This window comes from Phodopus roborovskii, unplaced genomic scaffold (assembly GCF_943737965.1).
Source record: "Phodopus roborovskii unplaced genomic scaffold, PHOROB, whole genome shotgun sequence".
Classification (NCBI taxonomy): domain Eukaryota; kingdom Metazoa; phylum Chordata; class Mammalia; order Rodentia; family Cricetidae; genus Phodopus; species Phodopus roborovskii.
Genome location: NW_026126491.1, coordinates 46,898 through 118,986, shown reverse-complemented (window position 1 = coordinate 118,986; position 72,089 = coordinate 46,898). Strand labels below are relative to the sequence as shown.

At 38.9% G+C, this 72,089-nt stretch overlaps 1 pseudogene; it reads left to right on the top strand.

The window, feature by feature from the left end:
- Window positions 1–49,335: 49,335 nt before the first annotated feature.
- On the top strand, window positions 49,336–50,844 carry LOC127230038 (E3 ubiquitin-protein ligase MSL2-like; annotated as a pseudogene).
- Window positions 50,845–72,089: the final 21,245 nt, after the last annotated feature.

The window sequence follows — 72,089 nt, the reverse complement described above, 5'->3', positions numbered from 1 at the left end:
ATCCCAAATGTAGCCTGAAAATAACAGATAATATATGATGTATTTTTGCAAATTGTACGAAATTTAAGTATCAACTTCAATGATCCTTGGAACCATGCCTCACTCACCCATTTTTTCTTTTTTCTCAAACAAAATTACAGAATAGTATCAATAATCAAGAAATGGTCCCATATTATAAATCATGATGGGAAATTTCAGTCTTACCTATAGCAGTGAGGTTCCTGTAGGTGTCCAGCATCACATCTCTTGTAGACACTTTTGAGAAGGATTTAGCAAAGCCCAGTCTTCCTCAGTGAAGTAGATGTTTACATCGTCATAGCTCACTGCATCCTAAAAATAACACATACATGGGTGACAAAGAAGTATAATACTCACATTGTAATTTAAACTTCTTTGACATTATAGTCATATAATTCTGGTGCTTCCCTCACTTATTTTACACATGGACATTATAATGTGTTCACCCAGTCACATTAGAAGTAAACTGAATAAGAGGTACACATGCACCATTTCTTGGCCATTTAAGTAGCATATAGCCCTGAGAAAGAAATCCCAATAAACAGACATAAAAGGAGAGTGCAAGTTACCACGAACAACACTACTGGAGTGAACACATCAGAAATAACTTGTATGATAGGGAGAGCCTATCATAGAAATAACCAAGGCCGTAGAACCAACATATGTCTTTGTTAGGTTTTCATTGCTCTTAAGAGACACTATGGACCAGGGCAACACTTTCAAAGAAAATACGAATTGAAGTGTCACACTTAAAATTTTAGAGTTTCTGTTATGGCAGGGAACATGATGATCATGCAAAATGCTTCAGTCCTCAAGGTTAGAGTCCTTACAGCATGACTCAGAGGCATCAAGGAGTTGTCTGTCACATCTGGCATCATTCTGAGACTAAGAATCATCAATGCCTGACCCTACAGTGATGTCCTTACTCTAACAGGATAAAGCCCTCTCCAACAAAGCCACACCACATCTACTGTAACTAGAGGTAACTCACAGAGTATGGACTGACATTGGGGGCCTTTGCTGCAATAAACTTGACCTCTGAATGTGGTTGACACTTAGGTGATTTGATCTGTTAGTGGCCCCGGTAGTGAAACCAGGACCCATCCCAGTTGCTTGAACAGTGTTTTTGGAGCCCACACCCTATAGTGGGTTACCTTGCTCAGTCTAGATAAAAGATATAGTGGATTGGTCCTTCTTCAGCTTTGTATGCCAGAATTTGTTGACTCCTGAATGAGGGCCTTATCCTCTCTTACTATTAAAAGTTGAAGGAAGCGAGAGAGGTTGGAGAAGAAGATGGGGGAGGAAGGGGGTTGGTATGTAAAATGAAACTAAATTTTAAAAGAAATTAAAATAGAAAACAAGTTTTATTAGAATCATGCACTCAAAGTGACTGGGTTTTGTTTCATTGTTGTTTCAGTAACAAGAATTTTGAAAACAAATTCATTCCTAGTTTTTATATGTTCAGATTTCCAGTAGAGGTGTTTCCCATGTAATTATTACATATCATAGTAGAGATTGTCAGATACCCTGCATCTGGAGTTGAGGTTGTATTGAGCCTAGAATTTTGGGTTTTGGTATCTAAATCAGTCATCCTATAGAATATGTGCTGAGTCACCTTCAAACCCATTGTTCTTTTTGGGCAAAAAGAGTAAATGTGATTTCAGATTGAAACAACATGAATAAAACAGAGTTCATAAATAAAAAATTAAAAAATAATCATTGAGAACATGATGCATTAGTATGCATATTCTGTATAAGATAAATTTGAAACATGACTTGACTACAGTGCAACCATATTCCTGACACCCTTCTAAAATGATATCTGATTACAAAATTCATGCAAATGGGAATCAGAATCGCAATAGGATTATGAAAAACATAGTACATATATTGACACAGCATGGCTTTACCTACAACAACCATGCAGTGATTCAGTGATTGAGAGGTATACAATATTAGGGAAAGTACAAAGTGGAGGAAGAGAAAAGAAAAGAACAATAAGAGTTAAATAGTGTCAACTTTTTGTCAAAAAACCAAGAGAAACTCATCCAGGTAAACTGAGATCTTGTGCAATGTTACCCAGCTACACATGATTCTATGGGCTTTCAGAACTTAAATACACAGACTCTAACAAAATTAACTCAAAAGGACGCCAAACTGTTTCCTTCTGACCCCTCCTCTACTGATATTTGTTTCAAAGTGAGAGACACCACATAGTCTAGATCTCTATACAAATGGGAGTAAATATTATGCTAACATTCAGAAAAAAAATTATATTTTAATTTAATGAACAATGTTACAAATTAATGAGTTCTGTTTATTAAATATACAGAAAAAAATAAGGGGCATACACAAATCATGTTTTTAAGAAGCTTGGTCCCAAAAAACCCACTGAGGATATACAGCACTTAATTTAAGAAGGGGTAATCAAGAGGACATAAGGACATTGCCCACAGACTTAAGGAATAAATAAGAAATATGTCTGTAATGACAAATTGCGTGTCTATTTCTGTCTAAAGATCAAACAGGAGAGAACCTACAACAGATGGTACAGATGGTTATTTCGGTGTTACTTTCATTTTATTTTATTTTATTTTTGAGGAAATTAAATTGTGACAGGATACTCAAATTGGGCCAGTAAGGCAATATAAGCTTTCAACAGAAAATATAGCACCATAATTACTTCATAGTCCTGGAGGAATATGAAAAAGCAGGTCATAATTTACTGGCGGGTCCTGAGGAGAAGTGTCAGAAGATGAGAAGAAGGGAAGGCAAAACCAAGAAATGTTGAAAGCTGGGATAGGGAGGTATTGCTTTTAGCCATGCCATATTCTAAGTATGTATTTTATGAGGAATAGCTTTTGTATACTACTTCCAACAGGAAATGGAAGGAAATGGGAGATTCTAGGAAGTCAGCAGGAGTTACCATTCAATGGGACAAACTCAGGAGAAAGATACTCAAAAGCAGTTCAGGGGAACACAGGGATTCCCAAAAACATTACCAACTAAGCCCACAGTGGACAATGGCCTACTAACCACAGCTCCACGTGGTGGGAAGAGTTGTGTTATCAGGATCTGAAACAACCCCTCCACAAAGTCACTGGCCCCAGACAATTGCATTTTCTCCCAAGCATCTTCCTTGTTTTAAAGAGGAGTGCTACTTATTCTCAATAGCTCAGGACCTTATTGGAAAAATCTCTAATATCTAGAAACCCTGGGTGTTATTGGCTCTGGGTTTCAGAAGAATCTATGTCCATTCTCCATGAATGAAAACCTAAACAGAAAGTCTGCTTGCTTTGTCCAGCTCTCAACACATCGCTGTTTTCTTTCAAATAGTGGTCACCTGGGATCATCTTGACCACAGGACAGAGCTATGATTTTTCTCTAGAAGAAAATAGATGTTTATGGCACATCAGCACCTGATGCTCATTGGAACCCATTAAGGCACCCTTGTACAACTTGTAAAAGCCCTACTCAAAGTTATGGAGGTGGACCTTGGCGGTTTGTAACCATTGGTTTCTCCATCGCTATGGTTTGGATCCAAACATCTGGAGTATCCTGGGAACAAATTTGTATTTTATCATCCTATTCTGTAACATGCCTGGTTAGCACACAACTCATTTTTTTTTTTTTTTAATTTGGGGATAGCACTATCTCAGCTAAATATTTTTTGTGAGTCACTATATTGCAAGAATTGCAAATCCTTTATATCAACAATTCCACTCCTACATCACAGCTCAGTGGGAGAATGTAATCCAATACAAGAATGCCATTTGATAGATGTTAGTATTTTCCTTAGTTTTAAACTAGCCCTTAGGAAACAGAGGAGAAGTTCTCTATGAGATTGGGGCTAGCTTGCTCCACATAGAAAATTCCATATCATGCTATAACACAAAACAATACACACACACACACACACACACACAAACACACATACACACATACACACACACACACAAACACACATACACACACATACACACACACACACACACACACACACACACACACATATATATATATATATGGAAATTAAGAAAAAGAATACATTTAGAGCATACATAAAATTCACAAAATTAACTACAATGTACATACTCCCTTAGCCTAGAGACAAGGAGGAGGGTTTGGGCCAAACCCAAATGACTTGACAGATTTGATGAGTCCTCCTAAAGAACTCAGCCTCCTAGAGTAATGTATGGGGGAGGGATGGTGAGGTCACTGGGGGAAATAGGAGGGATGGGGGGGAGAGGGATCTGGGGATCGAGTAAGTAAATTAAGACCTTTTTATTTATTTTTTAACAACAGAAGAAAAGATATTGTGATGGCAAAAAAAAGTGATAATAACTCCGCATGGATCTGACCCTTAAATGTTAGATATGAAGGGCAGAACTTCGGAAGGCACTGCACAAACTGAACCTCTCCTCTTTCTTTGGTAACTAGCCATCCATGTGCACCAAAAGCATAATGGAGCTGACTACGAAAGAACTTTATTCCCGTGGTGCATATTCGAAATCCTTCCTCAGAAGCAGCCCACATGGAAAAAGCATTCCTGTTTTGCACCCTTGTTGGGGAAGCTACCAGGACCACAATGGGCCTAACAGATCACTGAATGTGGCAGCACATTCCAGCCCAGCCTCCTCAGGGAGGGCCTGCAAAAAACAGACCTTAATGACTCGCCATTCCACCCTCCCAATCCTGTCACTCACCATGCTGAAGCTTCTGTTCTCCTCCATTCCCCACAGCAGCACTCCTTTCCTACAGAGCAGCAATCGATCCTCTGGTGGCGCCCTGGATATAAAAGCAAGCCTGCAGCATGACTCCAGGGAGTCTCCTTTCAGACATGAGACTGGTGGGTTGGCTCAGTGTACCTGATTGGCTAGTGAGGCTCACTGACAAGAACTCTTCTCAAGGGTACAGTGTGCTAAAAGACACAGCAAGCCCAGCATCTCCCTTTGCCTCCTGGATTTTACTCCATACCTAGACATTTCAGAGATCTTCACAAATAGGAACTTATTTGGTGTTTGGTTTTTTTTTTGAGACGGAATTCCCCTTGTGTGGCTCCTGCCATCCTATGCCTTGTTCAGTAAACTGCGCCGGTAAATGCCTTCCCTAATTATTAATATTAATCTTGTTCTTGTTTTCTGGTAGATTTTTTTTGATTAACTATCTAATGTTTATTTATTTATTTATTTTGGTCTTTTTGATATAGAGTTTCCCTTTGTGGCCCTGATGTCCTGGGACTTCTACTCTCCAGATCAGGCTGTCCTCAAACTCAGAGATATCCACTTGCATCTACTTCCTGAGTGCTGTAATCAAAGGCAAAGCCACTCACTGCCTAGTCAGACACAGATTTCAATGTCACTTACCAATGTCACCAATAGAAGACCCAGATCTGTTCCTGCAGTGCACAAGTACAAACTCTTTCTCCCTCCATGCAATATGCAGAGCTTGCACAGATCATTACATGATGCAGACTGAAACGATTCTGTTCTTCAACCATAAACATATCTAAACAAATACAAACTTGCTGCATATAGAGCTTGGAGCTATGCATTAGATAGCCATAGATGACAGGCCATGGTGGAGCACACCTTTAATCCCAGCACTTGGGAGACATAATGAGGTGCATCTCTGTAATTTCTTGGCTGCCCCAGGCTACATCAGATTGATCCAGCCCAAAAAGAGAAAGAGAGATAAGTGGTGCCTCATTCCTTTATCCCTGAACTTGGGAGGTAGAAATGGTTGGAGGAGAGAGAAATATAAGGGGGAAGAAGACAAAAGTTCATTGTTTTCTGAGGGAAGAATCCTGGGGTCAAAATAGCCCAGCCCTTGGTCTGAGGATTCAGTAGAAGTGAGAGCTAGGGATTGGCTGCTCTGCTTCTCTGATCTTTCAACACACTGCATATCTGAATCCAAGATTTGATTATTAAGAACAGCTAGAAGTAGCTTGCCACCCCAGCAGTGTGTGAAAGCTAAACTGTAGTGTACAATAATAGAATTTATGCAAATAATATTGATTGTACTAATCTTTACCATTTTATCAAGTTTATTGCTATATTTTTTATGTATGAGTTTGAGAGAAAATGGCTTGTGCAAGTATAAAGGTTAAGGGATGTAGATAATTATGTGAAGTTGAAGTCAGTATCTGAACTCTGTTCATCTCAAAAAGATGTGCTGAGTCTCTTGCCAAGATAAACAACATGTTTTATCTGATGAGCCAAAACTTTTCCACAGATTAACAATAAAACCAAAATAAATAAAGAACTAAATAATGGTCTTTGGGAACATGAAGTATCAGAATTAAAGATGCTATATATGGTAATTTTGTAACATGAAATGAATACAATCCAATGACAATGAACAACAATTAATAACAAAATGCAGATTGCAGAGGCACAGTAACATTTTTTTTTTGGAAATAGTCAGAATGCTCTGTGGAATTATGAAAACAGATACACAAACTGACATAATATGACTTTTATACTTACCAAAAAAGCAACAACAATAAAATATGTATATTATTTGTAAAAGAATAAAAGAGATAGAGAGAATAACCCACGAGCAAAGGTTAAAATATATCAACAATTAATATAAAGTACAAAAGAAATTTAGCCACGAAAATTGTGATCATGACCAATGTTATCCAAATACCCATGAATCCAAGAGTAAAGACATTAAATAAACACAGACTTCAACACCCCAATTAAATCAGATCAAAGTGACCTTCAACACTTTTGACCCTGCAGCTATGGATATCTATTCCAAAGATAGGATGTCCCTGCTCTAGAGCTCTCTATGCAAAAGGACCTGATCTTCTACTATGGCTCCGTAGACCTTTATGCCCCTTTATGGATTCAGGTAAACCAAGCCCCACTGATGCCCATTCCACAAACAACATGGGAGAATAATTTAAAATCTGCTTCCTGCCAAGTGATTTAAGCACAAGATGAATACCCTGACCTGACTCTCTGTCCTAAACCATACACACCTGAGAAATCTCTGCAGAACATAGACTCATTTTGTACACTAGAATTAAACTTCACTGGTAGAGCATTGTAACTCTTGTTAGCAGAGAGTTAAAAACATTATAATCTTGTATTGCTCAGAGACATCTGTATCACCACATTTTACTACTTTCTAAAATATTTATAAGGCAAACCTGAAAGTGGAATTGGATATTCAGAACTTCAAGTAATCAGACCTTCAGTTATCCAGAATCAGCTCCCACTGCACACCAACAGCATTGCATGCATGTGCACAGTGGACAGTTATATCATAAGGAACACCCCCTCCCCATGCCAGGGCTGCAGAGTCTCCGCCAAACCAAGAAACACATTGAGAGGAAGGCTCAGAGGAGAAGGGTAACTGCCCAGTTCACCACATGGACCAAAAGAACCCTTAGGTCTGTCTCATGGTCCACACAAATTTGCAGAAATGACATCTGAGCAGACCTGCTTTGAAAACCTTACATTCAGAATGGTGTAACTTTTGTTCTTCCCTATAACTCGATAGAGCAGAAGGAAAAGAGAATCATGGAAAGAAGCCTTCTCAGAGTCCAGCATTGCCTGGGACCACCAGTTGAACCTAAAATTTTGCAGCCCACGATCAGGGAACCAGAAATCCATGACTCAGATTGTATAGTCCTTGTAGCTCTGCACAACCCACCCCGCAGATAGTGGCCTATTCCAGAAAGCTTGTGTTTTAGTATACATTCTTCTACTATCCTGGAAGTCAAGCTGCTCATTATGAAAATCACAGTGACCTTCTGTGCATATATTTTTACATACTCTTTGCTCCTGGTCAGTAACCTTAACCTCATAGCTAGGAAATACTGCAGCCAAATGTATGCCACCTCCAATATTCACTGTGTTTAATGTGAAACTCCTGTTTAAGAAAAGCAGGTTGTGAATTAGAGAACATTGAGTAATCATAGTAGGGCTTGTGGGCAGAAAAGTGCAAGTGGACATGATGTAGTTATGATCTAAAATAAAAAAATATTTTGAAAAGGTAAAAATAGCTTCATGTCCTTGTGCTCCAGAGAGTAGGGGTTTCAATTAGAGCACACCAAGTAGTCTCAAACCTTTTCTCTCAGATTGTACATCTAAACCCACAAAACATAACAGTCCTGTTACATAGTCCACAAGATTACACCCAGACCCGGTTTTGGCTGAATACTGTAATTATCAAATTTGTATACATGAACAGGTCTCTCCCCTATCCAGAATCTTGATAGCTCCTCATCTGTGGATTCCAAGATACAGCCCACAATTATGGATGTATGGATGTATACAATCCAAAATTATGGATTATCTAGGAATGATTACGTAATTCCATATTGCTTACCTCAACTAATGTTGAAGGAGGAAATCTCAGCTTCCATCCTGCCTCTATCTTTCTGCACTGTGACTCCAGCTGTATCCAAGGGGACATGAACTCAATCATTGCACAAATCCCTCTCCATTTATAAGACCCCAAAATAATCAGAGATCTTGGGAGTTCACTCATTTTCTGGTCTATTTTCCCTTCTCACTGACAAGTCAAGGGCCCAAGTGGGAACAAAGTGTAGGATTTTTTTTCCCAGCACTGTACAGGAGAAGCAGGATTAGAGTTCAAATCAATTCTCAATTACACAGCATAAGCCAAGCCACAGTTAGAAGACACTTTGCTCTACACAGAAATCAATAATCAGCATCACTTGAGAAAACGAATGAAATAAGAAAAATCTAAGAAACATAGGAGAGCAGCAAAATAGAGATAAAAGCAGTTAAAGAAGACATTTAAAAAGATACCAATAGCTAGGTGGTGGTGGCAAATGCATTTAATGCTGGAGCTCAGGTGGCAGATGGAAGCTTATCTCTGTGAGTAGACACCAGCCTGGTCTACAAGATATAGTTGTAGCACAGGCGGCAGAGCCAAAAAGAAATGGGGTCTCCAAAAAACAATAAATTAGAACACAGGAAAACAATCCAAAACTTCAATGCCAGAAAGAGTTGGTTTTTCAAGAAAATTAACAAGGAAGTCGAACCTTTATCCAAACTAACGAAAAAGCATAGAGAGAACATGGAAATTAACAAAATCAGAATCAAAAAGTGGTACATAATGAGTAAATCCAAACAATTTTAAGGTCATATTTTGAAAACCTATATTATCCAAGCTTTGAAAATTCAAAGTATATGAACAAATTTCTGGATAACTATTACTTACCAAAATTAAATCAAGAATAGACAAGCAACTTAATTTGACCTATAACAACTAACATAGTAGGAGTAATAAAGAAAAGCCTTCCAACATAAAAAATCCCAGAGCCAGATGTCTTCTTCAGTGAAGAATTCTACCAAAATTCATGGAAGAGCTATATTAATACTCCTGAAATTGTTCCACACAATAGAAGGTTCATTACCAAACTCTCTTTATGAGGCTACAATCACCTTAATACCTATCCACACAAAGACACAAATAAGAGATAAAATTACAGACCAATATCCCTCATGCATATTGATGCAAAAATACTCAAGAAAATATAGGAAAACCGAATCCAAGATTATATCAGAGAAATCACTGACCATGATGAAGAAGGTTTCATCCTTGGGTTGTAGAGATGGTTTCACATATGAAAATATATCAAATATACCACTACATAAACAAACTGAAAATGAAAAGTCACATGATCATCTCCTAGATGCAGAAAAACCCTTTGACATATTCAACATCCTTTATGTTAAAGGTCTTGGGGAGATCAGGGATAACAGGAATTTACGTAAACATAATAAAAGCAATATTTAGTAAACCCAGAGCAAATATAAAGCTGAATGTAGGAGAAGATTAAGGCAATTCCTCTAAAATCAGGAAAAAGACTAGGCTGCCTTATCTCTCCATATCTCTTCATTATTTTACTTGAAGGGCTAGCTAAAGAAATAAGACAAGAAATAAAGATCAAGAGGGGATACAAATTGGTAAGGAAGAACTCAAACTTTATTTTCAGATGATATGATAGTTTACATAAGCAACCAAAAAACTCTACCAGGTTCTCCTACATCTGAAAAACACCTTCAGCAAAGTATGAGGATACAAGATTAAATAATAAAAAAAAAATCTGTAGCCATTCCATATTCAGTCAACAAAGGGGCTGATAAAGAAATCAGAGAAACATCACCCTGCACAATAGCAACAAACATCATAAAGTATCTTGGGGTAACAATTACCAAACAAGTGAAAGACCTATATAATAAAAATGTGTGTCTTTAAAGAAAATATCAGAAAATGTAAATATCTCCCAATCTCATGGATAGGTAGAAAAAACATAGTAAAATTGGCAATCTTACCAATAGCAATCTACATGTTCAATGCAATCTCCGTTAAAATCCCAGCACAATTCTTTACTGACCTTGAAAGGGTAATAATCTACTTTATATTGAAAAACAAAAGAACCAGAAGAGCCAAAACAACCTGTATAATAAAGGAATTTCAGGAGGCATCTTTATCCCTGACTTTAAGATCTACTAGAGAGTTATAGTCCTGAAAACAGCCTTTTATTAGCACAAAAATAGACAAGTAGCTCAAGGAAATCGAATAGAAAATCCTGATATTAACCCACACACATAGGGAACACCTGACTTTTTACAAAACAGCTAAAAGTGTACAATGGAATGAAGAAAGCATCTTCAACAAATGATGGTAAGGTTTTCCGCCCAGGGCTGGTCTTGTCCCGCCACCGCACCAGCAACAATTAATATACAGAGACTCTGTATTTGATATAATGCTGTTGGCCAGGTACTAGTTTCTTGTCGGCTAACTCTGTCTTAAGTATTAGCCCATTTCTGTTGATCTATGTATTTTCACGGTGTCTCTTCTTGCCGGGAATAGGGCAGGCATCTCGTTTCCCCAGTCTCTCCATCTTGACTCCTCCTTCCTCCTTCCTCTTTCCTCCTTATCTCCTAGGCCCCACTATCTATCTGTCCTATTGTCCAACAGTGCTTTATTCATTAACCAGTATGAGAAACATATTTTCAGAATGACATCTCCCATCAAAATGGTGCTGGGTACAACTGGACGATGGGAGGTAGAAGACTAAAATTAGACCTGTGTCTATTGCCATGCACAAAACAGTCTGTGGGCTGCGGTTTGGTCTTGTCTACTGTGTCTTGCCTTACATAAGCTTGAGTTTGAAGAGGGTCCCATTCATTAATTGTTGATCTCAGTGTCTGTGCTCCTGGAGTTATGTCTAAAAAGTGGTCTCCTGTACCCAATTTGTTCAAGAGTACCTCCCATTTTCTTTTAAGCGATTCAGTGTGGATGGATATATCTGTCCATGGGGAATGGGCTCCTGAAGTCTTTCATACACCAGTGATACATCCTGATTCCATTGCTAGAGGTCCCTTAGACTTACCAGGCCTTCCTAAATGAGATGCACTTGTAGGGGTTTTAGGTCAGTCATATTATGGTTTCCCAACTATCAGACTGGTGTGCATGAACTCCCCCTTATTTTTCTTAGGTGATTCTGTGGGCATCTCCAACCTGGTCTTGGCCCCTGTACTTATCACTCCTCCCTCTCTGCAACTGGATTCCAGGAGTTCAACTTAGTGCTTAGCTGTGGGTTTCTGCTTCAGTTTCTGTCAACTAATGGATGAAGGCTCTAGAATATCCTATAAAGTAGATATCAATCTCATTATACAGAAGGGCATTTAAGGTAACCTCTCCACTATTGCTTATATTCTTATTTGTGGCCATCCTTGTAGATCTCTGGACATTTTCCTAATGCCAGATTTCTCTCTTACAACCTATAATATCTCTATCTAGTATGGTATCTCTTTTGTTGCTGTCCTCTATTCTTTCCAAAAATTCAGTCTTCCTGAATCCTCTTTTTTCCTCCTCTCCCATCTGCTTCCCCATTCTCTTTCTCCCAACTCTCCCTCACTGCAGACAATGATCCCAGTTTTCTCAGGAGACTTTGTCCCTTTCCACTACTCTGGAAACACAATAGCAGTCCTTTTAAGGGTGAAGTCTGAAGTGAGGTTAATCCAGGGCAGGGCCCCCCTTGACACCATGAGGGCAGGGCTTGTAATGGTGCTACCAAACACTGCCAGGAGTCAAACCATCCTCTCTCCAACTGCAGCTCAATATTAAGGTTGAAGCATTACACAACCTGCTTTGTCCATCTCAAGATATAGGTGCCCGATGGGCTACAGGATGGCGGCTAAGGGAAACCCTTTGTAAACCACACCTCCCGCAAAGTGATCCCACTTCAACTCTTGAGTCCTTCCTTTCCATATCATCCCTGGCAAGAAGGAAGAAGCCATACTTAAACCAACACCTGCATACCCAGGGAAGCTGGGTTGTTGTGTGGAAACCCTAATGGCTTCTGTATCTACACAAAGAGGTTTAGAATGTTTGGTAGCCCTGATCCAAACCTACCCTCAAGTTCTGTGTCTTTTCTGCTTATTTAGTCCTGTAACTCAGGCTTCCATCGCCCATCAGAGCTCAAGCATAGCCAACAGTCATAGGGGAGGTTTCCTCCCAGTCTTATATGTGGGTGCCTTTGGTACATTATGAAACCAGAAGGCAGAGAAGCTTGGGTTGATGATGCTCTTACTCCCATTATCTCTCTTTCCTCTCCCCCCTCTCTCTTTCTCTCTCATGCTTTCTTTCTCTCTCCCTCTTGTCTTCTCATTCCTACTCTGACTCCAATCTTCCTAGTCACACTATCTTTCCTCTCCCTCTCCCTTCTCTTTCTCCTAGTTCCCTCTCCAGGCACTGCTCCCCCACCTCCCATGTGATCTGGGGGCCTTGTCCCTTCCCCTTCTGGAGTGACTTTAGATGAATCTCTTAGAATACACACCTTGTATCCTAGTTCCTCTGGTGGTATGAATTATAGGCCGTGATCATTTGCTCTAGGTCTAAAATCCATATATTAAGCAGTACATAACATGTTCCTCTTTTTGTTACTGAGTGTACAGAGTATGAAACCAGAAGGTGGAGAAACTTTGGTTGATGTCTCTCTTGCTCCCATTATCTCTCTTCCTCTCCCTCTCCATCTCATGCTTTCTTTCTCGCTCTGTGTCTCTGTCTCTCTCTATTTCTCTCTCTCTCTGCCTCTCTGTCTCTCTCTCTCTCTTTCTCTTGGGTTGCAGATTACATCAGAAGGGGCTGACCAGTTTGTCACTTATCTTGGTTGTAGTGAACTTAGTAAGAACCATGCTCCACAAAAATCCATTTTGATTATTGAAATTAAAGAAAAGTATGATGGCTAAAATCTTCAATTTCCTCTTTCAAGAGCTCCTTCCCTATCAATTCATATAAAGATGATAGAAGAAGAATAGAGACAAGGTTAAAAATATGGATGAGAAAAATTATAGGACATTCATTGCCAGGACCTATGTCAGGATTTTGAGAACATTGTATAGTTCCTGCTACAAGAATAACTCAAAAGGCTAACATTCCTGGGAACAAGTGTGAGCAGACACAAATCCATGCACTGGCATTACATAATTAAAATTAAATCAAATCTTTAACCAAACATATTTTTACCTGTGAATATTTAATATTTTGAGCACTCATTCCTGTAACCCAGGTACTTAGGTGTTTAAAGTATTAACAGTTTCCTCCAATATGAATTGGTTTATGTAATATAAAGCAAATGTGTAGGATTGGATTTAGAGAAATCAATCATCTCAATGAGGGCTTTCTATGTTGTTAAGGTAATGAGTGAAGTGGTCCCCATCTCAGGGCATCAGATAAAGGGGCCTCAGGTGGAGAGTGCCAGGTCCCAGCTAGGTCTGCCTATTGGTGCAGAAACATCCAGAGTATCAGCCCAGTATATGCCGTTCATTGCTAGGCCTAGGCTAGAGTCCTCTACTGGATTTACAGACCCCCTCCCTGAGAATCACCTGTGTCCATGTGAGCACTCTGAGTTTCTGCTGGGTAGATCGTTGACCCCCATTGTAGGGCCTATGCCAAAGAGAGTCACAGCTGGAGAGTGCCAGGCCCAGGCTAGATCTGCCTATCGGCTTAAGGGACATCCTGAGTCCCAGCCTTCAAAATCTTTGACTTGCATCGCCAGTCTTCTGCTGGAGTCTGAACTTTTAGCCCAACTGCCGGGCCCTGCCTGTTGGTGAGACCTCCTAGAGAGCTTGTACAATTCAGAGCTATAAGCATCAAACTTCTCACCCACCAAAACACACCAGGGTAGAAGCTATGGGAAGATGGCAATACAATAAAACATCTAACAACAGAACGACAAGAATAACAGCACCAGAATCTATGGAAGCTACACCAAATCGAATGGACACAACAAAGCAGATAAAGTACAAGAGAATGAATTAAAAATGATAGAGGCCTCAAAGAGGATATCAGAAAATCCCTTAAAGAAGTGGAAGAAAAAACATACAAAAAATAGAAGAAATGAAGAAATATCCTGAAGCAATTACAGAAACCCAGAAAAAACTATTAAGCAGGTGGAGGAAACAGTTCAAGACTTGAAAACTGAAATGGAAACAATAAATAAAATGTAATATGAAGGAATGCTGGAAATAGAAAAACTGGGCAAATGATCAGGAACTGCAAATGAAAGCATAACCAACAGAATTCAAGAGATGGAAGCGATAATCCCAAGGTGCAGAAGACAAAGTAAAGGAAATAGATTCACCTGCCAAAGAAAATCATAAATCCTACAAATTCTTAACAAAAAAAGGAAGTGTGGGAAGTGAAAAGGCCAATCATAAGAATAGTAGGCATATAGGAAAGTAAGGAAGCATAGCTCAAAGTTGCCGAAAACATATTCAACAAAATCATGGAGGAAAACTTTCCCACTCTGAAGAAGGACATGCCCATGAAAGTACAATGAGCATACCAAACACCAAATAGACTGGACCAAAGAACAAAGACCCATTTGACATTAATAAGCAAAATATCTAACATACAAATAAAGAAATTACCTCAAGAGCAGCAAAGGAAAAATTCCAGGTAACATATAAAGGCAGACCTATCAAAATTACACCTGACTACTCCATGAAAAGCCTCAAAGCCAGAAGGTCCCGGATAGATGTCCTACGAGTAGATAGAGTCCACAGATGCCCGCCCAGGCTACTATACCCAGCAAACTCTTAATCACTATAGATGGAGAACACAAGATATTTAACGACAAAGCCAGATTTTCACAATATGTATCTACAATTCCAGCCATACAAAAAGATTTGGAAGGAAAACTCCAAGCCAAGGAAGTTAACTATGCTCACAAATATGTAGGCAATAGATAATCCACTTCACCACAAATCAAGAGTAAAGCAAGACTAACAAATTCACAATACCACTTCCAAATTCAAATCTAAAACAAACAAGCATTAACATTCCATGCTCCTACTCTCCCTCAACATTAGTGGTCTTAACTTGCTTGTAAAAAGACACAGGTTAACAGAGTGGATAAGAGGACAGAATCCATCTCACTGCTGCATACAAGACATGCATCTAAGCTTCAAAGATAGACATAAACTCAGGGTAAAGGGATAAGAAAAGATCTTCCAATCATATGGGCCCAAAAAGCAAGCAGGTGTGGTTATCCTAATATCTAACAAGTTAGACTTCCAACCAAAATTAATCAAAAGAGATGAAAACAGTCATTCCATATTCATCACAAAAGAAAGCCATCAACACAAAGTATCCATTCTGACTAACTATGCTCCAAATATAAAGGCAACTACATTCATAAAAAGAAATGCTACTAAAATTCAAATGTCACCTAAAGCCTCACACACTTATAGTGGGAGATTTCAACATGCCAATGTCACCAATAGGCAGGACCACCAGTCATAAACTTAGCAAAGTAAAAAAGAATTAACAGAAGTTTGGTTTCAATTGGGTTTAACAGACATCTATAGAACTTTCCATCCAAACACAAAAGAACAAACTTCTTCTCTGCTCCACATGAAAACTTCTCTAAAATCGACCAAATAGTAGGTGGTATAACAAACCTCAAGAGATACAAGATAATTGGAATAGACCCCTGTATCTTATATGACCAGCATGCTTTAAAATTGGAATACAACAACAACACAAAATGAAGAAACACTACAAACTCATGCAAACTCAACAATGTTCAATTGCACCATACCTGGGTCAAAGAAGAAAAAAAGAAATTAAGGACATCCTAAAATTCAACAAGAATGAGGACACAACATACCCAAACTAATGGGACACCTTGAAAGCAGTGGTACCAGAGAAGTTCATTGCACTATTTGTCCATATGAACATAAACAGAGGATAGTCACAATAGAGAATTAACAGTGCAAATGAAAGCCTTAGAACAGAGAGAAGCAAACTCACCCTGGAGGAATAGATGCCAGAAAATAAACAATTGGAGGGCTGAAATCAATAAAACAGAAACCAGGGAAACAATACAAAAAAATCAATATAACAAAGAGTTGGGTTTTCAAGAACATCAACAAGATAGACAAATCTCTATCCAAACTAATGAAAAAGCAGAGAGAGAACATGCAAATTCACAAAATCAGAAATGAAAAGGAGGACATAACAAAGGACACAGAGGAAATCCAGGAAACGTTCAGGTTATACTTTGACATATTGTGACCTTTATATTTAAAACAAATATATGGTGATCAAGAAGGTGTACAGTGTTTGGGAAAGGATAAAGCCAAGATGCAGAGACAGAGACAAGAACAAAAGCTGGAAAATATAATCAAATTTTAATCAAAACACCAGAGGAAATTCAGGCAGGGAAAACCGACATCTTGACCATTGTTAACCAGCTACCCATCGTGCTAGTTATTTAGATCTTACATAAAAAGAATTCACAACTCCCACAAAATTAACTCAGAAGAATGTTCGCTCTCTTCTTCTGACACTCCAGGTACTGGCATTGTTCCCAACAGAAATGCCTCATGGTTTAGAGTTCTCTCAAAAATGGTGGTAATCTCTTTCTATGTTTCTGCAAACTCTCAAGGCTCCTTGTGGTTTAAGGCAAAACCAGCCCCACTATGCCCACACAAAATTTAATACAGAAGAATGACTTAATTTCTGCTTCTGACCACATGTATAATGCCCCAGCATGTGGAAACTGCCCTGTCCACCCACTAAACACCATGCACACTTGAGAAAAGAGCATTTAAAAAATTCCTTTTTTTCTCTAGGAACTCAACTTTCCTGAAACATGTTATGGTAACTAGTGGGTGTGGAAAGTTATAAGAGTTGTGATCTTGTATTGCTGAAAGATGATTCTAATGACCAATTTCCACTGGTTTATAAACTGTGTGTGACACATAAAGACAAATCTGAATGTGGAATACAATATTGATAAATTCCATAAGCAAACTTTCTGTTTTTCCCTTGATTGTTCCCAACACATACCAACACGTATCAAAAGAAACCTTTGTCATTCACATTGAACACCAATATTTGTTTCCTTTTGTGTTTTTTTTTTTTGTTTGTTTTTTTTCTTTTTTTGTTTTGTGTTTTCCCCTTTGGTTTTTCTTTTTGGTTTTCAAGGCAGGGTGTCTCTTTATGTTTGGGTCGGTGTTTTTGGGACCACCCTAAAACTCTCTTTGAAAATCATACTGGCCTCAAACTCACATAGAGCTTCTTGCCTCTCCCTCTCAAGTGCTTGAATAAAAGTTGTATGCCACCACAGCCCAGTATGGACATAGAGATTTCACTCACCCAAGGGACCCTACACTCAGGGAGGATAAGAGGAAAAGGGCCAGTGCCCAGGTCAGCACAAGGCACATGTTCCCTTCTTGTCCCTGCAGAAATGACAGCTAGGCTCTAAAGCTTACACACTGACCATGCTATGGGGCTGTGGATTTCCATTGTATTTTCTATAGGAAAGCACTTTGGTTTCATTATCACATCAGTACTTTATCAAGATTATTGATTGACATTGTCTATGGACACCAAGAAATGGTGAGTCAGACATTGTGTAAACCATCTACAATTGATTATAGGCTCAACACTGATATTTCCACCAAAGGAAAGCAAGAAATTTCACATGTTCCTACCTTCCCCCACCTCTTTCTGCACTGTGCCTACACCAGCTTCAAAGTTCTTAAATGAACTCAATTTTTACATATTCTTGTTGTCATTTGCATTCCCAATACCAGCCAGGGTAATTGGAAAACAGTCAATAAGTAACCATTATTTCCTTCTTAATGAACATGCAAAGCCTTTTCCTAAATGAATTGTAGGAGTTTCTTTCCAGCACTAGGTAGCAAAGGCAGGAGTAGCTGTGATCAATGCAAATCTCAATGACATCACACCATCATTTACACCCAGCTTAATATAATTTCCAAATTTCATCCCAAAAATCAGGTCTGTCTTCATTCACATGACATACACCCTGAGCATTTAAAGAAGAAAACCACTGAATCTATATAGTTAAGACTTTTATTGCTGTGTATAAGTTCTAAGACCACCACAATAATTTTTGTTGTTTTTCAAGACAGGGTTTCTCTGTGACTTTTAAGGTGGTTTGGAACTAGCTCTTGTAGAACAGCCTGGTCCTGAACTCACAGAGATCAACCTGTCTCTGCCTCCTTGGTAAAACTCTCCCAGTCAGGGACTCCAACCCTAGTCTCGACAGTGACAATCAGGGATGAAATACGCATCACTCTACTAGCAAGAAAGAGATCCCCCACAAATTTTATAAAGAAAACAAGTAATTGGATTGGCTCACAGTGTTAGAAATTGAGTCCATTTTCATCATAGAAGGGAGCATGATTTGAAGAAGAATATGGTGCTGGCTACATCTTGATATGCAGGCCTCAGTAAGACATCTTATATACTTGCCCAAATCCAAAACATAGGAAACCCCAAAACCCATGACCAGTGATACTCTTCTTCTCAAAATGCAAAAGTCACTGAAACAAAGCTCCTCCTTCTACTACTGCCATTCCCTATGAGATTATAGGTGCAATCACATTCAAACCACATCACAATGCAGCAATCACGGCCATTTATTTTTATGACGGATACAGCAACTGACATACACCCTGTTTCTCCTTGCAGTGCATGCAATAAACTATTCTTTCTATTCTGGTCTGAAAGCAGCATCATGCTCCACATGCAAATCTTTTTGCTGTAAGTGCAATGGACAGTCAACTTCATGACACATATGGACAGTTTTAAAACACTAGGGTCATACTTATTTATCTTGTTGTCATTGAGATCACTTGTGATGTAGAGGTGGATTATATTTTAAATCAATGTGCAGTGTTACAGATTAATGAGTTCCATTTATTAAATATCTTCTTAAAATTAATTAGTGTCCTCAAATTAGGTGTTTAATATCCTGGTAAAAAAAAAATCCTTCTGCCTTCTGAGGGTAAACAGTCGCTTAATTTAATGTGGTGTGTTTAAGATGAAAGAATACATTGCACTGGAAAGCAACATACTGGGATCAAAGCAACCATTGTCAATGAGAAAGCATGTCTCAGAAAATTAATTCTAAAATGCTGGGAGTAAAGCAGTTCTAGACTTTGCCTTTCCAGTGAGAAATATCTCCATAGACTAAAGAGGTTAAAAAAAAAAGAAAATAAGGAATTTATTATGTTTTTTTTTTTTGGGTTAAAAAAAAAAGAAAAAAGAAAAAAAAATCACTGTAATGATTGCATGCAACCATCTCTCACTAATGTTCAAAGAGGAGAAAGCCTACAACAGATAATTTTTTGAGACAGGGTTTCTCAGTTTCCCTGTGCTATAGCCTTTGTTGTAGTGGGGCTAGCTCTATAGAGCACACTAGTCTCAAACACACAGAAATTTGCCTGCATGTGCCCTCTGAGGGCTGGGATTAAAGGCATTCATCATCACTGTCTGGCCCCTAAAACATATTTTGCATTCCACAATTGCTGCCACTTTTAAGTTCTTCCAGGGTCAGATGCCAGCTGACAATTTGAAGAATTTAAATAGGGTCATGAAACTGCAAGTCGGGCCAGTAAGGCCATGAAAGACTTCAACAGAAAAGATAGTACCATAATGATTTCATAGTACACCAGTGACATGCAACAGCAGGTCACACTTTAATGACAGGTTCTGACACAGATGTGCCAGAAGATGAGGAAGATAGGAAAGGCAGAACAAAGAAAAGCTAAAACCTGGGGAAGAGAGGTCTTGCTTAACTTATGTCTTATTCTATGTAAACTTCTTATGAAGAATTGCCAACTCTTTACTACTTCCAGGAGGAAATGGAAGGAAATGGGAGAACACTAGAAAGGCAGCAGGAGTAAGAGCTGTGTTCTCAGGATCTGAAATGACACCTACACTAAGGCCCTGGCCCCACACTATTGCATTCCCTCATAAGCATCTTCCTTGTTTTATAGCAGGAGCTCTATTTTATTCTGCATATCTCAGGGCATGATGGAAAAGTCCAAAGGCAAAGTCCCCCTGGTTGTTACTGTTTCTGCCAATCAAGTTTCTAGTTTTGAGAAGGAGCATTGATCCATCTCCATGATTGAGGACCTAAACTGAAAGTATTGCTTGCTCAGCCCAACCCTCAAAAGAAAAGGGTTTTCCCTTTCAAACAGTTGTCACTTGGGTTTATCTTGCCCATCTGGGAGGACTATGAATTTCTCTAGAAAACTGGCACTTTCTGGCACAACAGGCCCTAATGTTCACTGTGACCAAGCAATGCCCCCTGAGCAGTTTCTAAAACTATTGTTTTGTCAAAAGGAGATGGGCCTGGGGGCTCTTTGTGAATGAGAAGTTTCTCCTTTGTCATGGTTTGGAGCCAAATGTCCTGGACAATCCTAGAGATCAAATTTATATTTTAGCATCCTAATCCTAACATGCCTTATTAGTACACTACTCATCTTTGGGCTATTTTATAGGCAGCACTACCTCAGCTAAATCATATTTTATGAGTCTCTCTCTCCATACGAATAGGCAAGTCTTTTATATGTACAATTGTACTCTTCCACATCACAGTTTAGTAGTGGAATGCAATCCAACACAAGAATGCCATGTATGGACATGTTCAGTGTCCCATGCCTATAATATCACTCTCAGGAGACAGAGGAATGTATATCTCTATGAGTTTGGGACTAGCCTGATCTACAGAGCAACTTTGTCATGCACCAATGCTATACCTAGAAAAAAGTTGTCTCCCTGGATACAGGATGTATTCCTGAAGCATGAAAGGACTTTGGGAGAGACACTCAGTAGCCTAGAGGCAGGAGGGAGGGCATAGTCCCTACTGCAAATGACTTGACAGATTTTTGACTCCTCCTGGAAGGCAACACCCTACCTGTGGAGTGGGAACAGGAATGGGACATGGGACTGGAGCCAAATTGGGAGGCATGGGAGGGAGGGACTGGGAACTGTGATCAATATGTAAAATAAGAAAAAAATAATAAATATGTAAAAATCAAAGAAAAAAGCTATATCAAAAAATCAAAAATAAATAAATATAAGTATGTACTGAAATAAAGAAAATGCCTTTTACAGGATACACACAAATAACTAAACATGAATCTTGTACCTACACATTAAATGTTTACTGCAGAATTTGTAGAAGACACTGGAGAAATTAGGCCACTCCAAGTTTGGCTACTTGACTTCCTATGCACCAAAAGAACTCTGATGCTGACTATCAATGTCTTTCTACACAAAGCTCTCTGATGGAAATGAAATGCTTTCCACTGTGTGAAATATTCATACTCCAACACCCGGGTATGGGGAGTTGCTAGGACCATATAGTACCTTACAGAACACTGAATGTGGCCAAAGTTTCCCACCAAGCAACCTGGGAGGGCCTTCCACACCAATTCCCAGGTCTTCCCATCCCAACCTCTCCATCTGAGGAGAGCATCCACTCACTCACCATGTTGTGGCTTCTGTACTCATCCATGGTCCACTCACAATTTACTACAGTAGCACTCCCAAAACAGAAATCAATACACTGGCACTTGTTCTGCTTAAAACGAAGCCCGAAGCAAGAGTAAAAGCCTATAGTGTGTTTACAGGAAGTATCCTGCAATGCCTGTGACTGGCAGGTTGGCCTGGTTTTGCTGACTGGATGGTTAAGCTTGAACAACAAGAGCACTTCCTCAAGGGTTCCTTGGCTCTGGCTTCTACTCAAGACCCAGACCTTGTAGTCACCTACAGAGACACAAATCTCAATGTCACTTACTCCTGTCTAAAACAGACAACCCCATTGTCTTCCAACAGTGTGTGAGATCATCCTCTCCTCTTCCACACAATGTGCAGATGTTGCAGATACAATTACACAATGCAGACTGGAATGATTAAATTATTCAATAGAGGGAAGGGTGCCCAGATTATTAAAAACTTGAGAGATTTTAGGGAATATGGCACAGAAGAAGTTTTTTCTGTGGTTTCTTGCTAAGGTCAGAGGAACTGGGTGTACATTTTATCTAGTAGTCACAGACACTTCAGAAAACCATGAAAGAAGGGAAGGAGCCATATCACAAAGAAGATGCTATATCTTTCTCCTGTTAGATGCTTGGGTGATAGCTCTAATGCATTTGGAAGTTTTATTCCTGAAACTCTTGACAAAAGAATAATAATAAAAACTGTTGTCTTCATGGTAATTTGAGAGAATTGGTCTGGGAAGATTACTTCTACAAGCATTGTGATGACCAACACAGATTGCTCAGGGTACAGTTGAGAAAAGAACTGCATTATTCAATGATCTCTTCTTGAACAGGACTGTGTTCAGGTATCTAAATCAGTGGAGCCATCATCCAGGCTTGAGATTGGAGAAAGAATTAATTTGTTGTTTGTGATCTGGTTCCTGTTTCTTTTCTTTTTGTTTCTTTTTTTTTTCTCTTTTAACTTGTCTGCAGCCCCAGTGACAACCATGAAATAAGTGGTTTCATTTCATCTTACCTCAGTGGGAAACTACAGAACATACATCTCTTTTTCTGTGCTGAAATCTCTCGCTAGTAGTTATGACATGGAATAATCACATCATGTGATTGTGTAGTACCCTGTGAAAGCTGGCTAGCAACCTTGTTTTCAGGAGAAAGGAGTGAGTGCAGAAAGGGAGCAGATGATAAACATCTGCAGCAAATCAGCAGGATACAAGATAAACTCAAAAAATTCAGTAGCCCTACATTATTCAGACAACAAAGAGACAGAGAAAGAAACCAGAGAAATATCAGCCTTTACAATAGCCACAACCAACATAAAGTATCTTGAAGTAATGCTTACCAAACAAGTGAAAGACCTATATAATAAGAAGTTTGTGGCTCTAAACAAATAAATTAAAGAATATACCAGAAAATGGAAAGATTTCCCCAGGTTATTTGATAGGAAGGATAAAAATAATAAAAATGACAATCTTGCCAAAAAAAAAATCTAGAGATTCAATGCAATCCCTATTGAATTCCCACCACAATTCTTCACGGACCTTGAAAGGACAATAATCAACATTATATGGAAAAACAAAAGACCTGATATAGCCAAAACAGCCCTTTAAAATAAAAGAACTTCAGGAGGCATCACCATCAGTGACATTAAGCTCTAGTACAGAGCTATATGCCTGAAAACAGCCTGGAATTGGCACAAAAAAAAAAGGTAGACCAATGGAATCGAACTGAAAATCCTGATACAAACCCACACAACTATAAACACCTGACATTAAACAAAATGGCTAAAAGAATACAATGGGGCAAGGAAAGCATCTTCAACAAATGGTGCTGGCTCAATTGGATGAGGGTGTGTAAAAGACCGCAGATAAACCCATGCCTATCCCCAAGCACAAAACTCAAATCCAAATAGATCAAAGACCTCAACATCAATCCACCCAAACTGAATGTCTTAGAAAAGAAAATAGGAGGTACCCTTGAACAAATTGATATAGGAGACCGCTTCCTGAACATAACTCAAGGAGCACAGACACTGAGATCAACAATTAACGAATGGGACCTCTTCACACTTAGAAGCTTCTGTAAGGCAAAGGACACAGTGGACAAGACCAAAAGGCATCCCACAGACTGGGAAAAGATTTTAACCAATACTACATCACACAAAGGGCAGATCTCCAAAATATACAAAGAACTCAAGAAACTAGTCAACAAAACACCAAATAACCCCATTAAAAAATGGGGCACAGAACTGAAAAAAATTCTCAATAGAGGAAATCAAAAAAGCTGACAGACACTTAAGAAAGTGTTCAACATCCTTAGCTATCAGGGAAATGCAAATCACAATAAATTTGAGATACCATCTTATTCCAGCCAGAAGGGCTAAAATTAGAAACACCAATGACAACTCCTGCTGTTAAGTATGTGGAGAATGGGGAACACTCCTCCACTGCTGGTGGGAGTGCAAACACATACAGCCATTTTGGAGATCAGTATGGTGGTTCATCAGGAAAATGGGAATTAGGTTACCACAGGACCCAGTAAACCCCCTCTTAGGCATATACCCAAATGACTCACATCCATGCAACAAAGACATGTGCTCAACTATGTTCATAGTAGCATTCTTTGTAATAGCAAGAACATGGAAGCAACCAGATGCCCTTCAATTGAAGAATGGATAAAGAAGATAAGGCACATCTACACAATGGAATACTACTCTGCAGAATAAAATAATGGAATCTTGAAATTCGCAGGCAAGTGGTTGGCACTTGAAGAAACCATCCTGAATGAGGTAACCCAGTCACAAAAGGAGGAACATACTATGCACTCACTCATAATTGAATTTTACACCTAGATCAAAGGATCTCCAGCTTATAATTCACAACACCAGAGGAACTAGGATACAAAGTGTATTCTGAGAGATTCATATAAAGTTCCTCACAGAAGGTGTAAGGGACAAGTCCCCCAGAACACATGGGAGGTGGGGGTTGAATAGGTTGAGAACTAGGAAAAAGCATAGGGGATGAGAGGAAAGAATGTGTGACTAAAAAGATTGACTCAGGGTAAGAATAGAAGACAGAAGAGAGAGACTCAGTGTGAGTGAGAAAGAGAGACAGAGAGAGTGAGAGAGAACAAAAAGAGTGAGACATTATTGTTTTGAAGAGAAAACTGTACCTAAAGAAAGGTCTAGAGACCTACAAGTCTGTTGCCAACTAACAATTTGAGCGAACGTATAAAGGCTACAATAAATGCACTTTCTGGATAGTGAGATCAACAACTAACTTATCCATCATCATGGAGCCCTCATCTAGTACCTGTTGGAAAGAGAAGGCAACACCCATACCTAAACACTGAGTCGAACTAGAACACAGACGCAGATGGAGCAGACAAGACCAAGTGGCAGAAACATAGAGACAGCTGACCTGAAGAAAGAGGAGCTAATGGGTCCCAGGATGATAGCTGGCAATCTAGCATTGCACTGACTCAGGCTTCCCTGAATATGGGGCTCAGCCAGAAGGACTGAGCAGTACTAAGGACCTCAGACAGTGGGAACAGGATGTATTCCTGGTGCACAAAAGAACCTTGCAGACACATTCACCATGGAGGGATACTGCCTTAACCTAGATACAGGAGAGAAGTGCTAGTCCCTACTTCAAATGACATGACAGACCTACATGACCCCACCTGGATGGCATTGCTGTACATGTGGAATTGGGGTGGGGGGATGGGAGGGCAGGCTGGTCAGAGTGCATGTGAGGGGGCAGAGAGTGTAAGTGGGAGGGATGGAGGGAGGTGTGGAGAGGGAACTGGGATCAACATGTAAAAAAAAAATAAGAAATTAAAACAAAAAAACAAAAAAACAAAATTCTCAGGCCAGGAACTTCCAGGCTAGTGGTAAAGCAGAAAACAAGGGTAAACAGCACCCAGCCCCTCCTGGTACAGAAGTCCTAAGCCATGATCATCCAGGAGCCATGCTGTGTTGCTGATGGCCTAGGTGCATTGGACCAGCTGGTGGGCATTCAGAAAGAAGAGGAATTCTCATCTTTGGGGGTGAATGACTGAAGCTGCCCCTGGCCCTTCCCTCCTCTCCTCAGGTAGCAGTGACTGTGACTGGAGGGACCACAAAGAAGCATGCAGGTGGGGGGGTTGAGGGGGTGAGGTGGGAGGATAAGGTGGTTTGGGAGAGAAAAATATGGTAAACATTTTTATGTAAACTAAGAAAATACAACTAACAAAATATATGGTAAATAGATGTGATGGCTATGTGCAGACTTGGTACAATCAGTCTGAAGCAAAGAAAACAAAATAAGGTAACAGTGGTGTAGTAGACAATTCAAATGGGCCTGGAGATTTATAGGTCAACGCAATTCATCAAAGTAGCACAGAGAACATCAGAAGGAACTTCAGGTGTTACAAGTATGATACCACTTCTCTAGGCAATAAAAGGTAGAACAGGAAAAAGGATTGGCAAGATCCAGAAGAGTAGAAAGGAGATAAAAATAAAATTATAATAATGAAAGATAACATAAAAGGAGAGCTGGTGTACCCCACATAATCTGTAAAAGGAGGCAACAGTTAAGAGAGCAGAGGGTGCAGAGAAGTTCAGGGAAAGCACCATAGCAAGAAGGTAGAGTCAGGAATTAAATAAATAAATAAGATTTCACTTCAGGCATGCACCTCTGAGTAAGACTCAGTGATATAAAAAAACAAAAAGAAAAACTGAAAAGGAGAGATTTATCTACACTAGGGATGTCTGAGGAAATCAGAAAAAGAGACTACAGGTAATGTTAAAAGATACAGAGGTTCAAAGAAAAGTAGTAAATAGGTCAGAGGAAGATGTAAACTGTTGGCTGTGGTCTCTCGTATCTACAAACATAAATTCAAGATTAGTAATTTTGACAAAACCAGGTTGACTGTTGAAAAGTGCCATTTATTTCTCTCCAGAAAAATATATGTACTTGTCAAAAATTTCTATTCGTGTTTCCTGTTAGAAACCTGTTTATTGCAAGAATAGAGCTAAAACAAAAATGGTTTAAACATTTTTGCTGTCCAATGCTAACAGCCCTCGGCTCAAAATTTATCTCTGAGCACTGGTCATTAAATTCAGATTATCAGAAAATCAGATGCCCTTTTAATGTAGATGACACTAATACTGTTTTATGTCTAAAGCTGTTAAAAATTGAAACTAGTTAAACTGTTACAATTAGTAACACTGGTAATTAACATAAATTTAACAGTCACCAATGTCATAATGGGTTTAAAGACATAAAGGGTGCTTAAATTTGATATTACAAAAAGAAATTACACGATATTTAATTGTTTTATAAGACAGTTTTTAAATTTTTAAATTCAGAAAGTTACATTGTATTTGTGCTTCTATTACATTTTTAATGTTTGTAGTTAAATCAAAGGGCTAAAATTTAAGATCACAGCCATACAGTGCATATACTAACCAAAAGTTGAGATGCTCATTTTTTATGTTACAGAAGGCAATCCATCCTTGCATTTGCTAAATTTGGAAACGTAAGTTATTTAGATAAACTGAGTCACACAGTTGTTTTATGTTTCCCTAAAAGGAGTTTCAAATTAAAATCAGTATTTTTAAAGCTAAAACTGACAATGCAAAGTTCTACTTTTATAAAAGCTGGTAACCTATTATAAATGTTAAGAAACACAAGTTACCAGCCATCCTTATAGATTAACTGTTGGTTATAGTCAAACTAAGTATTAATGATTAATAACAGTAATAAACATCACTCTGTCTCCAATACATGTTCTAAATAATTAAGGTTAAAACAAGTAACTGAAAGCCAAGTTGTCTATTCAGATCCACCTAGAAAGACTTTGAATACTACAAAGATCTGTAGAATAAGGCATTTAAATGTTAACTAAAACACTGTAATACTATCAGGCAAATAATCAGAGAACCTAACAATGACCCAAGGTCTCTAAAGATGACTATGGGGCAGCATAGATTGTGATGACACTGAACAGGGAGCAAGATGTTCAAATACAATGCCTGCTGCAAGACAGGACCCAGCTCAAACTGTGTAGAGGCTACAGGGTACTGGAAAATTGTCTGCACCATCTTTGCCTAGACAAAATAAGGTGAGACATTTCCAAGTCAAAGTTCCACAGAGAAAAAACAAAAAACAACAACAACAAAAAACAAAAAAAACAAAAAGAATAAATAAATAAACCCTCTAACATTATGTACTTGGTGAAAAACTTCTCCCTGAATGCCATAAACAATTGATTATGGCTAGTAATATAATGAATGGTCCCTGTCATTTTTTTAAATAGATTCAAAAGTTAAATAAAATTTATCCTTCTCAGGTCTCTGATACTATTGATGTCTTAGCTAACCAAAACTTTGTGAGCTTGGCAGTAAAGCCACCATTAACATGGCTCCTAAAAAGGATCTAAAAATATGAAGACATATGTCTTTTTTGAACATTTATTTATTAATTATGCATAAAGTGTTCTGCTTGCATACATGTCTGCATGCCCAAAGAGGGTACCAGATCTCATTATAGATGCTTGTGAGACACAAAGTAGTTGCTGTGAATTGAACTCAGGACTTCTAGAAGAGCAACAAATACTCTTAATCTCTGAGCCATCTCTCTAGCCCAAGACATATAAGTCTTAAAGATAGAAAAATAATTTACAATATAAAAATGCAGAGCTTAACATTTAATTAAGTTCTCTTAAGCTATTGGGCAGTGACTCCCAGCTGTTTAGACAAAAGCTCAAGGTTTTATGATTTATTTTGGTTGTCATCTAAGTGTAAATGTGAAGGACTTTTCATCAGGCCTAATGTACCTCTGACCAGTCTGTACATGGATCTCTCTTGACAGAAGAAAAATGTATAAGCTTTTCCCCTTGTTGAGATAATATATCAAAAGGTAACTCGTATACATACGGGACAAGATGACTAACCTTTAGGCCAAAAATCACCAGAAGACTTTTGCCTATTGGAGGCCCAAAAATTGGGCCTCTCATGTCCATAGCAAAGAGGGAATGTGATGGAAAAATTAATAACCAAAATGTATAAAATTAGGGCTTATTGGAAGAATAAAGAGAACAAGAATTTCTGCCAGTAGATAAATCCCTGATTAGAGTACAGAGCCCACAACCTGTTCTCAGGGGAAGAAGAAAATCCCCCAACATTTCAGGTGTGCTTATCAATCCTGCATAAACAAATGACAGACACTATTAACTTAGATCCATGATGACCTTGTAAATTAAATTTGTACTCTATGAACTGCCTGTATTTTGGAAACCTTGTCTACTGAAACTAATGGTTTCAAGCCTCCCTGTCTGTTTATCCTTTTAAAAACACTTCACTATTTTAGGCCACTACCTTACATTTCCCATAGAGTGAGGTCCCAGCTGGCTTGATTTTTAGCAATACAAACCTTTTGTTGTGCAGTCAGAGTTACTTCCATGGAGGTTGAGGAAACTGGTAGACATAGAAGTAACAAGCTGCTCAAGGAGGCTTTATAGGCTATAGAACTCCAGGTGACAGCTATTTGAAAATCAAAACACTATTGTGTCAGGGATATGCCTGTATTACTTCATGCTTAATTTTGCTGTGTTTTCTTAGCTGTAAGTAGGCTAAAATGCTAGACAATACCAACAAAAGGAAGGGGGATGCAGGAAATGGAAGACTTATCACAGGCATTGGTTTGTAGACAATGTTGAAGATTCACATGGGCTGCACTGGTTCACCATAAGTCCAGGGAGAGCAATATTGAGGAGCAGGCTTTAGTCAGCAACTGATTATCATTTTCCAGAAGCACAAATCAGCTGAGACATGTTCAAACTGGGAACAGAAGTTAAAATGTATCTATTTAATTGCAACTCTTAGTTCCTTACCTTTAGTGATCAAGAAGGTCAGCAAGACCAGGGAGAAAATTCCATCCTCAGAATAGCTGTACTTATCTGCAGTCCTTTTGTCCTTTAAGCAGTGGATCCAAACTTTATGACATTTGATCCTCTGAAGCCTATATGAACTATGTTATATAAAAGGACATAAAAGTTTTAGATATATTATCATTACCAATATGTGCTGAAATCCATATTGTAGAAAAAGTAGATATTAGGTATCTGTAAAACAGCAGGCATGCACTTATGCCTTTGAGACATACATGCAGGCTGAACACTGTATGCATAATTAATAAATAAATGTCCAAATTAGACATTTATGTCTTTATATTTTTAGATCCTTATTTAGGAGCCATATTAAGGCTGCCTAATACTGACAAGCTGACAAAGTTATGGTTAGCCCAGCCAACTGAGAAGGATATATTTAATTAACTGTCCAATCTACTAAAAAAAAAAAAAAAAAAAAAAAAACAGGGACCAGTCAATATACTCCTAGCCATAACTAATTGTCTATGGCATTGAGGGCAGAAGTTCTTCACAATGTACATAATGAGAGTTTTGTTGTTGTTGTTGTTTGTTTTTTTTGTTTGTCTTTTCTCTGTGGAAGAGGAACATGGAAATTTCTGACCTTATTTTATCTAGGCCAAGGTGGTTCAAGCAATTTTTCAGTTCCCTGCAGCCTCTAAAAAGTCTAAGCTGGGTTTAACCTGTCAACAGACATTGTATTTGAGCATCTTGCTCCCTGGTCAGTGTCATAACAATTCATGCAGTCCCATAATCTTCTTAAGAGGCCTAGTGTCATTTTAGGATCTGTGATTCTACGTCTGATATTATTATTGCTTTTTAGTTAACATTTAAATGCCTTATTCTACAGATCTCTGTACTATTAGAAGTCTGTCTAGGTATAGCTAAATAGACAAATTTGTTTCAGTTACTTGTTTTAACCTTAATTATTTAGAACATGTATAGGTGACAGAGTGAAGTTTATCCCTGTCATTAATTATTAATACTTAGTTTGATTATAACCAGGAGTGAATTGATAAGGATTTTCTCATCATATGAATTTAATGACCAGAGCTCAGAGATAAATTTTGATCTGAGGGCTGTTAGCATTAGACCCCAAAAATGTTTAAACCATTTTTGTTTTAGATCTATTCTTGTAATAAAACGTAGGTTTATAACAGGAATCACACAGATAGAATTTTTTTTTTCCAGTCCATTAACATTTGTAAGATTTAAGGGAAATATTCTATGATCTATCCTATGTTTGTGAGTATAAAGTCCTATATGCCACTTTAAACCCAACCAAGGAATACTATAACCTTAACTATCAGTCTTCAACTCCTTCAAAGAACACAGAAGGATAATATATAAAATCTAGAATTGAAAGGGACAACTCCCCTGGTCAGATCCGATGTTCTTCTGTAATATTTCATCTTAAGCCTACAGGCCATAGTTTATGTATGGCAGATTTTTCAGCCAAGCAAGAAATATAAAAGTGTCCTACCTGTGTTGTCAGGTTGTCAGTACCTTTCCTCCACATCCTTCAGACTGTCTAGCAGACTCTTCCATGAAGAAGGAACCATATAACAATGTCCATCTTGTATCAGCAGTCACTTTCCTGTGTGTCCTGCATGTCCAGTCCATACAGCATAAATCCAAACAGTCCAGGCAAGAACAATATTTTGCCCAAATGGCTGGTCTTGCCATATAGGAGGCAAAATCCAGAACTTTTCAACAAGTACATATAATTGTCTTTAGAGAAATAAATGGAACTTTTAAGCAATTAACCTGGTATGGTCAAAATTTTAATGCATATTACTAAATTTAAATTTATATTTGTAGATATGAGAGCCCACAGCAAACAGTTTACATCTTCCTCTGACCTATTTACGAATTTTCTTTGAACCTCTATATTGCTTTACATTACCTTTTGTCTCTTTCTCTGATTTTGTCAAACATCCTTTACATTGACAACACTCTCCTTTTCTATTTTTCATTTTTCCTCTTATCAATGACTCTTACTAGTAGGTTTTGTGGCTGAAGTGAATATCTTATTTATTTATTTATTTAAATCCTGAGTGTACCTTCTTACTGTGGTGCCTTCCCCTGAGCATCTCTGCACCCTCTGCACTTTTAACTTTTGGGTACACCAGCTCTCCTTTGTTGATGCTTAATAAGGATAAGGAGAAACAAATAGGCTGAATCGATTCAGGGAGAAATAACTTACAATATAGAAATAGGAATACTAGCTGTTCCTGGTCCCAAGTATGCCTCCAGATGTACTCCTGTCCCCGTGCTGCAAGCAATAGAGCTCTTTGAGCCTCCTCTTCAAACTTAGTTCCCCCATGTAACTCCTGCTCTGTCTCCACCCCAATTGACATGGTCTATGCCACAGGTGCAAAAAAAGTGATGATCTCACCAAAATCCCCATTTTAGTCTAAAGAAATGATTTAGGCTTGATACAAAAACTATATACAAAACAGTGAATAACAAGTGTGCTCTAAGAAAAGGAAAATTGAGGACATATAAACTTAAGACATAACTATCTAGAACTAGGATTAAGGCAAAATGGGGATTACAATAGTGTTGTCCAAAGCTGGAAAGCTTAAGTCTACGAAGAAATATATCTAACTAGGAAGAGAGAATAATACTTGTGATAATTTAATATTCAAACTCATCAAAGACCTGGGAAGAAAAATAACAATACTAGGGTAGGCAGGAAGTGTGGGTGGACAACTTCAAATGGTTCAGCAAGGACAGAAACAGCTACCTGGATAGTCAAGGTCTCACCTCAAGGTTGGTACAGCCAATTATTGCTAATGCCTAGAGTACCTGAGAGACCACAACAAAAGCAAGGAGGTAAAAAGTCTGTCTTACCCTAACTTGGCAAGGCTCAGCAGTCTTCTAAGGCCTGAAATCTACTCAGCATTGTTTCCTTGAGTATCTGATCTTGAATCACAAAACTTTCTAGAGACTTCATTGAATCAGTAAGGCTCTTGCTTTCTCCAACTACAAATGATTCCCTATTTTTAATATTCTTAGGTATTATCTGAATGGCATTTAAACTGCCTTCCAGAAACAATGTTCTATCTGATAGCTTTCCATTATCCTCAGACATGGAATGGATTCTGCTAGTCTTTCCATCTGATATTCCAGTTTTTTATCCTTATTAGCAGCTTCGTTCAACCAGGAATTAGCTGTTTCTGCCAGCATGTTAATGCAGTGCACTGTTTCTGTTTTGGTTATTGAAGCATTTGTCATAGAACAAATTCTGTTTTCTAGTTGGTAATTTTTATGTTCCATGTTTTGTATTCTAGATGTCAGCTCTCTATTTGCATCTCTAATATTCTGAATATTTTTTTCATCAGGTTGATACCCATTGTCTTTACAAAAAAAAAATGTATATATTGGTTAATCCATGATTTTCTTCTGTTAAAATTCCTTCTATATATGAAGTAAAGGAATTTCCAAAATCTTCTGTCATAAGATTATCCACCCTAGGTATGGAACAATTGATCTCATATATTATATCATCTTAAATTGTGAAGAATATTGTATTTACCTTAGGTGGAATTCTGCTGTCCTCGAACTTTGATGGTTTTAGTTGTTGAACTCAGCTTGTGGTGGTAATGCCTGGAGGTGTCCCACCAAATCACATCTGGCAGCAGACAATCCTTCTGATCTTGGTCTCTGAAGAATAGCTCTTAACAAAATAAGGCAAGCAAAATTTTGTTAAACGAATGAGTGAAAGGAGCCTTGTGCAAATTTCTGAGGACCACAGAGCTAACAGGTGTTGCCTCTTACTGGCGCCTTTGGGCCTCAGGAAACACACCAGCTGGGCAGGTGCCAAGTGAGCCACAGCTGCAAATGCAAAGTGGGGAATTGGCAAAAGATGAGCAGTGTGAGCTTTCTCAGGGCTGCGGTGGAGGTAAAGTTGTAGGGCAGTGGCAAATATTCCACAAGCTGTGGTGTGTCCACCTGGTTACTCAAGGAACCCTGCCCATTCGGGGATGGTGTGAGAAGTGAGCGGAGTCTGCCACCTTGGTGAAAACCAGGTCCGGTAAAAATCCGGATTCCGCTTCTGACACCAGATATTGAAGTTTGATAAGGATCAGGAGAAAAAAAAATAGGCTGAATAGATGTTTATTCAGCGAGACATAACTTACAACATAGACAGATGAACTACAGCAGTTTCCCGGTCCCAAAAAGCTGTTCCTGTGCTGCAGGAAAGAGAGCTCTCCCAGTATCCTCCTCAAAATCAGTTCCCCCGGGTCACATCCGGCCCTGTCTCCACCCCCCAATGGGCGTGGTCTATGCCACAGGCTGGGACAAGGTGAATATCTCACTATGAATACTGAATGCTCCATTTAATTCATATGTCAAAATTTAGTCAACCAATGGTGGGGCAATGGCAGAGGTGTTCTATTAATATGTATAAAGAGTAAATAGAAATTGCTTCCCCTAATACTAAAGACACTCCATAACTGCACATATTATCTGCCTTAAGGAACCATATATTTGCACATATTCCCTGCCTGAAGGGTGTCTATAAGCCTGTATGTGCCCAAATATATTGCTTTTAGATAGGAGATATTCACCAAAAAAAAGGCCCAGAAAACCTATGGTAGGAAAGGTAATATATTAGGGACAATAGATGTTATTTGTGCTCTCTGAACCCATGACAAGTTGGAATGGGTTCCCATATAGGATTTCAGACAGGACAGGCAGGCAGAGTTTGTTCCAGAACTGTCACAGGCACTCAGAGAAGCTTTACATGGAATTAGATGATGAGATCCATCTTTAACTACTTGGTGGCAGTGCACATGTTTAATATCAGAACTAAGGAGGCTGTCAGTAATCAAAAATGAAATACAATAATAAAATAAAACACATAAGGAAGAATTAGATTCACCTTAATATGAGTCTCACCATCTGGGGGTATCCTGCATGTATAAAGGGAATTGAATGAGTAGGCTCTCCTTCAGTTACTCCTTGCCCTATTTATGACTACCAAGTTTATAACTTTACTAGCTTTAGAGCTTTCTTCTTTGTACTTGAAGAGTATAACGATGACCAGGTGAGACATGCACCCTGGTGATTTAAACAACTGCTGTGGTCTTCAGATTCCCATTGCTGGCAGCCATTTTTGGAATACCTGGACCACAGCTTATGAGACATTATAATAAATCCACATTCTACATATATGGAGAGATTTATCCTACCATGCCTGTTCAAGCAGAGAACTTCGAAAAATGAAATTACTTTTTGCTTTCTTTTGATTTTAACCTGCTACTGAACATGTGTCAACTATCAATATTGCTCACAAATGCAAACTTCCTAGTTCTGTTCCTCTCCAAGTATTCAATTTTCTAGGAAGACTACTTTTTCCATTACTATGTATTTTCCAAGCATTTCCTCTGATTTTCAGTGATAAAACTCCTTCATTCGTAGAGCCATCATCCAGCTTTCTAGGAGGAAAAGATGATACTATCTTGTTTGTCATCTGAATGCAGCTTCTCTTTCCTGATGTAAGTGCCAGTGGTGGTCCAGTTTTCTTCTAGAAACACATAGTTCAGCCAGTTGGGCAAGATTAGCCAAGATGACAACTGTTTGAAAAGGTAAACACTGTTGTGTTGAGAGGTTGACTGAGCAAGCAAGACATCTGTTTAGGTCCTGACTCATAAAGAAGGAACATAGCTCCTTCTCAAACACATCAATGAGCTTAGGAGATTCATTATCAGCCTGGTGACCTAGACTTAGACCCTCAGGTATTGACAATGAAATAGATTCAGTCCTTTAGCATAATGAAGATGCTTAGGAGAGAATGCAATTGTTTGAATCCAGGGCCTTGGTGGAGGTGTTGCTTCATATCTTGTGAACACTACTTTTCTCACCACATGGAGCTGGGGTTATCGGTCGCAAGGGCACTGAGGGCTTATTCAGTAAAGTTCCTCAGATACACTGTGTTCTCCTCATGATACAATGCATGAGTAGCCTTTGCATGAGCTGGTCAAATTGAAAGATAACTCCCATTTCTTCCATCTCCCCCTGAAAGTAGGGAACTGGAAGAGATTCCTGATAAGAAGCTTACTTAGAATAAGACATAAGTCAAGCAAGATGTCCCTTCCCCAGGTTTTATCTTTTCTTTCTTCTGCCTTTCCTCTTTCACTCATCTTCACACACCTCTACCCCAAGACCTGTCAGTGAAGTGTGAACATCTGTTTCATGTTACTCATATACTATTAAATAATTATGATACTAATTTTCTGTTGAAGAATTTAATTGCCTTCCTGGCCTTACTTGCTGTTTCTTATTACTATTGAAATTCTTCAAAGTTTCACTTGTAATCTGACCCTGAAAGAATTTTAAAATGGCATGACCTATGTAATGCAAAAGTCTGCTTTATAAGCCAGGTTTTTGGCTGTGCTTTCCTTTAACCCCAGTACTCAGGAGACCCAGGCAGCTGATTTCTGTGAGATTGACACAAGTGTCATAAACACAGCTAGTCTCACTACAAACAGCCAGTTCATGCATCTGGGATAGCTCCTGGTTGCACTGCCAGGGTTCCTTGAACAGATCAATTCAAATAATTATCACAGACATTCACAGGGTTTAGTCTGATGCAAGGAAAGTCCTCCAACTCTCAGTCCACAGTCTGTGAATGCTACTAAAAGAGTATTAGGGGATGGGGGATTGTGGGAGTGGGCTTTTCTAGTTAAAAGAAGTATGTCACTGGATGTGGGCAGAGACAGGCATTGATGTTTCTTATATACAGGATGCTGGCCAGTGTGTTGGTGAACATCCTGTTAGCTCTGAGTGAAGATTTAAGGACACTAACCCCCAGTACCACATTCACCTGCAGGCTGCCTTGCCCTACCCATAATGATGATTAACTGAATCTTTGAAATATTAAGTGAGACAACTCAAATAAATGTTTTCTTTTTAAGAGTTCCCATGGTATGTAGTATCTCTTCACAGCAATAAAATCCTAACAAAGACAGATGTGGGTACCAGGGGCTAGGATATTGCTGTGAGAGGCTGGCCCTATCATAAAATTTCTTTGATTATTTTTTTATGAGTATAGTTGATCTGCTAGCTTGTGTCTCCCGTTATGTCTATTCATTTTGATTTTCTTTCCTCAGTGCTATAGGCTTTTTAAAGGGCCAAAGAAATATCTATGTGAACTTCCAATTCAGTTTCCTTCTAAGGAAACTTGATGAATACATTATAATGTCCATGCAATGAAATAATGTGGGAAGCACCAGAATTATATGACTATATTGTCAAAGAAGCAGACATTTACAATGTGTTTATCACACTTCCTGTTTGACCCCTGAGAGAACTTGAGCAAGCCTGAAGCTGTTGGCTAGAACTCCTTGCCCCAAGGCTGTTTTGGTACTCCTCCTGTTTTGATAGCACACCTCATGACAGCACACCTCATGACAACACACAGCTCGTAGGGAGGAGCTAAGCCTAAAATTCCTGTAATTTTCCACTGTGCTATAAGTCAGTATTTAAGACCATTTTTTCCCCTCAGTAAACTGCATTTGGTGTTCCCTCATTGCCATTGAATGAATGACGCTCTGTCTTGTCTTTATTTCAATCTCTAGGCCTTCGCCCGATTTGTGGAACACATCCTGGCACAGGTGCTACATGTGTAGGTCCCACCAAGATTGGGAAAGAAAGGATCATCTATGAGATGAGATCACCCTTGAAGGCTGGCCCGCAAAAGTAAGTGAATGAGGGTGTATTGAAGGATGAGTGCCAGTAACTGTAAGGAAATGCTCAGTGGACTATTAGTGGCCCTATTGAAAGACAGGGCAATAGGATTAAAACAAGACAGGTAAAGAATTCATTGCAACAATTTCAAAGAAAAAATGGCAGAGATGAATAGGACTTTTGAGGAATTACAAGATTTAGAATCTGAACAATCTATCAGGGGAAAAGAGGGATCCCAACTAAGAGATGATAGTCATGCTATAACTGATGAACTGGATACTTTGGAATCAGAAACTGAAGCTGGTGAGCGTATATGCCAACTGCCAAGACACAACCCCTTTTGTGATTCTGATTCTTTTTGTAGGTCCTCTGTACCTCGAGTGTTAAAGGATGAGGCCAAAAATTTAATAAACATGGTAGAAGCGTTAGAATAGGAAAGACAAGTGTTTCCAGTGATTGAGACACTGAATCTGGAGGATACCATGGTAAGGGAGCACAGCCCATTAAATTTTAAGGATATAAAACAGCTTAAAGAGGCTTTCACTGTTTATGGTCCCCATGCTCCTTTTACTCAGACAATTTTTTATTCTTTTGCAGCATTAAATTGCACCCTTAGTGATTGGATGCAGTTCTATAGACTTGTGCTGAGTGGGGGTGACTATTTGCTCTGGAGAGGCAAATTTCAAGAATTTTGCAAGGAAACCACACAAAGTAATGCTGCTACTGGATTTCCTGCTAGGAATTTAGATATGCTCACACTCACTAGGCAATATTCTACACTTGCAGCTGAAATTTTTTTTGACCCAACAGTCCATGCACAAAATGCTGTTGCTGCTACTAGACCTTGCAAAGCCCTGCCTAATAAGGCTGTAGGAGATCAACTATCTAAGGTATGGCAGGGACTATCTGAGCCCTATTCAGATTTTTCAGACCGCCTCCTACAGCTGCCAGGCCACATATTTGGTGATGTAGGAAATGCTGTGCCCATTGTTCAACAATTCACATTTGAAAATGCAAACAAGTTTTGTAAAGAGGCTTTAAGTCCCCATAAGGCCAAAAGTCTTAATGAGTATGTATGCATATATTGGGACATAGATCTTCATCACATTTATGGGCCAGGTTATAGCTTCAGTCATGCAAATAGGTGGGAAGGATGGAGGAGCCAGACAAAAGAATTGCTTTGTGTGTGGACAACCAGGATATTTCAAAAGGAATTGCTGTGGCTCCAGAATGTAGTACTCAGTTTCCTAAATGGTCAGCTGATAGACATACAGGTCTTTTTTCAACTTTTGTAATAACTCATAACTCTGTTAATCTTTGGGGAAGAGATGTGCTTTGGCCATGTGAGCAGTTCTTACTACTGAGCCTGTGAAAAATATGCTGGCTGACCAAGGTTATATACAAGGAAGAGGACTGGGTAAATTCCCCCAAGGTGACCCTCAGTCTGTTGTATCTAAAAATTTAATTATCAAAAGCGAGTGAGATCACTCTGAACTGGGAAATTTTCCCTAGGGGCTATTGCTATGCACCTTGGTCCCATTTCTATCATCTGAAAAACTGATGACCCAGTATGGGTGGAGCAATGGCCACTATCTATTGAGAAATTACAGGCTGCACATCAACTTCTAAAGGAACAATTAGAGGCAGGACATATTGTTCCTTCTACGTCCCCATTGAATACTCCAATCTTTGTTATAAAGAAAAAATCTGGAAAATGGAGACTCCTACAAGATTTCTGAGCTGTTAATGATTGAATGCAAATTATGGGAGCCACATACCTGGCTTACCATCCCCTGTAGGTATCCTCAAGGTTATCATTTGTTATTTATAGAGCTAATAGATTACATTTTTAGCATTGCCTTGCATCCTGAGGGTAGTGAGCGATTTGCATCTGGCATACCTTCTATTAATTTTAAAAAGCCTTATAAGAGATATCAATGGGTGGTGTTGCTTCAAGGAATGGCCAATGACCCACAATTTGTCAAATTTATGTACCATTGGCCATTGCCTCCATTACAGAGAAATTTCAATCCCTGTATATTTTACATTATATGGATGATATTTTTTTAGCCAGCCTGGATTCTAAGGAAATGAAAGAGGCTTTTGGAGAAATACAACATAATCTTCAACTAGCTGGCTTAAGAATAGCCCCAGAAATTGTGCAACAAGAATTTCCCTATCAATACCTTGGTCACCTATTGTTATATTCTGGTATCAGTCCTCAAAAGATTACTTTAAGCCTGGATAATCTGACCAAAATTAATGATTTTCAAAAATTATTGGTAGATACAAATTGGGTTTAATCTAGTTTGGCCCTAACCACTGGACAGCTTAGACCCTTATCTGATATTTTACAAGGAGATTCTGATCCCACTTCTCCTCACTCCTTAATGCCTGCTGCATGAGAATACATACAATATTTGGCAAATGGATGTCACTCACCTGCCTTAAGCTAGAAAATTAAAATATATGCAAGTTTCTGTGGATACATATTTTAAGGTGGTTTTTTGCATCTCTAACCTGGGGAGAAAAGATTAAAGATGTCATGTCTCATTGTTTACAGGCCTTTGCCTATATGGTGTTCCTTATATCTTAAAAACAGACAATGGCCCCACATATGCTAGTCATCACTTCTTGGCCTTTTGCAAGGAACATCATATCAATCATGCATTTGGCATCCCACACAACTCTATGGGACAAGCCATCGTGAAACACACTCATGCCACACTTAAACAATATTTTAATAAAATAAAAAGGGGGAATATAGGCTCTTCCTCAATTCTCAATTACCCACTATACTTTTTAATTTAAATTTTTTGACTGTAGATAAAAATAACTTGCCTGCCATGGAGAAACATTGGAACAAACCCTCCCAAACATTGGGATGGGTCAGATGGAAAGACATAATTACACGACTATGGCAACCGCCCACCCCCACTATTAGCTAGGGTCTGAGGGGCTGTTTGTGTTTTTCCCCGAGAAACAGAGAAACCTATTTGGATACCAGAACAACATGTTTGTCCTGTGGATCCTAATCAGGATCCTAATCCTGCTGTACTGGAATCCCTGGCCCATGTAGGATCAAGTGGTTTGGGCCTTGGTGAGGAACCCCACATCCTGATGCCAGTTAGTCAGGAGAGAACATTCCCTGCGACTACTGGTTGCCAATGTGCCAATAGAAACTTCATTACTGAGTAATTTGACCTTCCTGACTCAGGGGAGCCTTGGCTTCCAGAGAGTGCTTAATTTTTCTCAATTTCCCAATGGGTGATTCTTGTTTTTATGCATAGCTTTGAGTAATGCCTCCCTAGATGATTTTCACCCCAATGCCAGCATGAGCAATTGCTGGGGACTCAGAGAGGTCCTATAACATAAACTTCCAGCAGGAACAGGAAGATGCTGCTATATGGCCCCTATATCAGGGCCCCTATGCTAGAAGCTCCCCAGGAAGTTATGAATTGCATAGGCACTTGCCTTGGAGACACTGTGCTCCACCTTTAAAGGATCCTTGGGGATGGAAAAATCTTTCAATAGATCTTCCACAACCTTCTTCCTGAGCAATTTATGGTCCCCGTGAGACACCAGTGCCCTGGTAGTTCCAGTTCCTGACCTCGCCCCAATGATAACGGAAGACTGACTTGGGGGGAGAAGAAATTATCCTCTACATCCAAGAAGGGACTTTGATTTCACTGCTGCCATCATTCCTGTCATTGCTGTGTAGGTGACTGTCGCTGTCATTGCAGGGATTGTTGTCGCTCAGTTCGCTGCCAATGTAGAGACTGTTAACCAGCTGGCGGGCAGAATCAGTGAAGCCCTAACTGCAGAGAATGCCCTGCTTGAATTCTCTTATTGGATTTGGACTCTCATATTCAGTTTTGACTCTGACTTAAATCAGCAAACTGCCTCACTTCAGGAACAATTAGGGGTTTTGGGTTGGTATAGCAGGCCTCCTGCTTTCATTCTGTCATTCCTCTTGTATCACCTTGATTGGAATGCAAATGTCTCTGTATGGGTCAACAGCCTCAATGCTGGCAGGGCCTTGTCTTTTGTAAATTTTACCAGTGTTTTGGCTGACCAGAGAGTAGAGGTCAATAAGACCTGAATTACTCCTATTTCAGCAGATGGCAGGTGGAATGCCATGGCCCAGATTGGAGGTTGGTCACAGGTTTTGAATGGCACATTGTCTTTCAGCAAGTTGGAGCCAGTATTGGTTGGGGTAGGGATTCTTGTGCTATGCATGGTCTGACAGTTCTTTTCACAAAAGAAACACAGTCTTTCCCAATAATCATGAGGTCTGTTAACAGATGCTGCAGAAATGAGGTACCCCCATGACGGGCAACTTGCAGTGAAGCCCCCCCAGGCCTAAAACATGAGGTTTCTGGGGCTCCTGAAGACCGTTAAGGGGTGCCACACTCTGCGAGACCTAAGCTAGGGGTCTCTCATAGAAAATAAAAAAGGGGGAATTGTAAGAATTAAGACCTAGACTAAGAATTTACTCCCCCTCCTTCTGCCCTCAGGGCAGGCATCTGTAACAGCTGGAAAACAGGAGACATGTTTTGTAATGCAAAATGCTATTGGTCCTTTGGCTTCTGCAACCCTGAAAGCACACTAACTTGTTCTTGGAACCTGAGATGACTAACCACAGGCTCTGGTTCCCCCTCCTCCATCTAGTGCTGTGGTATATAAGCTAGCCCCCAGACTAAAAGGAAAATAATAAAGAACCTTCTTAATATAAAGCAAGAGTCCTGTGTTCTCAACATCTACACAATCCCCAGCTTCTCGGGCTTTGACAGCAGTGCAGGCGCCACACAGAGATGTGTCATTAGATAGCTACACACCTGGTTAAGCGCCAAGTCACTAGTTAGCCACACAAATAAGCCATTAGTTAGCCCACCCACACAAAGCCACTAGTTGCTACATACACTCAGTCACAAGTAAGTCACAAACCTAAGACATTAGTTAGCCATACAGGCAGGAAATGAAGTATGCAAGGTCATCCATAAACAGGCAGCAGTGGGACACAGATTTAATCGCACCTCTGAGGAGAAAGATACATGTATCTATTAGCTCAATGCCACTCTGGCCTACTAGAGAAAGAGCGATTGGAGAAAAAGGGAGACAGTTAGGGAGATATCTACAGAGAAACATAGGGAGAGGAAGAGGGAAAGCCATTAATAAGGGGAGAGAGGGAGGGAGGTCCACCTAAAAGAGAAACTGCTAACAGAAATGTTATCCCAGCATTGAGATGGCATGCCTTTAATCCCAGCACTGTCCATGGTGAGATAGGAGGGATATGGCTGGACAGAGGGGAATATAATGTGGGAGGAGACAGGAGGGCTTGCAGTGAGGGTGTTCAGTCTGAGCAGTCATTCTGAGCTTTCATAAAGACAGCCGTCAATCGAGAAGGCCTTGTGACAACAGGATCGCTCCTTTGGTCTGAACACTGGTAGAGGTAAGAACTCTAGAGGCTCACATGGCTCTGCTTCTGAGATCCATCAGCTTTCACCCTCTGAGAGCTGACTCTAAATTTTATTATTAATATCTATCAGAACTTGTGCTGCAAATGTTGTTCTCTCTAGGGAAGTGTGACTTTTTTTGAAGTCAGTATAAGCAAGTTTTCAACATATTAAAAATAAGTTATTTTGATTTTCAAAACTATCAATTATTGGTATATTTTTAATATCTGATTTAAGTGCATTATTGATTTTATCTGTGATTGTTTATGCTGTCCAATATTTCTAGGTTTTACGTGTTTCATTTCCTTTCCCTCATGTGATGATGATTATTTATTTCTGTGTAGAAAATTCTCCTGTAGTTTAGGCTTGCCTCATTAATGTAATTGATAATTGCACTAAACTTTTTTTTGTTATTTTGGCAGAAAATTTTTTCTACAGATACTCAACCATTTATAGAATGTAACAAATAAGGACGATAAATATTGTATTCTCAAAGTAAGCTGCTTCCCTTTTTTTTAGAGCAATCTTGATCAAATATCAGTTCCCTTTAAGTTGGTTGCAGTTTTTTGTGGGGGGAATATATGACAATGGCAGGCAATAATTTTAGTCAATAGAAATGTAACATCTCAAGGGCAACAATTGAGGGAAATGTCAGGTAACAGTGCCTTAGAGCCTAACGTATTTTGAGGATATATATATATATATATATATATATATATATATATGTATATATATACATATATATATATATTTTAACATGTTGATCCCAGTTCCCACTCCCTCCCTCCCGCTGACATTCCCCCCCCCTCACTTGTACCCTGACCTCCCTCCCCTCCCATCCCACAATATACATTCCACAGGTAGGGCTATGCTATCCAGGTGGGGTCATGTAGATCTGTCAAGTAATTTGAAGTAGGGACTAGGACTTCTCTCACTAGGTTAAAGCCATATCGCTCCATGTGGGATGTGTCTGCAAGGTCATTTTGTGCACCATGAATACATCCCGGGCCCACTCTATCAGGTCCCTTAGACTACTCAGTCCTTCTAGCTGAGATCCATATTTAGTGGGTTCTGAGTCAGTCCCATGCTGTATTCCCAGCTATAAATCTGGGGGGGGCAATTAGCTCCTCCTAGTTCAGGTCAGCTGTCTCTAGGTGTTTGTGCAATCTGCTCTTGTTGTCACTCTCTGCATCTGGATTCTAGTATGACTCACTGTTTAGTTATGGGTGTTTTATTCTGTTTCAAACAGGGACTAGATCAGGACTCCATGATGGTGGATAAGTCAGTTGTTGATCGCACTATTAGGGAAGGACATTTATGGTAGCCTTTTCAAGGTTGCTCTAATTATTAGTTGGAATCAGTCTTGTAGGTCTCTTGAACTTTATTTTGGTTCAGTTTTCTCTTCAAACCAATAATGGCTGCCTCTTTTATGTTCCCTTTGTCTCTCTGTCTCACTGCCTCTCTCTCTCTCTCTCTCTCTTCTGTCTTTATTCCTATGCAGACTGAATCTTCCTAGTCACACATGCTTTCCTCTCTTCCCTTTCACTTTCTCCTATTTCTTTCTCCATTCACTGCCCCCCCCATTTCCCATGTGCTCTGGGGATCTTCTCCTTTCCCCCATGTGTGAGGGACCTTATAGGAATCTCTGTAGTCTTCTACACACCGTCATCCAATTGTTCCAGCACCATTTGTTGAATATGCTGTCCTCGCCCCCATTGTATAATTTTAGCTGTTTTGTCGAAAATCAGATGTTCATAGGTGTGTGGGTTAATATCGGGATTTTCATTTTGATTCCATTGGTCTACCTGTCTATTTTTTTTTGCCAATACCAGGCTGTTTTCAGAACTATAGCTCTGTAGTAGAGCTTAAAGTCAGGAATGATGATGCCTCCTGAAGTTCTTTTATTTAAAGGGTTGTTTTGGCTATCCTGGGTCTTTTGTTTTTCCATATAAAGTTGATTATTATCCTTTCAAGGTCAGTGAAGAATTGAGTGGGATTTTAATGGTGATTGCATTGAATCTGTAGATTGCTTGAGGGGCATCTAGGTTGTTTTCAGGTTCTTGCTACAAACATAGTTGAACATATCTTTTTGTTGTATGGATGTTGTTCATTTAGATATATGCCAAAGAGTGGGATTGCCAGATCCAGTAATTGACTGATTTTGATTTTGCTGAGCAACCACCATAATTATCTCTAAAATGGTTGTACAAATTTGAAATCCCAACAGCTTTTGAGGAGGGTTCCCCTTTCTCCACATCCTCTCCATCATAAGTTGTCATTGGTGTTAATTATTTTAGCAATTCTACCAAGAATAAGACATTATCTAAGAGTTGTTTTTATTTGCATTTCCCTGATAGCTAAGGATGATGAGCACTGTCTTAAGTGTCTTTCAGCCTTTTCTATTTCCTCTATTGAGAATTCTTTATTCAGTTCTATACCCCATTTTTTTTTTTTTTTTTAATAAGGCGATTTGGTGTTTTGGTGACTAACTTCGTGTTTTCTCTGTATATGTTTGAGATCATCCCTCTGTCAGATATAGGGTAATAGAAGACCATTTCCCAGTCTGTGGGCTGCTGTGTGGTCTCATCAACTGTGTCCTTTGCCTTACATAAGCTTCTCAGTCTTTCTGCAGTCTTATATACACACCAACAGCCAGTTATGCCACCAACATTTGTTAAAGATGAGTTCCTCCTCCCATTGTATAGTTTTAGCTGTTTTGTTTTGTTAAAACTCAGATGATCATAGGTGGGTGGGTTATTATCAGGGTTTTTGATTTAATTCTTTTTGTCTACCTATGTGTCAATACAAAGCTGTTTTCAGAACTATAGTTCTATAGTACAGTTTGAAGTTGAGGATGGTGATGCATCATGAATTTTTTTTTTTATTGTACTTGTTTCTTTTGGCTATTCTCAGTCTTTTGTTTTTCCATTCAATACAGGTTATTATACTTTCAAGGTAAGTGGAGAATTGTGATGGGATTTTGATGGGGATTGCAATGAATTTTTAGATTTCTTTTGGCAAGATTTCTATCTTTACTATATTTATCCTACCTATCCATGAGCATGGTAGATCTTTCTGTTTTATGGTATCTTCTTTAATTTACATCTTTAAAGACCCAATGTTCTTGCTATATAAATCTTTCACATGTTTGGTAAGCATTAAAGATAATTTATGTTGTTTGTGGCTATTGTAATGGGTAATATTTCTCTGATTTCTTTCTGAGCTCCTTTGTCATCTGTATATTGTAGGGCTACTGATTTTTTTTTTTGACCTTCTCTTGTATCCTGCTAGTTTGCTGAATGTTTATGTCAGCTGTAGCAGTTCCCTGGTAGAGCTTTTTGTGTCCTTTATGTAAACTGTCATATCATGTGCAAATAGTGATAGTTTGACTTCTTACAATTTACATCCTGTTGATCTCCTGTTGTTGTTTGACTCCTTTTGCAAGAACTTCAAGTACATTATTGAAGAGCTATGTACAGAGAACAGACTCATCTTGTTCCTGAATTTAGAGGAATCACCTTAAGTTTCTCTGCATTCTGTTTGATGTTGGCTGTTGGTTTACTTGTTTATTCCTGTCTCTCCAAGACCTTTATCATGAAATGGGGTTGAATTTTGTCAAAGGCTTTTTCAGCATCCAGTAAGATGATCATGTGGTTTTTCTCTTTCAGTTTGTTTATGTGGTTGATCACATTGATAGATTTTCAAATGATAATGTAGAGAGCTGTAAAGTGCCATGCCTTAAAAATGGCGCTGGCTTCCCCCTTCCACCTTCCAGATGGTGAGCGCTCTCTGTCATAAACAAGTCCTTATTTGGCTAAGCCTGTTCAGCTTGCCTGCTTCCCTATAAGAGCAGCCTATCTGCAGGGTCCACATTGCTCACTAGAGTTGTTTAGAGCAAGGGAATTTAACTCTGTTTCCCCGGAGTTAGAAGAAGCATGTTCAAGGATCATGATTAAACTACTAGAAGAAGATCTCCCCTGAGTTACGTCTTCCTTGTTGATTGAGGTTGGGCATGACAGGATAAGCCATCCCTGCAATGCAGGGATGAAGCCTCCTTTGTCATTGTGGATGATTTCCCTGATGTGTGCCTGGATTTGATTTGCTAGTATTTTATTGAGGAGTTTTTCATTTGTGTTCATGAGGGATATTAGTCTGTAGTTCTCTTCCTTATTTGTATCTTTTTGTGTCTTGGGTACCTAGGTACTTGTGGCCTCATAGAGTTTGGTAATGAGCCTTCTGTTCCTATTGTGTGGAACTATTGAGGAGTATTGGTATTCGCTCTTTGGATTTCTGGTAGAAGTCTGCACTGCAGCCATCTTGCCCAGGGCTTTTTTTGGTTGGGAGGGTTTTGATGACTGCCTCAATTGTGTTAGACTCTATTGGTTTATTATCCAGAGGTTCCTCTCTCCCACAGCAGTGGGGCCTGGCTGGGCCCCCAGGCCCTGCACCACAGTGCACTACAGGGACAGCCCAAGAGAAGGGACAATGTGCCTTCTATCCAATCCACCAAAACCCACACAAACTTGGAGAGAGAGAATTTGAGAGCATGTGTGGGAGGAGCAGAGAGAGCTTGACGATTGCACTGAGCATGCCCTGTTCAAGGAGCCAGAAGTGGAGATCAGGTCATGCATAGTGTGCTCATTTTTGTTTGGGGGGGGTGTGCGTGGGGGAAGGGGTGGCAGCGAGGCAGGCAGGGATAGTGTGCATGGGCTAATGTGTTTGTAGGGTTTTCTAAACTGAGTGTCAAAGTTCACTATTAATGGCGAAAGGCTATATTAACGAGAGGTGAGGGGTGTGTTGCACATGACATGAGCCAGTCGGTAGCTCCAGGAGGGCATGGAGGGGGCTTTTAGAGACAAATCAGGTGAAAGGGAAGCTGGAGGGGTGGTGTGGAGGGATTGAAAGCATGCTGTGCACATGCTAGCTAGGGATAGCCACATCAGAGTCTCAAGGATGACAGTGTCTCTGCCCCTTGAGTTAATGATATCAAGGTGGCGAGACATGGGGAGGCCCCCTGGGACCCCGGGCCCTACACCACAGTGCACTACAGGGACAGCCCAAGCAAAGGGACAATGTACCTTCTTACTAATCAACCAAAACCCATACAACCAAGGAGAGAGAGTATTTGAGAGCACCTGGGGAAGAGCAGAGTGAGCTTGAGTCTTGAACTGAGCATGCTCTGTTCTAGGATACCAGGTGGGCCTGAAGCACTGCACCATCCACCACAAACAGAGCAGTATGTGCCCAAATGAAGTAGAGCTGTGCATGAAGTGAAGGTGAGGGCAGCCAGGCCCAAGGGAGGGGACTGCAGAAGGCCTGTTTGCTGGGCTGTAGTGGTGGCCTGGTGTGGTGAACTCGCCTAAGCCATGGCTCAACAGACAGTGGCAGTGGCGGTAGAGCTGGGATGAGTCATCAGTGCTGTGCTGAAAAGATGGCAGGGCTGTGAGTGGGCTGGGGCTGTGAGTGGCCTGCACTAGTGCTGGTGATTCTGAGTTTGCAACCTAGGAATGAGTGGTGCAGCCACTGCTTGCTGGGCCTGTTTTCTGCCCACTCATAACACCTTGGGCTTACACATTTCCTCCTGGGTCTCCCTTTTTTGGTAGGGGCCTCCTTCCTCCTGCTTGAGGCACAGAATGGACCCCATATCTAGCATTGCAAGATTACAGCAGACACACCCACCACTGCCTAAGCTCCTGGCACTAGACTCCTGCATGGTAGTCCTTGTCATACCACTGCCTCTGTGAAGGTGCTGCAATGGAGTAAGGGCCCATGGCTGGAGATACGGGTGCTCCTGGAACTTATCTGGTCCATACCGTTGCTTACAGCTCCATCCAGTGGTGCCTCTGTGGCCAGATATGCTGCTCAAGCCCAGGCCACCAGGAGAGCTGCAGGGCTAAACCAAATGCCATTCCAGGCCAGATCATACAATCTGTGGCTACCTTGGTTGAACTCCAAAGCTGATTGCTCACTAGTTTCCTCTCTCTTTGGTCTGCTCGACTAAGGGACACAGGAGGGGCACTGAGGCCCCATGTGTGGGAGGATGCTTTAGCTTCACACACTTGATGGATTTTGGTTGCTGCTTTGGCCAGTGGTTCTGCTCAGATTTCTCCTAATAGTTGTAAACTCACCATTGTTCCCTGGCTGCTTAGAAAATTGCATCTGGAATTTCTTTTCAACTGAGAGCCATTTGTGTCCAAATGTTTGCAATGAACCCCATGAATGCTACTGCTCTCTACATTTCCACCAATCACCTAGTGTTTAAACATGACCCTGGAGACCCCAAGTCATTTCAAGAGATTATCAGGATCCTGCCTTACTTGCGACAGTCTCTCTCTTGCTGTGTTTGTGGACATTTGCCACAAGATCCTATTGCACCCACCAAATCCACCTGTCAACAATATGTCTGCAAAATATGTAAAGGCAAGAAAATGATAATGAAAACTTCATGTAGCTAGTGCATAGACTATGAGCACTTTGAGGGAAACAAGCAGTTAAGCATCCTGGTAAACTGCTACAAGAAACTATGTGAATATATAACCCAGACAAGACTGGCACAGGACATAAGACAAACAGTTGATTGTTCTTTTGATACTTTAGCTTTACTCAATGAAGGATCGTTGTTTTATGAGGACATAGAGAAACCTTCAGACTCATCCTTCACTCTGTGTTTGACACAGTCCCCTTTACCTTCAACCTCAGAACCCATAGCAGATCCCCATGCTAATTTATCTCCAAAGTCTGAAAGTGCCCTCAGCATTGCTATTGGCAGTTCTGTTGTCAATGGTTTGCCTACTTACAAAGGGCTTCAATAGATAGATTTGGTATAAATATCCCCTCACCCGAACATCCAAATATGATCGACATGTATAATACTGTTGATATAAAAACTGAGGATCTGTATGAGAGCCTGTCACCTGTCTGTGACACGGTAGCCACTGATTTGTTCTCCACAAGTATTGATATCTGGAGTTTCTGTAAAGAGCCAAAACCTGGTGACTCTCTTTTGCTGAGTGATGAGAAAGTAATCCGCAGTTTAGAAACTTTCAAATACAGAGGTTCGATGTCCTAATTTGCATCCAAATTTGGAATCCACTGTATCCAGTGAACCTTTTTGCAGCTTTCTTCCAAGTCTCTTAGCCATAATATTTTTATGTCTACCAGCCCTATACCCCATGTGTTATCATGTACAGCAGCAACTCCAAAGGTAGCAAAGTTGAATCAAAAAAGAACCAGATATGAAAGATACAGTGAAAAAGTTCAGCCACTTCCAATTTCTACCATAATCAGAGGCACAACCCTTGGGGCATCTGCTCCTGAGACAGTGAAGCATGAAAGGAAAATCTTCCTTTAACCTATAGCTACTGTTTCCAATTGAGGTACAACACCCAAGACCACCAAAACTGTACTTTTATCTACTAAAAGCATGAAAAATTGTCATGAACATGGATCCAAGAAATCCCACTCTAAATCCAAGCCAGGTATTCTTTAAAAAGACTAGGCAGGAAAGGCAAAGATTCTTAGTCATCATGTTATTCCAGGAAGTCCTACCAAGTCTGTGTGCAAAAAGCCCCAGGGAAAGAAAGGATGTAAATGTGGGCATGCTATGCAAAATCCAGGTAATCTTACATGCAGCAGCCAGTACTGACATTGTTACTCTAACCAGAAAGACTGCATTCATTGCAGATGCTGAAGGCTGCCAGAACTCCTACCCAGCCAATGGGGAGAAGAAGCTGGAGGCATTTGCTGTGCCAGTGTAGGCCTTGGAGCAGAGCAGACTCACATTGGGTGTTAATGTGATCAGCAATGCTGTGTGCAACACAAGTCCCAGTACCAGTGTTATCAATGTCACAGGGTCCCCAGTAATGACATCTTTAGCTGCCAGTACAAATGATAACAAAAGTTTGAATGAAGCTATGGATATGAGATTTGAATGTTAACTCAATGGGTCTTGAAGCCTACCCTTGGTAGGAAATAGCTACAGTTTTATGGCAGCTATTCTGTTTGTTTAACTTGCTGGAATTCCTGCATATAGATCACTTGTATCATGTGTTTTCATTGCTAAGTTATATGTGTTAGTGTCGTGGAAACAGTGTGCAGATAATGGAGGAGTACCCTACAATTATATGTTCTTAGTTCTTACAGAACCTGAGAGTTTGAGAACAAATGCTGATGCAAGATGCAACTTATTTATACAAAATGAACTTTGGCAAGGAAAATAACCTCATTTTTTTTGATCATGCTTTGTGCATAATCAAAGTTGATGATTAAATGTAAGGAAGTAGCATCAAGTAAGTTCATCAGGATTGTGCTAGTTTTTTTTTTTTTTTTTAATAGTGATTAGTTTATCAGGCACAGCCTTCTGATTTCTGATGCCACAGAGAACTTTCTTCTGTTGAAAATTTGATGTGTTCAGCTCAATTTTTGCACTGACATAATACCTATTATGATCATGAAAATTGGCTACTGGCGTGTATGAAGCAGTTCTTAAATCAGCAGCATTAGCAGTATTATGAAAGAAAATTTCCCACTCATTAGGATGTCTTAAGAAATCTGTCTTTTACCTATATAATAAGAATTTTGTGACTCTAAAGAAAGAAATTAAAGAAGATACCAGAAAATGGAAAGCTCTCCCATGCTCGTGGTTAGGTAGGATTAACATAGTAAAAATGGCAATCTTACCAAAAGCAATTCACAGATTCAATGCAATCACCATTAAAATCCCACCACAATTCTTCACCGACCTTGAAAGGATAATAATCAACTTTATATGGAAAAACAAAAGACCCAGGATAGCCAAAACAACCCTATACAATAAAAGAACTTCAGGAGGCATCACCATTCCTGACTATAAGCTTTACTACAGAGCTATAGTTCTGAAAACAGCCTGGTATTGGCATAAAAATAGACAGGAAGACCAATGGAATGGAATTGAAAATCCTGATTTAACCCACGCACCTGTGAACACCTGATTTTCGACAAAACAGCTAAAATTATACAACGGGGCATGGACAGTATCTTCAACAAATGGTGCTGGCACAAAAGGATGAGGGTGTGTAGAAGACTGCAGATAGACCCATGTCTGTCACCATGCACAAAACTCAAGTCCAAATGGATCAAAGACCTCAACATCAATCCAGCCACATTGAACCTCTTAGAAGAGAATGTAGGAGGTACCCTTGAACAAATTGGTATAGGAGACCGCTTCTTGAATATAACTCCAGGGGCACAGACACTGAAAGAAACAGTTAATAAATGGGACCTCTTCAAACTTAGAAGCTTCTGTAAGGCAAAGGACACAGTCGACAAGACCAAATGGCAGCCCACAGACTGGGAAAAGATTTTCACCAATGCTATATCCGACAAAGGGCTGATCTCCAAAATATTCAAAGAACTCAAGAAGCTAGCCAACAAAACAACAAATAACCCTATTAAAAAATGGGGTACAGAACTGAAGAAAGAATTCTCAATAGAGGAAATCAAAAAGGCTGAAAGATACTTAAGAAAATGATCCACATCCTTAGCTATCAGGGAAATGCAAATCAAAACAACCTTGAGATACCATCTTACCCCTGCCAGAATGGCTAAAATTAGAAACACCAATGATGACTCATGTTGGAGAGGATGTGGAGAAAGGGGAACATTCCTCCACTGCTGGTGGGAGTGCAAACTCATAAAGCCATTTTGGAGATCAGTATGGCGGTTCCTCAGGAAAATGGGAATTAGTTTACCACAGGACCCAGCAATCCCCCTCTTAGGCATATACCCAAAGGTTTCACATCCATGCAACAAAGACATCTGTTCAACTATGTTCATAGCAGCACTATGTGTAATAGCAAGAACCTGGAAGCAACCTAGATGCCCCTTAATTGAACAATGGTTAAAGAAGATGTGGCACATCTACACAATGGAATACTACTCTGCAGAAAAAAATAATGGTATCTTGAAATGTGCAGGCAAGTGGATGGCACTTGAAGAAACCATCCTGAATGAGGTAACCCAGTCACAAAAAGAGGAACACAGTATGTACTCACTCATATATGGATTTTAGACTTACATCAAAGGATCACCAGCCTATAATTCACATCACCAGATGAACTAGGATACAAGGTGTATTCTAAGAGATTCATATAAAGTCCCTCACAGAACTGGGAAGGGACAAGTCCCCCAGAGCTCAGGTGAAGTGGGGGGAAGACAGCGAATGGAGAGAGAAGTAGGAGAAAATGAGGGGGAGGAAAGGAAAACATGTGCGACCAGTAATATTGAGCCTGGTTAGTAATAGAAGATAGGAAAGAGAGAGAGACAGACAGAGACAGAGAGAGAGAACATGAAAGAGGGAGCCAATGTTGGTTTGAAGATAAAATTGAACACAAAGAAAGGTCGAGAGAACCATAAGACTGCTCCCAACTAACAAGTTGAGCTTACGTGGAAAGGCTATCATAAATGCCTTTCCCAGAGAGTGAGATCAACAACTAACTTATCCAGGGAGCCCTCAACTAATGCCTGTTGAAAACAGGATCAAGCACCCATACATAAACACTGAGTCGAACTAGAACCCAGATGTAGATGGAGAGCACAAGACCTTCCGGCAGAAACACATACTGACAGCTTACCTGAACAAGGAGGAGCTAATGGCCACTAGACTGATAGCTTCGAAGCCAGCATGGGACTGACTCAGAACCCCCTGAGTATAGGTCTCAGTCAGACGACTGAGCAGTCAAAGAGACCTCAGACAGTGCAGCCAGGATGTATCCCTGGTGCACAAAAGGACTTTGCGAACCTATCCCCCATGGAGGGATAACTGCCTTAATCTAGAGACAGGAGAGAAGCCCTAGTCCCTACTTCACATGACCTGTCAGATCTACATGACCCCAACTGGATGGCATTCCCCTACATATGGAATTGGGGTGGGGGGAAGGGAGGAGAGGGTGTTTAGTGTGTATGTGAGAGGGCAGAGAAGGTAAAAGGGAGGGAAGGAAGGAGGAAGGGAGGGATGGGTGAAGGGAGGGAGGGAGAGAGAGGCAACTGGGATCGACATGTAAAATAATAAATTATATTAAAAAATGCTTTGACTCCAAAATTTTAGTTGAAGAACATGTTACTGGGGAAAAGCATTTCTATTTTTGTTTACATAGAAAATGAAAAGATGTGGATTCCTACCAGACTAATGTAGTTTGATCACACCAGACTGTCTGAAACAGAATACAAGGGGATCCTACATTCAGCACAGCTGGACAAAGTAGCCCTACAGACCACAGCCAGGACTTCTGAATCTTCTTCGAATCCCCCATGACAGCGCCTCTTACCAGCAGGAAGTAGTTTGGAAAGAACGACATCCACATTCCCAAATATTGTGTTTAAATGTTTGTTTTCATTTAATTGGACTTTGTTATATAAAATAAAATGAAATAAAATTTAAAAAAAAAGAAACCAAGCTAAGGATGGGCATTCATAACTAAAAAAAGACTAAAGTGATGTATAATGCCTAACATGTTCAAAAAATTATTTACAGGATATAGGTTTCCTCTTCCATGATTTCTTCCCTATTACCTGATATCAACATGATAAAACGGGATTTAAAATACATACAGGTTTAGAAATGTGGATGAACAAAATTATGGCAAATTCATTGCCATAACCTATGTCAGTTTTCTGATAACATAGTTCCTCATACAGGAATACTCAAGGGTATAACCTTCTTGTGAAAAACAATGAACAATCACCAACTCACACAATGACATCACATAATAAAAATTAAATCAAATCTCCAAACAGATTTCCATATTTGAATATTTTTCTCTAATCAGTACTCAATCCTGTAACCATTGTGTTGAGGGTCTTAAAGCTTTCAAAGTTTTCCTGCAGCATTAATTATTCCATGTAAAAGAAAGTAAGCATGAAGGATTGGGATTAGAGATAGCAATCCATCTGAAAGATCTACCATACTCTACCACGTTGATTACATATATAGGGTTTCTCTCCAGTATGTGTTCTTATATGTCTTTTAAGATGACCATTACTTGCAAATGCCCTACCACATTGATTACATACATAGGGTTTCTCTCCAGTATGTGTTCTGTGATGAGATTTGAGAGTACTGTCATGTGAAAAGGCCCTACCACATTGATTACATTCATAGGGTTTCTCTCCAGTATGTGTTCTATGATGAGACTGGAGGTTCCTAGCACGTGAAAACGCTCTACCACATTGATTACATACATAGGGTTTCTCTCCAGTATGTGTTCTATGATGAGATTGTAGCGTACTAACTTGTGAAAATGCCCTACCACATTGGTTACACACATATGGTTTCTCTCCAATATGTGTTCTTTTATGACATACTATATAACTGTATTGTGAAAAACATTTGCCACATAGATTATAGTCTTGTGTTTTCCCTCCAGTATATGTTCTAATATGTCTTTTAAGCATAGTATATCTTGCAAATGTTTTACCACATTGACTACATTCATAGGTGTTTTTTTTTTTTTTTTTTTTTTTTTTACCATGTGTCCTCTGTCACTGAGAAGAAGGAAATTGTGACATGCAAAGACTTCACCACACTCTGGACTTCTATATGGTTTCTCTCCAGTATGAATTTTTTCAAGCCATTGAAGATGCCTGTAACCCACAAAGTTTTTCACACATTCATTGTGTATATTCATAGGATTCACTCCCTTATGGCTTCTTTGATTCCTGCAAAGATAATTAGCATATGTAAAACTTTCTCACATGCATGAAACTAAAGAAACTTTCTACATGTATAAAATAAAGTTGTAATTTGGCCTAATTGTAAACAAGAATCAGATCTTGAGTTATACATTCATAATGCTTCTTTAATGTGGTATTGTTTTGTTTTCATTGAAGATACCTGTGGATTCAGAGTAAGAGCTTTATTTCATGGCCCTCAATTATTGCATCTATTTACATAAAATCTCCCACATAATTGAAAAAAATGAAATGACTCAGAGATTTGCCATATTTATACTATTTATCATTTTTGAATTCATAGAAATCATACTACATTGGCTAAATATACCAGTACAAATGTAAGAATTCACATATTACAACGGTCATATGGGTTTACTACAGTGTAAATTGATGGTATCTTTCAGATGACTTAGGAATACTGATAAATTTGAAAGTTGTTTCACACTCAACACATATCCTCAAAGTGGGGACTACTAAATATCTTTCATTTCTTCTTGCTGTCATAAGAGAGGTACGTTGTGTCTTTCTACATTCTAAATTCACTTGGCTTGTATTTAGAATAAACTAAATAACTTTTTTTCCCTACATTTTCTAATACAGAATGTCTCTGTGTAAACCTAGCTATCCTGGAACTCACTTTGTAGACTGGGGTGATCACAACATAAGGGATCCACCTTACTCTTGATCATGAATGTTGGAATTAAAGGTATGGGCCACAACTACACGGCTCTACATATGATATGTTTATGAAACTAAGAAAACAAATAAAAGGTTTCCACATAGCGTTCACACTTTGACTTTCTTTAAATCAACTTTATGGTTTCTTCGTGACAACCTTCTTGACACTCATAAACTGACCTTTTCAATATCCATAGCAAAGTCACAAATAGATAAGTAATGCCTGCTTAACTACAGACTTTTTTCTTAGGAGCTCTTGGACATATACTTATCACCTATGCAACATGTATACTGTTTAAAATATCTGAATAGAATGGAACTAAACAGACTGGCATATCTACAGAATAGATATCCGGGTGCTATAATTCAAAGGGTGATATCTGTTAAGACATAGTTTCCTTCTCATTTTACACAAATGCCTTGCAAACACAGAAGAGCTACCTTTCACTGAGGTACAGGGTTTTGTGAGAAAATGACAATCATCACTTTAAGCTACACTTATTTTCACTGTTGTTCTTCTTAATATTTTAATTTTTTAAGTGTGACTCTTCAATAAAATTTCCAGGATACATTAAAATATCTGCAGAGCCAAATTTGCATAAATTTGCACATGAAAATTTACCTTCTGTGTCTTCTAGAAGTTTGACAATGATCCTTCGTATTGTGGTTATCCCAAATGTAGTCTGAAATAAGAGATAATATATGATGTATTCTTGCAAATTGTACAAAATTTAAGTAATAACTTCAATGAACCTTAGAACCATGCCTCACTCACCCAATTTTCCCTTTTCTTAATCAAATTACAGAATAGTGTCAATAATCAAGAAACAATTGGTCCCTTATTTTAAAACGTGAAGGAAAATTCATTCTTACCTGTAGCAGCGAGATTCCTGTAGGTGACCAGCATCACATTTTTGTAGAGACACTTCTGAGAAGGATTTAGCAAAGCCCAAAATTCCTCAGTAAAGTGGATGTGCACATCGTCATAGGTCACTGCATCCTAAAATAACACAAAGAAGTATAATACATTGTAAATGTAAACTTCTTTGACAATATAGTCATATAATCCTTGGTGTTTCCCTCACTTATTTTACACATGAACATTATGATACATTCACCCAGTCACATTAGAAGTAAACTGAATTAGTAGTCCATATGCACCATTTCTTTGGCCATTTAAGTTGCATATACCCTGAGAAAGAAATCCCAATAAACAGACATAAAGGGAGAGGCAAGCTACCAGAACAACACTACTGAGAACACATCAGAAATAAATTGCATGATAGGGAGATTCTATCATAGAAATAACCCAGGTCCTGGAACCAACTTCTGTCTTTGTTAGGTTTTCATTGCTGTGTAAAGACACAGCAGGGTCAGAGTAACACTTACAAGGAAAATATTTAATTGAAGTGTCACACTTAAAATTTCAGAGGTTCTGTTATGGCAGGGGACATGTCAGCATGGAGGCTGCTGCAGTCCTAGAGGTTAGAGTCCTTACAGCATGACTCAGAGGTAACAGGGCTTGTCTGACACACTGTGCATCATTCTGAGAATAAGAAACATCAATGCCTGACTCTACCGTGATATGCTTCCTCTAACAGGGAAAGCCCTCTCCAACAAGGACACACCACACCTACTATAACTAGTGGGAACTCACAGAGTATGGAGTGACAGCTAGGGCACCTTCAAGGCAATAAACTGTACCCTTTGAATGTGGTTGACACTTAGGTGACTTGATCTGTTAGGGGGCCCCTTGCAGTGAAACCAGTACCCAACCCAGTTGCTTGAACAGTGTTTTTGGAGCTCACACCTTATAGAGGGATACCTTTCTCAGTTGAGATAAAAGATAGAGAGGCTTGGTTCTTCGTCAGATTTGTATGCTGGACTTTGTTGACTCCTGAATGAGAGCCTTACCCTCTCTGACTATTAAAAGTTGCAAGGAAGGGAGAGTAGTTGGGGAAGAAGAGTGGGAAGGAGGGATTGGTATGTAAAATGAAAACAAATTTGAAAAAATTAAAATAGAAACAAATTTTATTAGAATCATCCACAAAAAGAGACTGGTTTTGCTCTCATTGTTGCTTTGTAATGATGGAAAAACTTAGCCTAATATTTCCTAGGCTCTGCCCCCTAGCAGTGAGAAGGCAAAAGGTCATTCTTGACTGTTTACAACAAGGTGGTTTATCGACAGCACCTGTGAGTGAATGAGAACAGGAAATAAACCTTGTCACACTACCCAGAAGCCCTAGCGAAGGCAGACTTCCTGGGCTAACCCCAGGCTTGAATAGTTCAAATTGATTGGTCTGCACTGGATGCTATGAGATGATTGGTTTTTAATGTGTGGGCTTTTTTGTAACTCTATAAAATCTGTATGAACCCTGTACCCAGGTTTCCCAGTCCTCTACCCCACAAGGACTATGGCTGTGGACCCCAGTGCACTGGAATATAAAAGACCTCATGCTTTTTCATCAAGACAGCTTCTTATGAGTGATTTGGCGGGACTACCTTTCCTGAGTTGGGGTGTGAGTGTCCACTCCCTCAGCGGGTCTTTCAGCTTCAGTAACAAAGATTTTGAAAACAAATTTGTTCCCAGTTTTTATATATTTGGATTGTGTGTGAAAGATGTTTCCCTTATGTAATTATTACATACCATAGTAGAGATTGTCAGATACCCTGCATCTGGAGGTGACCTTGTATTGAGCCTAGAATTTTGGGTTTTGGAATCTTACTCAGGTCATCCCCAAGTAGAATATGTGCTGAGCAAAACAGTAAATGTGATTTCCAGATTGAAAATAACAAGAATAAAACAGAGTACATAAATAAAAATTAAACTATAATCATTGAGAACATGATGCATTAGTATGCATATTCTGTATAAGAAAAATTTGCAACATGACTCAAATACAGTGCAAACTAAATTTCTAACACCCTATAAAATGATATCTGATTACAAAGATTCGTGCAAATGGGAACCAGTTAGAATCCCAATAGGATTATGAAAACCATATAGTACATATATTGATACAGCATGGCTTCTACACCTACAAGAACCATGCAGTGATCTAGAGGTGTACAATATTAGGGAAAGAACAAAGGGGAGGAAGAGGAAAAAAAAAATAAGAGGGGAAAACACCATCAACTTTTTGTCAAAAAAAAAAAAAAAAAAAAAAAACAAGAAAAATTCATCCACATAACCTTAGATTTTTGTGTAATGTTACCCAGCTACCGATGACTCTATGTGTTCAGAACTTATACACACAGACTCTTACAAAATTAACTCAAAAGGATGCCTAAACTGTTCTGCTTCTGACCCTGCAGTGACTGATATTTGTTTCAAAGAGAGACACCACATGGTCTAGATTTCTCTACGCAAATGGGGGTAATATTCTGCCATCGTTCAGAGAATTATATTTTAATTTAATGAGCAATGTTACAAATTAATGAGTTCTGTTTATTAAACATATCCGTATAAATAATTGGTATCCAAAAATAAAGTTTTTAAGAAGCTTGGTCCCAAAAATTCCACTGAGGACATCCAATCATGTAGTTTAAGCAGGGATAATCAAGAGGACATAAGGACATTGCCACAGACTTAAGAAATAAGTAAAGAAATATGTCTGTATAGACAAATTGTGTTCATTTCTGGTAATGATCAAAAAGGAAAGAACCTACAACAGATGGTTATTTTTGTTGTTATTGTTTTTTTTTTTTTGAGACAGAGTTTATTGGTGCAATAATAAATAGCCTTAATTGTCTTAGGAGACAGATACTGCAAGTCGAGCCAGTAAGGCAATGTAAGCTTTCAACAGAAAAGATAGCACCATAATATTTCATAGTACAGGAGTAACTTCGAACAGCAGATCTGGAGGGAGAAGTATTAGAAGATGAGAAAAGTAGGGAAGGCAGAACAAAGAAACGATTAAAGCTGGTGCAGGGAGTTTTGGTTAATCCATGTGTTATTCTAAGTAAGCTTCTCATGAGGAATAGCTTCTTGTATACTACATCTATGGGAAAATGGAAGCAAACGATAGACTTCTAAAAAGTCAGCAGGATTTACCATTCGATAGGACAACCTCAGAAGGCTACTCAAGCAGTGGAGTACAGGGGGAAAACAAGCAATCCCATTAACATTACTTACTAAGGCCACAGTGTCCATGGGCCTAATAAGCATAGCTCCATGTGGTTTCAATAGAGCACAGCAAGGATTTTTCAAACCTTTTCTCTGAGACTGTACATCCAAAACCACAAAAAATATCAGCCCTGTTACATAGTCCACAATAGTTCACCCAGACCCGTTTTGGCTGAATACTTTAACTATAGCAATTTGTATTCATGATAAGGTCTCTCCTCTATCCAGATTCTTGATAGCCCTCATCTGGGGATTCCAAGAAACTGCCCACCGGGAAAATTATGGATTATGTAGGAATGATTAACTGATTCCACATTGCTCACCTCAACTATCATTGAAGGAGGAAATCTCAGCTTATATCCTTCCTCTCCCTTTCTGCACTGTTACTCCACTAGTATCCAAGTGGGTCATGAACTCAATCCTTGCACAAATCCCTCTTCATATATAAGTCCCCACACTAATCAGAGATCTTGGGAGTTCACTCATTTTCTGGTCTATTTTCCTTCTCACTTACCAGTCAAGGGCCAGGCAGGAAGGAAGTGTAGGTTTTTCTTCCCAGCACTGTACGTGAGAAGCAGGATTGGGAGTTCAAAACAATTCTCAATTATACAGCATAAGACAACCCAAAGATACAAAAAACTTTGCTCAACTCAGAAATCAATAATAAACATCACTTGACAAAAGGAATGGAATAAGTAAAATTTAAGAAACATAGGAGAGCAGCAGCACAGAGATACAAGCAGTAATGTGTTTAAAGAACATATTTAAAAAGATGCCAATAGCTGGGTGGTGGTGGCACATGCATTTAACACTAGTGTTCAGGAGGCAGATGGAAGCCTATCTCTGTGAGTTCAAGACAAGCATGGTATACAAGATATAGCTGTGGTACAAGCAGCAGAGTCACAAAAAAAAAATGGGGTCTCAAAAAATAAATAAATATTAAAAAGAAAAAAGCTAGAAAATCAGATACCATCATTGGCTAGAGGCCTCACTTGAAGAATGCCAGGCCCCAGCTAGATCCACATATCATTGCCACCATCCTGAGTCCATGGTGCTGGATGTTTGCCCCCCATCGCTGGGCCTCTGCTAGAGAGGATTCAGAAGGAGAATATCAGGCCCTGGCTAGATCTGCCTATCCGTGCAGGAACCACTTGAAACTCTGTGTACCAGGATCTATGACCCCCATTGCCAAGATTCTGCTAGAGTGAGCCTGGGAAAAATTTGCGTGAAATTCCCCCCACACCCTAACCTGGAAATTCTCTGGATTGGCTCCATATCATGCTCTGCCTGTGGCATGTCCACAGCTCAAAAACCCATAGGAAATAGATAATCTAACTTCAAAAGAATCCAAGGGGAAAGCAGAGTAAATATATACACAATACCACTGCCAACATCAAATCATAAGCAAAAATCATTAACCAACAATGTCCCTTACTTTCCCTCAATGTTAATGGTATTATCTCTCTAATAAATAGAGAAATCCTAACAGAATGAATACGGAAACAAATTCGATCCTTCTGCTGCACACAAGAAACAAATCTAAGCTTCAAAGATAGATGTTACTCAGGGTAAAGGGCTTGGAAAAGATCTTCCAATCAACTGGACCCAAGAAGCAAGCAGGTTTGGCTATCTTAATACCTAACAAATTAGACTTCAAACCAAAATAAATAAAAAGAGATGAAAAAAGTCATTTTGTATTCATTACACGAGAAATCCTAAGCACAAAACCTCAATTCTGAACCTCTATGCACCAAATACAAACTCACCCACATTCGTAAAAGCAATGGTATTAAAACTCAAACCTCACATAAAACCACACACACTTAGAGTGGGAGACATCAACACCCCACTCTCACCACTAGACAGGACCACAAGTCAGAAACTTTACAAAGAAACAAAAGAACTAACAGAAGTTATGTCACAATTGTGTTTCACAGACACTTATTGAACATTCCATCCAAACAAAAAAGAATATAACTTCTTCTCTGCTCCACATGGAACATTCTCTGAAATTGACCATATACTAGGCAACATAAAAATCCTCACCTGATACAAAAACATTTGAATATTACCCTGTACCTTATCAGACCACCATGATTTATAATGGGAATTCAATAAATACAACAACAAATAACAGAAACCCTACATACTCATAGAAACTGAATAATGCTTTATTTCAACATACTTGGGTCTAAGAAGAAATAAAGAAATTACGGAATTCCTAAAATGCAATGAGGTTATGGATACAACATACATGAATTTATGGGACACCTTGAAATCACTGCTAAGAAGGAAGTTGACTGCAATCAGTTCTCATATGAAGAAAATGGATGAGAGACACATTAGAGAATTAACAATACAACTGAAAACCTTAGGACACAAACAAAGCAAACTTAACCCTCAGGAGTAGGCCCCATTATCAATTTTTGGGCTGAAAACAATAAAGTAGAAAGCAGGAATACGATACAAAAAAAAAATATCAATGCAATAACGAGTTGCTTTTTTTTTTTTTTTCAGAAAATTAACAAGGGAGACAAACCTTTATCCAAACTAAACAAAAAGCAAAGAGAGAAAATGGAAATTAACAAAATCAGAAACAAAAAGGGGTACAGAACAGTAGACACTGAGGAAATCCAGGCAATTTTCATGTTATATTTTGAAAACTAATACTCCACAAAATTTGAAAATTCAAAGGATATGAACAAATTTCTGGATAACTCTTACTTAACAAAATTAAATCAAGACTAGACAAGCAACTTATATTGACCTATATCAACAAACAAAGTAGGAGCAATCATAGAAAGCCTTCCAACATAAAAAAATATCCCAGAGCCAGATGTCTTCTTCAGTGAAGAATTCTACAGAAAATTCATGGAAGAGCTAATATTAATAATCTTGAAACTGTTCCACACAATAGAAACAGAAGTTTCATTACAAAACACTTTTTTGAGGCTACAATCACCTTGATACCCATTCACACAAATACACAACTAAGAGAAAATTACAGAAAAACATCCCTCCTGCACATTGATGCAAAAATACTCAAGAAAATATGGGAAAACCAAATCCAGGAACGTATCGGAAAAATTATCTACTATGATCAAGTAGGCTTCATCCTTGGGTAGCAGGGATGGCTTCACATATGAAAATATTTCAAATATACCACTATATAAACAAACTAAAAATGAAAAATCACATGATCATCTCTCTAGATGTAGAAAAAACCTTTGACAATATTCAACATCCTATCATGTTAAAGGTCTTGTAGAGATCAGGGATAACAGGAATTTATATAAACATAATAAAAGCAATATGTAGTAAACACAGAGAAAATATCAAGCTGAATGTAGAGAAGCATAAGGCAATTCCTCTAAAATCAGTACAAGACTAGGCTGCCCTCTGTCTCCATATATCTTCATTATTGTATTTGAAGTGCTAGCTAAAGAAATAAGACAAGAAAAGGATATCAAGCGGATACAAATTGAGAGGAAGAACTCAATCTTTCTCTATTTTCAGAAGATATGATAGTTTACATAAGCAACCAGAAAACTCTACCATGGTACTCCTACAGCTGAAAAACACATTCAGCAATGTATAAGCATAGAAGATAAACTAAAAAAAAAAAATGTAGCCATTCTATATTCAGACAACAAAGGGGCTAATAAAGAAATCAGAGAAACATCACCCTGTACAATAGCCACAAACAACATAAACTACCTTGGGGTAACACTTATCAAACAAGTGAAAGACCTATATAATAATAATTTGTGTATTTACAAAAAGAAATTAAAGAAAACACCAGAAAATGTAAAGATCTCCCAATCTCATGGATAGGTAGAATAAACATAGTAAAAATGGCAATTTTCTCAATGGCAATCTACAGTTTCAATTCAATATCTATTAAAATGCCAGCACAATTCTTCACTGACCTTGAAAAGATAATAATCAACTTTATATTGAAGAACAAAAGAACAAGAATAGCCAAAAAATCTGTATAATACAGGAACTTCACGAGTCATCATCATCCCTGACTTTAAGATCTACTACAGAGCTATAGTTCTGAAAAGAGCCTTGTATTAGCACAAAGATAGACAAGTAGCTCAATGAAATTTAATAGAAAATCTTGGTATTATCCCACACATATATGAGCACCTGACTTTTGACAAAACAGCTAAAAGTGTACAATGGGTTAAGGAAAGCATCTTCAACAAGTGGTGCTGGTACAAATGGATGATGGTATATAGAACACTGAAGATAGATATATGTCTATAGCCATGTACAGAACACAAGTACAAATGGATCCCTCCATGAATCCATTCACACTGAACCTCTTAAGAAAAAAAAAATTAGAGGTACTCTTGAACTAATTGGTACAGGAGACTGTTTCCTGACAATAACTTCAGAAGCATAGACACTGAGATCAACAAATAATGAATGGGACCTATTGAAACTTAGAAGTTTCTCTAAGGCAAAGAACACAGTGGACAGGACCAATGGCAGCCTACAGATTTGGAAAAGATTTTCACCAATCCTACATCCGACAAAGGGCTGAGCTCCAAAATATACAAAGAACTCAAGAAACTAGTCAACAAAACACCAAATAATTCTATGAAATGGGGTATAGAACTGAATAGAGAACTCTAAATAGGGGGAATGATGAAATACACTTAAGAAAGTGTTCAATATCTTTAGCTAACAAGGAAATACAAATTAAAACAACTTTAAGATACCATATTACTGCTGTCAGAATGGCTAAAATTGGAAACAGCAATGTCAACTTATGCTTTGCAGGTGGATCTGTCAACTTGAAGAGCCATTTTGGAGACTAGCATGGCTGTTCCTCAGGATAATGGGAATCAGTCTACCACAGGACCCAGTAACATAACTGTTATGCACATACCCAAATGATCCACATCCATGGAAACAAGACTTGTGCTCACATATATTCATAGCAATATTATTTATAATAGCAAGAACATGGAAGCAACTTAAATGCCCCTCAACTGAAGTATGTATACAGGAGATGTGCCACATTTACACATTTACACATTTACACTCTGGGGGGGAGGCGGGGAACGAAATCTTGAATCTCACAGACAAGTGGATGGAACTTGAAGAAACCATCCTGAATGAGGTATCCCAGTCACAGAAAGATAAACATGGTATGTATTCATTCATATGTGGATTTTAGACATTGTGCAAAAGATAACCACCATACAAATCACACTGCCAGAGAAACTAGGATACAAGGAGTATTATAAGAGTTTCTTATAAGGTCATTCACAGAAGCAGGAAGGGACACGGTCCCCAGAGCATATGGGATTTGGGGGGTAGTGAGAACCTATAATTCATTTACCTTTTGCTTTTATTCTTTTATTTGCTTTATTCTTTATTCTTTGTCTCTAATTTCGTTTTTCACTATGTCATACATAGCTTCACATTCTAGTCCTTCTCAATTTTACACAGTCCTGTTTAATATATCTGTACATTCAAATTAAATTTAACTTTATGTAAATGTAAGCTAACTTCATACAACTTAAATTCAATTGTACTAAGTCTCAAATATTTCTAAATTGCTATGTGCCTTTCAATGGTGGTAAACATGTAAGGTTATAAATGTCTATTTCAAGCTAACAAAATATTTATACCACCCAGTCTTTCCTGTGAGCTGTTTATTAAGGTTAAGCCTCTATTATCAAAGGGAGTTTTTCTCTACCTCTTTGTCCTCTATGGTTATAAGTGTAACCTACTAAGTAAAAACCAGTTACAGTCAGGCTGCAGGGCCCTAAGTAAAATATCCCTCCACAGCCGCTCAGCTTGGATCCCATTGTCAAAACAGATTAATTACAGGGATATTTTGTATACTAAGGTATGCTAAACAGTCAAATGCTCAGAGATCTAGAGAATATGGCATTTAAAATGTCTCATTAAAAAGCTTTTTTAACGGAGAGACAGGCCAGGTGCTGGCACCACCCATTTCCTCCAAGATGACTGATGGACACTGAAAGAAGCTCCACCCACAAAAGTGGCAACACTAGCCATTGAGCAATACTACCTTTCATTTCATCCCTCACAAACTGTACACCTACATACTCTGGTCTGTGTTCCAACACATGACAGATTAAAACATGCTGGAAAATAACAAAATCACTCCCCTTACCACAGTCATGTACTTTTTTCATAGTGGTGAATTCAGCACCTTTTTGCTTACCCTGAATCCTCCTGCAGTGTAAACAGTTTTCCTTATTCTGCACTGAAGGTAGAAGCAATGCTCCACTTGCAAATGCTTTTCCTGTGACTTCACTGGATAGTTGGCTACCTGACTCTAATGGAAAATTTAAATCTCTTAGGGGTTACAGTAATTTAAGAAATTTGTAGGTATAGTACAGAAGACAGCATGGCCATTGTTTGGAGAGCAACAGAGTACAACCAATTCTACTTGCATCAACATGAGGGATTATCTCATAAACATTCTTCTAACAGGATGCAAATGCATCTGTTGTAGCATTAATATGCCTTCCCAGGGAGAAATCACTTCGCCCACAGTGGCGATCCATAAAGACAAATATTTCTAACATAACATATATCTATCTCTGGAAAATACTAAGAGAGGAGCCAGCCTAGATATAGTTTGCTTTTCATATATGCTATTCTTCTTAAATGGCTTTTGGTTCAAGCTCCATTTACACAGTGAACAATTTCAGTAGAGACTGGAGACAGCATGTCTAGCTATTTAGGGAGATGGGAGGATTACACAGCAAATGTGTTCCCAGTACTGTTCCTAAAGGACTCCAGATACCCAAAACTGAAGGACCTGTTCCACATATAGGATCCTGAGGTGAAGGTGATGGGAAATGTGATAGATAGGAAATGTAGAATGTACAAAAGATTTTTTTTTAAAAAAAGCTGGGATAGGGAGATGTGTCCCATGAAAAGTTTCTTAAGGAGAATATACACTTGTATACTATTTCTATAGAGGAAATGGAAGGAAAGGGGCACTTATGTGAAGTCAGTAGAAACCCATTAAATGGGGCAAACTCAAGAGAACACCACTAAAACAATGGAATACAGGATATGTCATGATCATTGCAGACTAAGCCCACAGTGGCCTTTGGACTGAGAACCATAGCTCTATGTAGTTTATATCTACATATCTGAAACAACCTGTCCACAAAGGTTTTATTCCATACAATTACCAGCACTCCAATGCAAATACCTGGTTTTTGGCGAGGTTCTGTGTATTATTGTCAATACACCAGGCCCTTAGGAAAAGCTTTCAAGGCCTAGGCTCCTGGTTGTTACTATCTCTTCTAGGAATGTTTCTCATGCCTGCATGAGGACCTAAGTAAAAGCTTTGCTTTATCAGGCCACTCATACATCATTGGTTTACTTTTTAAAATCTGGTGTCCTATTGCCACAGTGGTAGAACTATGCTTTTCTGGAGAAGAAAATTGCAACTATATGATATAATATAATTTAAGGTTGTTTATGACACTGTAATATCTCTCTGAGCAGCTTGTATTGGGGCAGGTGTATGATAAGGGTAAGGGACTAGATGCTGTTGCAAAACAGGAGTAGCTTCTGTGTAATGGTTTGGAGTCAAATGTCTGGAAAATCATGGACAACAAATGTGTATCTAGGATTCAAAATTCTAACAGGACTGATCAGCATACACTTATCTTTGTGTGTTTTATAGGCAGTACTACCTCAGTTAAATTCTACTTTATGAGATATAATATCGCAAAAGCAGTTGTAAATCGTTTGTGTTACAAATTCTACTCTTGTAGATCACTGCTCAATAGTGAAGTGCTACCCTTACATGAGATGCCTTTTACAACCTGCAGAAAATTAACAATACATGGATCTTACACATAAAATTAAAATGCAAACGAATGAACTTATAAAAGGTACTTAACTAAAAGGCCTCTGGAAGTTTGTTGCCTTGATTTCAGTGGGTGCACCTGAAGTATGTAGAAGTTGACTTAAAAAAGGTTTCCATAGACACCTCCCTGCTCACAGTACTCAAAGCAGATACAGCCCACAGAATAGTTATTTGGTAGACTGCCTCTAGCTTCTGGAAATTTCAAGAAATACATGAGAATTCAGGGGACAGGTTGTCTCCTTGCAGCTTCCCACCCAGATCCAGGGAATATCCATCACAATGGATCCATCACCTATCTCCCACCACCGATCTGAGGACTGCAGCCCCTCAATCACCATGCTGTGGTTTTCCATTTTTCCCTTCCTCAAAGCACATCACTCAAAACCACTGGCTGTAGTTTCTCTTCAAATCCAGACCAGAATGGCCCTGCACTTCCTTTGACAGGCACATCACAAAGGGGCCTGATTAGCTATTAAGGCCTGAGTGATAAAAAGCACCTCCCAGGTGGTTGCAGAATGCTTAAGGACTAATTGCAATGGTTACTGATTGCCTTCTAGCACTAAGAGTTTTCTACATCAGCAGTGATGTGCATTTCTATAGCAATTGCCCTATAGCTGAACTGTGCTATCATTCTGTAGTCTCTATGAAAGAAACATTGACTTCTCATATGACCACCTTATAGCAGAAACAGGAACTGAGTATATGGGAGTGCTTTAGAGATGGGAAAAATTCCATACTTAGCTTTCTAATTTTGTTTTGCATATATTTGCATTCTAAGCCTATTATGACCCTTGATATAGATTATTTACTGTTTTGTTTTTTGTTTTCATAAGTGTTCAAAATGAATATCTATGCTTTAAATTTTCATTAATTTTACTTTTGTACTTTTTCTCTTCTTATTAAGAATAGTATTACTTTGACATCCTGTCTTAAATAGAACTTACATTATAGATTAGTCTGTCCTAGGACATGAGAGATATCTGTGCACCTTGAATCCAGAGAGCTGGCATTGTAGTTTGGCTTGTCAGCAGATGTTATTTCATTAGCTTGGCTCACTTATGATGAAAGATTGAGCCTGGTTGTTAGTACACAATATTGTGATCACTCATTCCTGTAACCCAGGTACTTAGTGGATAAAGTCTTAACAGTTTCCTCCAATATGAAATGCTTTATATAAAACAAAGCAAATGTGTAGGATTGGAATTAGAGAAATCAATCTTCCCAAAAAGACCTATTATATTCTTAAAGTCATGAGTGAAAGAGCTCCATTGAAGGGCCTCTGCTAAAAAGGTATCATATGTAGAGTGCCAGGTCCCAGCAAGAACTGCCTGTCAAGGAAGAAGCATCCAGATATCATTCCACTATGTGTCTTCCCTGGCCCTGGCACTGGCCCTGGCCCCTGGCCTCTGGCCCCTGGCCCCTTGGCCCCTGGCCCCTGCCCCTGGACCCTGGCCCTGTTCCTGGCCGAGAAAACATGGGATCAAGCTCCTATAAAGGTCAGAGAATGAAGAGGTGTACTGTTTCCATTCTACGAATTAGAAAATTTAAGCACAGAAAACAGAATTAAAATACTCATCATTGTACTTGAATGGGACAATGATGATGGTGATGCCCCTGCTGCAGCCATCTTTTCAGCTGTTATCAACATTGTGGCTACTATTGCTAAGCCAGGATTAGGCCCATTATCTCACTTCCTGCCTCAACACAACAGAGATTCAGGTGCTTGTGATGATGTCAGGCCAACAGATTTCATCAGGCAAGACAGTATGATTATCTGACGATTAACCGAAGGCATTTTAGAAGTGCGTGATGATATCATCCATTTTCATATCTGGCAAGTCTGCCCAGGAACTGATGATACAAAAAAAAAAAAAAAAAAAAAAAAGTCAACGGATTACATATTTAAAGATGTAATTATTAAAATCTGTCATTATATAATCTGTGATCCCTGAAGTTTGGTGCCACCTTGTGTGACACAAGTGTGACAGACGGTCTAACTATCTGATTATTTCATTATTCAAATCTGTCTTTTTCTACTCCAGGGAGAGTGGAGTCTGTATCCACCTTGTTGGTGTTAAATTGTATCTTGTGAATTCTTTCTTTCTTTCATTCTCTGTTTCTTACTTTCTTTATTTAAATCAATGTTGATATCATTTTGTTTTTCTCTCTAGGGGTGAATTAAGAGAAATTATCTGTTTATTCATTCATTTTTTGTTCAAATCTATGATTAAGAACTCAATGTCTCTTCAGTATTGAGCAATCATTTAGGATTCATGCATAAAACATCATCCACTTGTTTAATGGTTATTCATTTAATTATGAAAATCTGTCATTATGTATTCAGTGATCACTGGAGTTTTGATCCTCCTTAGAGGAGATCATTGTATCAGACGATCACATCATCTAATACTACCCTTACTTCTTTAACTGTTAATCTAGGTAAATATGTAATAATTCATCATTTAATTTACGCATATATAATACAGGTAATGTTATAGTCCATGAGTCCCTTTTGGAATCAGAATTAGGGAGTTGATGATGTAATATCGCCACATTACTTCATCATTTAACTATGAAAATAGATCTTTATATCAGCGATAAGTATAGGACTTTGGTGCCATCTCATCAATGTTAATATAAAAGGCTGACTAATTAATTTTCAATTTAATTTTTTAAAACATCATTATTCCAGGAAGAGATCAGTCTGACTACTCCATGTAGGATTTAAGTGTGCACCACCATGTCATTTTTCAATCATTTTTCATTATATATTAATTATTTAAATCGATGCAGATGTTGTTCTTCTTGACTGGAGTAGGTCCATTCCTCCATGGGAGTTAATCACGTGGCATTATTTAATTATCTCAGTACTACTTCCTTGACAATCACTGGATTTGGTTCCACCTTCTGAAAGTTAAGTATGAAGGACTATCCAATTATTAACTTATTTGATTGTGTAAGTAATGATGGTATCATCTGTCATTTGGCTGCTGTGGGATTGACACAGCAGGAAATCGGTACCAGAAGCAGTGGCCAGAGAATGGGGGACACAGCATTATACAGTGATTACTGATTACGTAAGAGTAGATTTTTAACAATCGAATGATTATACGATTTAAAAAAAAAAACTGTACTGTTTCGAATCATCAGTTTCTGAGAGGTTGCAACAGAACTGACCCATGAAGGACACAGTGACCACCGATTTTAAAAATGGAATAAGTGAATAATCTCCTGATCAGGGAATCTCATCTAATGAACTCTGTCGGGCTGCTAACATGACACACCATAAACAATAAATAACTCTAAATAACCATATTAGAAAGCAGAGTCCAGGACTTAATAGAGAACAGTCAATTGAGGAATCCAAAATGACTGAAAGAAACAGAAGGCACTGTTCAAAATCCTTAATCGTCAGCCTAATGCAAATCTAAACAACTCTGAGAAACCATGGGATCAAGATCCTCTAAAAGTAAGAGGATGCAGAGGAGTTAATTTTATTTTTAATAAAGGGAAAAGGATTATGGTACAGGCTATTAATTGTATTATTAATGTTCTAGAAATTAGAAAACTGGAGCATAGAAAACAGGTTTAAAATACTCATCATTATACGTGAATGGCACAATGATGCTTTAGTTTTCATGCTTATGTCATTATAGGCAAGTTGAAGGTTGAGAGAATGGTAAATATGTAGAACTCAAAAGAAAGAGCCCTGCTTTGTTTTTGTGAAAAACTCAGTGAGGCTGTAAGGTTAGCTCATCGGTGGGTATACTCCTTTAAGCATGTGGGAG